Source organism: Anser cygnoides, chromosome 1, assembly GCF_040182565.1.
Source record: "Anser cygnoides isolate HZ-2024a breed goose chromosome 1, Taihu_goose_T2T_genome, whole genome shotgun sequence".
Lineage (NCBI taxonomy): Eukaryota > Metazoa > Chordata > Aves > Anseriformes > Anatidae > Anser > Anser cygnoides.
The window spans coordinates 106,084,044-106,156,132 of record NC_089873.1 but is presented as its reverse complement, the minus strand read 5'-3'; the positions used below and the strand labels follow the sequence as shown (position 1 = coordinate 106,156,132).

Below are 72,089 nucleotides of genomic sequence, written 5' to 3'. Positions count from 1 at the left end.
TCTTTTCTTCCAGATCTGTAAAGGTCACCTTGAGTTACAATGTGTCTCCTCAGCTGCTTGCACCTCCTGTGCTGTCTCTGATTCTCTTGATTAAACTGACTCATGACTTTCATCCTAGCTTACTCAGCTGCACATCTCAGGGATGGAGTAGTCCTCTCATGAAAGAAGTGCTTGTACACAAATCTACAACCCTTCTCTTCTCCTTTTATACAAAGTTCACTATGCAGTAGTGCAACAAAGAAATACTTTCAGTCACTACAAAACTGGGAACAGATTTTGAAACAAATGGCAGCATTTCTACTGGCATAGTCACACTGACTTTGAGCATAACTTTTGTTGGTACTGCAATGTCAAATAGACCAAAACATGCACTAGACCTGGTGATCTTCAGCAATGTTGTAACTGACGTTATGTAAACAGTGTATTTTACAGATGCCATACTGGTTGGTGTGTTGGCACTTCGACTATTTATGTACGCCTCTCACCATGATGCTTAACTTCTATTTAGTTCGGACATGAGTAGGACAGATCTGCATATCAGAAGGGACATCTGTATAAAAGCTACCCTCATCTCTAAGACCTACAGGCTCTTCTTAGGGTCTTCAGAAGAAACAAACAAACAAATAACAACACAAACTTTTGTTTTATTTCCAGGTAGAACCTATTTGGTATTGTTTTTCTTAAATAAACCATTTATTTTTAAATTTTTTCTTAAAAGCAAGTTTTCTAGCATCCTAGAGCCATCAAAACTGCTGTATGCATTGGAATGTCACATAGCTGAAAATGTAGACCTTTGACATCCACTGGACTTGTAGGAAAAAGGAACAATGTGAACTTATATGGGCCAAAAATGTCCTCTTACTGTGGTCTAGTTCCAGGCTTATCTCTCAAAGGAGAGATCAAAGTAAAATAAAGAGATACCTTTTCTGTTCCAGCTACTACTACTAGTCATCCATTGTACAAAAACTGTACATTTCACAACTGTTAAAAAATAATAAAACGCACACACAATTATATATATATAATTATTTATATAATATAATTATTATATTATTATAGAACATAATTATATATATCTGATATATATATATATCAGAAAGATGCCACCTTATTTGAATACTCTCAGTCTGATCTAATTGTCAGTTCCTTTCTCTATACTCAGCTTGGGTATCTGAGAAAATGATGAGAAACCTCTTTAATTATTCATCCTCCACATATCTTACATCACTGGGGAATGAAAATGCTCAGAACATCCATTCCAGAAAGTTTCCAATATTATGTGATAATGGGGCCTCTTACTAATTATTTCTATATCTTGTACCCACACAGATTTTCTTTGGGTGGCATCCACTACTTGGACTCTTTCACAAAATAGGAGGTGATGTCCACCATACTCTTCTTTTTGTCTGCCATTCTCATTGTATCCCCACAACTTTATCCCCATGTTTGCCCTAAATACCCATTATGTTCTGTAGTTTCTCACACCATTTTGAGGTTAAGCTTATTAATGTTCTGATGTTTGGTGTTTTTCACCCTCACAAAGGAAATCGAATAAAAGATCTGACTTTTAGCTTTCACCAACAGTCGTTTCTGCAGACATCATTTGTGGGGCCCTGTCATCCCACTGAACTTAAATTAGGACCTTTCAGCAGCTTGTAATTCTATTTGAAAAACAAAATAAAACAAAAGAAAACAAAACAAAACCCAGGGCTGTTGAGAGAAGTTTCCCAAGTGAAACTTAACATTCAGAAAGCAAGGAAAGGTTATTTTTTAAAATAAAAGCTGCAATAAACTATAGCACTATAAACTGCTCCTCTGGAATTGAGATAAATTTAGTATAGATTCATCACTGAGAAGCAACTTCTCCTGGTATGCGAGCTATCAGCAGCAAGCTTCTAAAGCTCTCTTCTCTAGACTCTATAGAGGAGTAAACAGAATGGCATGTATTTCACTGTATACGTGCTCTTGCATGGGAAAATCCAATTTAATCCTTGGAATTTAAACTCTCTGTGTTCTGTTCTTGGTCAGGCAGCTGCTTTTAGAAATAAAACTTGTCTTCTAACAAGGCAAGGAGTGAACAGCATTGACTGCAAGTGATTAGAAGTAAAGTTTCTCCATCAAATACAGAATGCTTTGAGCTGTTTCAAACATCTGGCTTCTGGTTAATGGTACCCTGTGAGCAAAGAACAGTAGACAAGAGGGAAATGAATGAAACTGGAAATTGAATTATTTATCAGGGATCTAAACAGATCTCTTTTTGGCACACAGACTTCCTAAATTTCATGGGTTTTGAGTTTAAAGAATGATATACATGATGGAACACAGCTACTTTGCCAGATCAACTCAATGAGTTAAGAACTTTACATTTGCAGTATCCTCTTTCCACCTTCTAGTTCTCCGCTGGCTGTCAAACCAATGCACATTTCAAGGTGCATGAAGTAAAGCACTAGAGAAAGAAAAGGGAAGGAGCCACTGAGGTCACTGATCCCACAGCAAATTTTGGTTTTGTCAGGTCAAGTTTTCTTCATATTATGATCAGTTCAGTCTCTTTGGGCTAGAATCTTCTCGCACTTATCTGGTGTGAACTGAAATACCTAATGTGAAAACCAGCACTTAAACTTCTCTAAATGTGACAAATTAAGGAAAAAAAAAAAAAGAGAAAAAAAAAAGCTTTTCCGTTCGCCCTTACTTTGTGAATTTATTTGTGCTTACAGAGATTGACTTCAACTTTGCAATTTCACACTCATTTCATATCTATAAACCATTAGATAACTGCTAGGGTGAGAAAACAATCTAGGTTTTGTCCCCTGTGAAAAAAATATTTAAAATATTATTTACTTAAACTTCTAAATGTGCAATGCAATGAGTAAATAAAGAGCAATACACAGAGATGAGACAGGGCTGCTTAATGGTATACAATAATATGACAAAGTATTCAATCAGTTATTATGTGGATTAAAAAAAAAAAAGAATTGTTTTTCCTTTCATTTTTAAGAAGAAAGGATAAATAACTACAATCAAACAGAAAAAAATATATGTATTTTGGAGGACATTAAGAAGGGATTTATTTGTTAGGGCAGAAAATCTTACCTAACTTACTAAAGCTTTACATGCTAGGATTTTGGGAAGGATGGAGCTTCTGCAGATAGTAGTGTCTGTATAAACAATGTTCAGTATCAAAACACTGTCCTGGTGGCAGACTGTTCTTATCTTAGCCTACATAAGAGAATGAGATGCAATCACACCATTTTTTCTCATGTATGGATGATAAGGGCATTTCTGTTGCTTATTTTGTGATCAAGATTCTTCTGACCTGTAAGAGCTCAACATAAGCTTTGTTATCTATTGCAAATGGATCAATGCCACATATAGGAAATTGAATTATTTCCCTGAGTTATGTTCTGTGGTACCTGAAATATCAAAAAAAGATTTGAAATACTGCATTATCCTGCATTAAGCTTTCTGGGAATACACAAGGGCTGTAATATTAGGCTGAAGCACAGCAGATCTGTTAGCTCAGTAGGGCTGGTAATTTTTAATCCTATTCGTTAGTCTTAACTTTACCACAAGTCTCAACTCTTTTATATTTTTTCTCCCTATATTATTACATGGACAAACACACTTTGAAATATGGGATGTTTATGCACGCTAATTTAGGGTATCTGGGAAGTTGTACCACTGGAAGGGAATGATGTTATTCCCAGAACAGAAATTAGAAATATGAGACTTCTCTCCTCACAGATTATTCTTCATATTTCCACACCACTCTCCCAGCAGAAAGATCGGCAAGTTCAGAGCAGGACCTCTTTTCCTTATGGTTCCCAACAAATTGCTGGAGGCTCTTTGAGACTACAAGGACAGAGGAAAGACTACAAACAGGCTTACAGGGATCTTGTATGTGAACCACAGAGAGCTGACCACACACATCAGACCAGATCATCTTCCATGGTAAAATTAATGCAGATGTTATCTACTCTCAGTTTCTGTCTTGATTATCACTGTAGTTTTCTCAGACTTCAATTTCCTGGCAAATGGGAGATGTCTCATGCAATTTTAAACATAAGAGGACCTGGGAGAAAAAATTAGAATAACTTTTTGCTGGATAACATGGTTTGGACAAACTGAGAAGTTTCATCCAATATAACAGCAAAATTTTGTTTCATTTTGTTATCTGATTTCTGTAACACTTGATACAAATAATTTTCAAATACAAATAATTTTGTTTACGTGTAAGCATAACTTCATTCACATTCTGTTAAAGGCACTGCATCTCATTTCAGTTATGGCAAAAATTGCTGGTTTACAATACATTTCAGTTTGAGCTTTGACATTTTTCAATTGTTTTTCATCAAGTATTTTTCTTCTGTTCTAAATTTTGGGCAAAAGCGAAAAATATCAAAATATGAGAAGTAAAAATTTCCCAAGTGACAGAAAATGTGTCTATATAAAAAAGATCCAATCTTTTGCTGCAATTGTTCTGCAATCCACATCAAGAGAAAGAAGAAATTCTTCCTGTGACAGTCTGTGCTGTAAATCACAAATGCTATGGTGTGTCTCTGTTGTGGTTTAACCCAGCATGCAGCTAAGCACCACACAATTGTTTGCTTTATGTATTTTTGCTTCTCCCATCCCAAACCCCAGTGGGATGAAGGAGAGAATTCGGACCAAAAAAGAAAAAAAAAAAAAAAAAAAAAAGCTTGTGGGTTGAGATAAAGACAGTTTAATAGGACAGAAAATGAAAGGAAAATAGTAAAAAAATAAAAACGTAATAATGTTAGCAATTATAATAATAATAATAGAACATGCAAAGCAAGTGATGCACAATGCAATTGCTCACCACCTGCTGACAGATGCCCAGCCAGACCCTGAGCAGTGGCACTCCTCTCAGCCAACATCCCCCATATTTGTTGTTCAACATGATGCCATATGGTATGGGATATCCCTTTGATCAGCTGTTCTGACTGTGTCTGCTCCCAGATTCTTGTGTACCCCCAGACTCCTCACTGGCAGGGCAGCATGAGAAACTGAAAATGCCTTGACCCTGCATAAGTACTGCTCAGCAACAAGTAAAACAGCCATGTGTTATCAACATTATTCTCATCCTAAATCTGAAACGCAGCATCATACCAGCTACTAGGAGGAAAATTACCTGTTTCCCAGCTAAAACGGGGACAGCCTGGATGAAGCAGCCATGCCTCAGCTAAGCTCCTCTGCGCTGGCCACTCCAGCTCCCTGTGCCACTGCTTCTCTGTGCTGCCCTCTCCCTCTGGGTCTTTCCCCATCAGGCCAGGGTCCCAGCATTGGGCTCGCAAGGTCCCCAAGTGCCTCCCCCAACACCATGCCTGAGGCAGGGCTCCTGCAACCACCCAACCCAGGACCAGAATGAAGCTGGAATTTTTATATTATTTCTAGACTCATTTAAAAAGTGATTACTTTGTAATGTGGCCCTTGAGTGAAGCTGTTTATTTGTAATTTCATTCAGGAAAAATCATGAAAAAAAATCTGTGAATAACATGGCTGCTTGAGACAAAAGTTTTACAGAAACTTCCTGCACATGGTATGGCTTTTTGTTTTGAGATATTGTCAGCAGAGTCTAGTTCAGAGATACTAATATCACTTGCATTCAGGTACTTTACTGAGGAAAGGAAAAGTCTGATGAAATCAGTCTACCTTGTGAAAGAAAGATAATATTGTCAGCATTAATTGTCAATATAGTCCATTATGATAAATCCCAGCCTTGTGCATGCAGCTCTCTGTTAGATCTTGTTGTCTTTCTTATTTTAATTTTACCTGTAAGGTAAAAATTACAAAAGCCAGGAGGCTACTATTGCAGATGGATGGACTACAAGACAGAGTGCACTAGCTAGATGAAGTGTACTTAAATATTTACCAACACCTATGTGAGGCCTTTAAGTAGGCAGATGCTGTGAATGCTACAGCTCTACTTCTGATTATTCATTGACACAAGACAGTGTTTGAAATAAGTAACAGGTAGTTTCACTGAAAATATGCAAGCTAATGAATGCACAGTTCTGGGTTTGTCTTTGTGTTTGCATAAAGACCCACAAAGTTCTTTGTAGGAAACAGTTACCTTAACAATCACAGGCTTCGTGTCCAAGAGAGGTGTTGAGGAGACTGACTTTGAAAAACCAGTTGCTACAAATTTTCCTACCTTCCACTCCTCTTACATGCATTTTTCAGTGACTTTACAACCTTCTATAAACGCATTTTCTCCAGGGCTTTCATATCTTCTTTATACTTTATTGTATCTTTTATTAGTTGCTTTTAGAGCAACCTCTCTCTTCAGGAATTCAGTGCTTCTATTTGCAAATCTGGATCTTTCTATCTTTATTTCTTGCTACTACACAGAGAAAAGGAACTGTTATGTAGCCTGAAAATAGCTTCAATTTAACCAAAGCAGTTTCTTCAAGATAGACCTGCCATGTGTTTGTGTCCAAGGGGATAACAAGAGAATATTCTTACCTCATTTCCACCTGATTCACTTGTTTGTCAGCTATCCCGGCTTCTTGACCTTCAGTCTTAAAAGGGAAAGGAATCTATTATTATCCCATCCATACTCCTTCATGCATTTCTGCTTTACCCGGTTATTTAGACTGTGGTCCAAAAGAAAATGACTTTTGAAAGACTTTCTCTTGTTCCCACCCTGAACTATGTGAAAACAATAATAAAAATGATTGATTTCTAATCTAGACAACCTCAAGTAAAGGAAATGAAGGAAATGAATTCCTCTGTCACATAGCCCCCTTTTTCTTCCCAAAAAACTACTTCAAGCTTTACCTAATGTGGAAAGAAATGAAGGGCCCTAGACTCAGCCAGGATTTAACATGGTTCAATGAGATACGTAGTGCCTCTTCCCCTGGACAACAGAGAAAGGAATAAGGGGTCACTCTCACCAGAGGGTCCCTTTGCAGCAACACTCATCCTTCTGCTGCCAAAGGGTCCCAAAATTTGCCAGTCACATACAACAAAGCTCCTACATCATCACAAGCCTCACAATCCAATAATAATTACTTAAACTTCAGTGACTGAAAGACTAGGGTAAGCTATAACTTGAAAGGTATTTTTAAACCTGGAAGCATATGAGTAAGAGCTCCTCTGTTCTGATTTTATGGATGAAATAGGTTCAGGGGCTGGGTGAGATGAGACTGTACACCAACCTGAAAGAGAAGTAGGATGTTCACTGCAGAACTGGACCTGTTAACCTCTGCAGTGAGAAAGGTCATCCTGACCTCATCTAACACCAAATACAAATATCCCCCCCCCCCCCCAGTTTTCCTCCCTCATGTTAAATAACTGGGGCATCCCTCAGGAGCCAGGGTTTATGCTTTACCTATGAGGAAGGCAGGGAGAGGAGGAGCAGTGAGTGAAAAGAGACTGGCACAGGAAGAGTAGCTCTCGCTGCAAGAAAAGGCTCTCCAGCTGGGGCTGTGTGGGAGGGAGCAGAGATTCTGCCAGCAATCAGAAAGGTGGAGGGTTTGTCGTGATTTTTTTTTTTTTTAAAGTGAGCTAATTTTATTCTCCTATGACCCCTTTCTCATGTAGAGCTCTCAAATATAGGAGTTTATTGCACTGCAAACCATTCTAAGGACAGGTTACCATATTGGGCAGACAGGGGCTTTGCCAACAATCTCAAACATTTTAAATCAACAACAAACACCCCATCCAAAAGCACCCTCTTCTTGTCATTAACAAAACTTGCTGGTCATTACTGGATTTCTCATCCTAAGAGGACTCCTAATGTCCTATTTTTGACCTACAGGGTTAGAAAGTGTGTGCGTGCAGGCATGAGAGACAGAGAAATGACAGCTGAGATCCTTTCAGAATTGTGGAATTCCAAGATGGTTTAAGTGTGTGGGTGTGGGGGAGAAAGAATTAAAAAAACCAAACCAAAACAAAACAAAACAAAACATCAAGCTCATTATGCTTCTTGTCCATCCTCAGTTCATCTATGCTCATTGAACAGAGATGAGAGCAGATCTGCATTAGTATTTTCTGCCTGCATCTGCTGTACCCAGGCAAAAATGCCTTGAGGCCTGCCCCAACTGTCCTTCCCCACAGTGCAGTTAATGTGCTGAGAGGCACTGTTTTGTCCTAGTAATCTTGTTTACACATTTCCACTACATTTTATTTTCTGCATGTCTGTGCTGTAATCTTATTTACCAGCTTTTCAACCCCAAAGGTAAAAAAAAATAAAATGAGATACCAAGAAAAAAAAAAGGAATGGCAGGAAACTCATGTCTTTGTTCATCTCACATGGACAGTAATACTCTCTTTCCATAGCTGCCCTTGCCACCACAAGACAAATTGCACCTCTGTACTCTTCTGAGTGTTCCCTCAGTCCTGCCTGTTTTTTCCAACTGGGCAGTACAAAGTAAAGGGATTTGTGGAGTGACAGTTAATTCAGATAATTGTGTTTTCCTGCTGTCTGTGTATTGGAAATGCCAGTGCGCTGAGGGCAGAGGATCCCACGTGCACATGCATGCCTTATGTAGTACACTGTATGCCTGCAGCTGCCCTTCTCTCATCCCATCTGTTGGAGATGGATGTTGATTTTGCTCATCTTGCCTCCTAAAAACTCAGCAACAATAATGAATGAACTCAGTGTTCAGTAGAATGTTGGCAGCAGATTTATCTGGGCACATTAAGTGCACGTGCTGTGCAAGGTTTCTGTGCTGCAAAAACACAATCAAATCTGTGGATCTGAATCCCATGATTAAACGTCCCATGGTAGTTAGGTCTTTGCATCACTGTCACCTTCGTGGATTTCAAACTATCACCTTTCCTCTCATCAAGAGATCTTTCTGTTTTGTTTCCTGCCTACCTTGAATTTCTTTACTGTAATTGTCAGTTCAAAGCCTAGGCTCAGAGCTCAGAGCTTGTTAGGCAATGTCAAAGGGCTTTTTAGATTTATTTATTTTTTCTTTTTTTATCACTGAACAAGGCTAGTTTTTTGAAACCTCCTAAAGAGGGATATTGAGTTGTTGTCAAATGTTAATTCATATTGACATTTTCCCTGACAATTTCTAAGCAAAGTCCCCTTCTCAGGTCAAAGATATTTTCTTTCCATCTTAATTGAATTTTTATTGTAAATTAAAAGCTGAGTATGAAATGCCAGCTTATTTAACCTTGAAAATATTTGCCATCTTAGCTTTTCATCCCAGCCCAAAGAGTAAATAATTCTCAAAACCTCCTAAGAACAGTACAGAAGAGTAATACCAATTCAGCTACCTATGTGTTGTAATTGTGGAATGCAGTATCACAGGCTTTCAAGTCTGCTACGGAAATATCTATTCACCCAGAAGTACAACTCCTACTAGTGCAGCCCACATGACTATAACACTTCAAACTGTTCCCACTTTCTTGCTATCCTCTGCTTGAACCCCCTTACTATTTTCTTCCTTATACAAGAACTTCTCTACTAAAGCAAACCAAAATTTACTCTTCCCATGGCAGGTACTTAAGGAGGAATGGTAGAAGCAGAATTCATCCTCCTAGCCTCAGTCAAATGTTAGGGATATCTTGAAATAAAGATTCCACACTATGGTAACTCTGATTCTTTTTCAAGTTTTCTGTTTAGGCTGTTATTTGTTAGTTTTACCATAACATGAATTAGATGTAAAGTCCTGTGTTTTTTTGTTGTTCGTTTTGTTTTGTTTTACTGCACATATATAGCAATTCTATGCATTTGTCAGAATTCTGCAAAAATTAACAGTAGTAAAGGAATTGCAAAAAGAAGTGTTATATTTGGATTGTGAGAACAGAGAACAGTGGACACTGTAAACAGTAACTGTCTTGGCAGCATTTTTCAGAAGAATAAAATAAGAAAAGGAATGAAGAAAAAGTCTGTTGGCCTTTCAAAGTAACCAAAGTAATTCATGAAGCAAACAAGTCCCTCCAGGGAGTCAAAATTCACTTTCCATCCTCTAATAATGATAAAGAGCAGTTAGAAATAAATTAATGAACATGCTTTTGGCAAATACGTCTTATATGAAATGCGACAAATGAAGGCAAATATCCTATAACTAGTAATCCTGACTGTGAGTCCCACTTGTTTATTTAAAACAATATATCTTGTTACCGACTGGAGATGTCTATATATGAATACTATATCTCCCAGATGTACTGTATCTCCCAACTGTAATTCTGGGCTAAAATGGACAAAATATTAATGCAGTCCTGAGGACAAAGACTTGGGGGTGTTGGTTGATGAGAAGCTCAGCAAGGGCCAGCAACGTGTGCTTACAGCCCAGAAAGCCAAATGCATCCTGGACTGTATCAAAAGCATGGCCAGCAGGTCGAAGGAGGTGATTCTCTCTACCCTGCTCTCGTGAGACCCCACCACGAATGCCATGTTCAACTCTTGGACCCCTAACATGACAAAGACACGGACCTGTTGAAATGAGTCCAGAGGACGGCAATGAGGATAATCAGAAGGCTGGAGTGCGTCTCCTATGAAAACAGGCTGAGAGAGTTTGGGTTTTTCTGTCTAGAGAATATAAGTCTCCAGGAAGACCTTAGAATTTCCCTTGATCGATCACCCATCTAGTCGATCAAGGGAAACAAGCTGATGTGATCTTTTTGGACTTCAGCAAGGCTTTTGACACGGTTTCCCATAGGATCCTGCTGGAGAAAATGTCCAGCATACAACTAAACAAAAACATCATATGATGGGTGAGCAATTGGCTGATGGGCAAGGCTCAAAGGGTTGTGGTAAATGGGGCCACATCTGGCTGGCGAATAGTCACTAGTGGGGTCCCTCAAGGCTCCATTTTAGGGCCGGTCCTCTTCAATGTTTTTACAAATGATTTGGATGTAGGACTAGAAGGTGTTTTGAGCAAATTTGCCGACGACACCAAACTTGGAGGAGTTGTGGACTCAGATGAGGGTGGAAAGGCCTTGCAGAGAGATCTGGACAGATTGGAGAGCTGGGCGATCACCAACCACATGAAGTTTAACAAAAGCAAGTGCCGGGTCCTGCACCTGGGATGGGGCAACCCTGGCTATAAGTACAGACAGGGCGATGAGACGCTGGAGAGCAGTCCCACAGAGAGGGATCTGGGGGTTGTGCTTGACAGCAAGTTGAATACAAGCCAGCAGTGTGCCCTGGCAGCCAGGAGGGCCAACCGTATCCTGGGATGCATCAAGCATGCCATTGCTAGTCGGTCGAGGGAAGTGATTGTCCTGCTCTACTCTGCACTGGTGCAGCCTCACCTCAAGTACTGTGTGCAGTTCTGGGCACCACAGTACAAGAAGGACATTAAACTGTTGGAGAGTGTCCAGAGGAGGGCGACGAAGATGGTGAAGGGCCTAGAGGGGAAGACACATGAGGAGCGGCTGAGGTCACTGGGCCTGAGCAGCCTGGAGAAGAGAAGGCTGAGGGGGGACCTCATGGTGGTCTACAACTTCCTCGCGAGGGGTAGTGGAGAAGCAGGTGACCTATTCTCTGTAAACACCAGTGCTAGTCCTGCAGGAACGGTGTTAAGCTGAGGCAGGGGAAGTTTAGGCTAGACATCAGGAAGAGGTTCTTCACCGAGAGGGTGGTTGCACACTGGAACAGGCTCCCCAGTGAAGTAGTCACTGCATCAAGCAGTCTGAATTTAAGAAGAGATTGGACTGTGCACTTAGTCACATGGTCTAAACCTTTGGGCAGACCTGTGCGATGCCAGGAGTTGGACTTGATGATCCTTATGGGTCCCTTCCAACTCAGGATATTCTATGATTCTATGATTCTATGTGTCCTTCCAGTATGCAAAGAGGGTCTACAGGAAAGCTGGGGAGGGACCCTTTGTCAGGGAGTATAGTGATGGGACAAGGAGTAATGGTTTTAAACAAAAAAGTGTAGATTTAGATTAGATATTGGGAAGAAATTATTTACTTGGAGGGTCACGAGTCACTGGAACAGGTTGTTCAGAAGAGTTGTGGATGCCCCATCCCTGGAAGTGTTCAAGGCCAGGTTTGATGTGGCTTTTGAGCAACTTGGTCTAGTGGGAGATGCTCCTTCCCATGGCAGAGGCGTTGAAACTAGATTAACTTGAAGGTCCCTTCCAACCCACACCATTCTATGAGTCTGTGATTCTATAATGCTATGATCATGACCACTGTCATCTCCATAATGTCCTCAGACATCTCACTGTAAGTCTTATTGCATTTTTCCACTTACAAATGTCCTACAAAGTAACAAGATTGAATTGGTTCATGCTTCATTGTATTTAAATTGGACACTTTTCAATGTATATGATTTTAAATCTGAAATACAGGCTTGGCATACAGAATTAAATATACAAGAATGAGAAATGTCTTTTGCTCTTTGAATGCTTTGTAAATTACTATATTTGATGGAGCAAGGATATGTTCACAACCCACTGAAACTATCAGAAAATTTTGCATCAACTTCACTAAACTCAGGAGTCCAAAAGGAATATTATGGCAGCAAAATCTACTCTTGTATAATGGCCTCAAGTTCTTCCTGCCAATGAACATCTTCTAACAAGTATGCCAAAAAAAGCTGAATCTTCCCAAAGCAGAAAAGACATTGAAGGATTTCATGTCCTTGCTCTGAGGGATTTTAGTATCTATGAATGCTCATAGCCCACAGAAGTTTGATAAGTTCACTCTGAAATCAAAGTCTATTTTCAAACACTCAAAACTATCCATAAAAAAAGACTTAATTCTGCCTCCACTTGTCCATTTGTGTAGTCTGTTCATGTCAGCTAGGGATACACTTAAGCACATAATGGAGTAATGGAGCACCTCACTAGGTCTACTCAGTACAAAAAAAAAAAAAAAAAAAAAAAAAGAGGGATAGAAAATGTAGTTGAAAAGCAGTTGAACATCCACATGACAAGGGTGGAAGTCCACCCTTGAAGGCTGACGTTTGCATCAACCTACAAGTTCCCCAGGCCAAATTACTCTTTTCTTTCTTGTTTGCTTGCTTTTTTTTTTTTTCTTTTCTTTCTTTTTTCCCCATTACTAAAGAGGATAAAAAGAACAACTTCTGTTAAAAGGATGTGGTTCATATAAATAAGATTCAGATAAATGTAGCTGAGCTTTCATGTCCTCAATGGGTATAAACCAGAAGAGCTCCACTAATGTAAAAGAAATTAGGCTAGTTTATGCCAGATGAGAATCTGCCTTAAAAACTCCAAAATGGGAGAGCCAGGTCTCATAACATTCAGTTCAAAAAGTAGCACAGGAAAGTAGTGTTTTCACACAAATTCCTCAGAGCCTTCTCTTTTGAATTTAACTTCAAATGGTGGAGCAAAGCAACCTGCTTCCCTTGGGTCTGCTGTTTTGGCACTCATTGGGCTCATTCAATGAACCATTTTCACCAGAAAATGTTGTTTTTGTCTGTTCTCTGCCTCAGAATTAGGGCCCATGAGCAAGTCAGCAAGATACAGATTCTCACAGACATTTTAGGTACTGTCCTCAAATTAGTACTTCAGTTAACTTTCAGCAAAAGCCACATGGTTGGGTTTCACCTAATATACTTGCTTGCTCTCACAACAAAAAAACATGCTACACCATTCAAGATAAAAAAAGTCTCTGTTGTCCCAGGCCAGTGGCAGATCTCTTGACCTACGTTCCTTCTTAAATAACACAATGACTGGGAGCTTTGAAAGCTTATGCTAGCAATCCTTAGAAACTTGCATATTCTATGACAAAGGACATATTGCAAACATTTATTAATCCCTGAGCTGAAGTGACATAGAAGTTATATGCAGCTTGATGAAATGTGTAACACCCAGCTGACTCACATGGCTAATACCAGTTCTAAACTTAGCCATAGTCAGAATCGTAATTCAGAACATATACATTTAGGGAATAGAATAATCTACTATTCAAGTCCAAATAGCCTTGTGAAGCATTACTGCTGAACTGAATTTACCACTGACTGGTAATTTTTTCACCATCCCAAATCCTATGTCAGAAGATATTCAGGCTGTTACAGATAGATAGATATTAAGCTGTAGATAAAAATAAAGATATAGATTCAGACATTTATGATTATAAAACATTATTCTTTTAAAAACTTATACCTGTTATACACGTGTCGTGGTTCTGCTGAAGGGGGAAATAATTTTATTGAGTTATAAACAGGAAAAAAGGCATAAAGAATACAGGTAATGCACATTTTTCAAATAGCAATATAAACATAAACAGAAAAATGTTCAAGTTAGAGTCACATGAAAGATTAGACTAATCTTCAGATGCATTTTAGACTTGTATGTACAGCAGTTTTATGTTAAAATTTGAAATACAAACTCCAGACATGCAACATATCTCAAGATTACAAAATAAATAAACAAAGATGAATGCAAATAAAAGAAAAAGAACCAACACTTGAATCTTCTTCCAGAATGATGAGAAAATTTGATCTGTTAGAACCTTTGTAGAAGTTACTCAAAGTATAAGAATTTATTTACAAAAGAGAAAGCACAGAGCCCCAGCGGTTTGGTGGATGAAAAGAGGCATTTATTTATTTCCAAACAAAATCTCAGGTAGTTAGGTCTTCTTGTGCCTGGGAGTGAGTTCAAAAGTTTTGAACTTTCATTGCACTCTGTACACTCCTTTTGTAGTACTAAACAATTTCTCTATGAAAGAAACCTCCAAGAAGAACAGACTTTCAACAATTTGAAAGAAGAAATCCATCTTGCTGAGAGTGCATGCTTCATGGGGATATCACAGTTATTTGTCCAGGTAAAAGTTTTTCAGCTACTTCTGCTAACCAAAGATGATTTGAGAACAAGGAATAAATATGTTTGGTTTCAGTCTCTGCAACAGTATCTTCCCAATAGTCAGTATCTGCAGGAGGAAAGCAACCAGACTTAGGTAATGCAAAAAGCTATAGAAAATGTCAAGATAAAATCATTAGGCTCCACACTGGATACAGAATAATGGCTTATATTCAAGTGAAAAATGCACCATTATTTCACTTTTCTTTCAGAGGTGCTAATATTAACTGAGTGTCACTAAGCACCATCAGTGGTTTTCCTGCTGGAAAGGTCTCCTTCATCAATTTGTTGTGTAATGAAACATCCTAGAGGAAAACAGTATTGCTTCCCCTCTTACAGTTCTTGCAAATTAGATTTTTATGGAAGGCTTTATTCTCTTCAGAAAAATAGGTCAGCTCCCCTGCAGTAATATACACAGTGCAAGGCCTACCTTTCTGCTTGCAATGAATACAATAAATGTAACAACCCCTTCACGATGGGCATTTTGACATGCAACTAATTCAACTGGTCAAATGAGTATTTCCAATGGACAGATTTCCCCTGAACTCATAGTTGAACAGAGGCCTAAATACTTAAACCTTTTTCTAATTCCAATCTCCCACTCTGAAAATATAGGCCAAAAATATCCCCTTTCAGGAGATTAGTCCTGGAACTTTACTGGGCTTAAAGTTACATGCAAACAAACAATGTCCTAAGAAAAACAGTGGCTATTGAATAGTAAACAAAATGTGTTCCAAAGGCATCACATCATGATTACAATGACTTCAATTTTTCTATAACTTCCAAAATAAATGTATTTTTCTTTATGTATTGGAAAATAAAAAGACATGATATATAAGAATAAGTTAAATAGATGGAAATATAAAGAATAAATTAGATGGAAATAAAAATATAAAATAACAACCGCTTGCTTAAAACCAGCATAAAAAGAAACAGAACATATATTCCAAAATAGCTTCTTAGGCAGACTCTGTAAGACAAAATATGAAAAAAATAACAATAAAAAGGATTAATCAAAGTAGTTTTAATTAGAGGGACTGAAGAATTTGTTTTCAGCTGGGTCTGAAAGGGAGAGAGAAGTACTCTGACCATAAACGTACACCTCAGCCATACTATTTCACAAACACATGCCTCACTTAAATCATGTGACCTTAGGTTGGTCATGATTTAACAGCACCTTTTTTCAATGTGTGTGCAGATGCTTCATTCCATCAAGCAGCCTGAAAGAACAAGGAGGAGGGAGAACCCTACAAACATCTGTCATCCACGTTCTGAGAGCTGCAGCACAGGGACCACACAATCACCTTGCTGCTTGTCAGGGAAGGTTGCCCTGTCGCTTTTCGTGTTCCTCAGTTGTGACTTAACATGAAAAAAGCCACATGAAATCCATTTGAAAGATTTTGAACTGAATCCATGTGAAGTAAAATAAACATTTCTTCCTACCCCCAAATAGAAAAGTCTTGGCTTCTATCAAAAGAGATGTCTGTGTGTTAATCCGCAGTGAAAACTCAGTGCCAGAACTGATACTCTTAGAAGTTAAAGAAGAGTCTCCTGCTGCCTTTATGATGCCCAGATTCCTGACTTAATTGAAAAATAACATGGTAATAGGCTTTCTAAGCTTCAGATAGCTCTCTCTAGGTCATTCTCTTGCTCCATTGATTGTAGGAGACATCAAGGTGACTGGGTTGGATGCTTTACTCAAATACTTCAAACAAGCTGAACTGAAAACAGTGGCTCCCTACAAGGGCTCCTAATGCTGTTGTGAGTAATTCTCTCAGCATGAAGTTCAGCCAGGACGGAGTGGTAGATTTGAGCAGAAAAATAGGGAATGACATCTCAAACTTAAATACCTGAATTTTCCAGTGCTTTTTCTACTTATTTTTTTCTCTACTGAATTGTGTTAGCTTGAATCAAAGTTGATTTTTTTGTCAGCTTTCATACTATTTTTGTGCTTTTCTTCTTTCTTTCCTCTTCCTGAAGGAGAACAGGAAGGAAAAAGAAAAAAAAAAAAAGAAAAAAAGGAAAGAAGAAGAAGAGAGAGCCTTTAAAAGAGAAATTATTTCAGTTTTCCTTTTTCAATTGGTTTTAAATTAACTGAATTTGACATATTCATATAAAATATAAAAATGATGAATGTTGCAAAAGTGGCATTTTTATACTCTTTGATTACATATTTTTACTGTATGAACTTCTTGATTAAGAATTGTCAGACAACTTAAAGGCACAAGTATTAGAAGTCCCTGCAATCTGGCATCCTGAGCCATAATCTTTCAGAGCAGCATACAGAGATCAGTTTTGAGCAGTAGAGCATCTACGGTATAATATAGTAGTGTATGTAATACAAGCTAGGATAACACAGAGTAAGAGATTAATATTTTGCATCATACTGTGCTCTGTTATTTTTATCCTGCTGTTTCTTTCAACTCACCGTCTCATGACTCACACCCTCCCCACACTGGAATTTCTGTCTCAGTCCCGTGGCTCATTGGTGTGTTATGGAAGACGATGCCGTGGAAAGCCATCTGGAGACCTGCACTACTGCATGAGCTCCAGGCCACTCTGAAAAACACAGAGACAGCATTATTTACTGATTTATCATGCAACTACTCTGACTCGTGCAGTTTCTCTAGCAATCAGTCTTCAGTATTTGTGAAGGTTGAAGTTCTTCCTGTTCTTATTGCCTTGGCGATGTCCCTGGATATGAAAATGGTTAAAAAGTTCAAATTACTGATAGTCATAAGGAAAACTGACTTTGTATAAAACCTTTAGAAAAATTACTGGCCTCCTCCTGTGAGGTGTTGAGGGCCCCTTTTGAGACATGTTAATGAAATGCAGTATCAATAAAATAGCTGTTCCTTACACATTTCTTGACTAGCTTTATCACCTTAGGACATGATCTTAGATGCCACAATAGACAGACCATCAAGGATTTATGCTTCATGAACCCAAAACACAGTTACCTGATATGGAATAGTGAGAGCCATCCCTCACCAGCAGATATGCGATGAAGGCCAGGTCATAAGAGGAATTAGATGCTTAAATCCTTAGTAATTGCATGCTTAGGTACTGTGATACAAAATCCCATGTTGGTCTGCTGGAGTATAAACCTGTACTCACACTTCTTAAGGGACTCATCTTCTCAAGTCCTAGACTTTGGATTCTGCTTAAATCCAGAAATAACTAGACAGAAGTCTGGGTATTATCAAATTCCAGAAATGAGAGTGATCATAGGAAACATAGTTTTCTAGGCTTCTCCTTTTCCTTTTCCTTTTCCTTTTCCTTTTCCTTTCCTCTCCTCCCTTTCCCTTTCCTCTCCTCCCTTTCCCTTTCCTTTCCTTTCCTTTCCTTTCCTTTCCTTTCCTTTCCTTTCCTTTTCCTTTCCTTTCCTTTCCTTTCCTTCTCCTTTTCCTTTTCCTTTTTTCCTTTCCTTTCCTTTCCTTTCCTTTCCTTTCCTTTCCTTTCCTTTCCTTTCCTTTCCTTTCCTTTCCTTTCCTTTCCTTTCCTTTCCTTTCCTTTCCTTTCCTTTCCTTTCCTTTCCTTTCCTTTCCTTTCCTTTCCTTTCCTTTCCTTTCCTTTCCTTTCCTTTCCTTTCCTTTCCTTTCCTTTCCTTTCCTTTCCTTTCCTTTCCTTTCCTTTCCTTTCCTTTCCTTTCCTTTCCTTTCCTTTCCTTTCCTTTCCTTTTCTAAATTTATTTATGTCTCTATTGAGTGTTAGAGACCTTTTTCGAGAATCCCATTTCCCTCCTTTGTCCGTCTGTATCAGAACTTTCAACTCCATTTTCCTGAGAGCATTTTCTAACCAAACAGAAGCCAAGATCAGAGAGGGTTCACTTTTTTTGTGAACTCCCTAGGTTAGAGGGAATACCTCAATACCATGTGAATTAGAAATTGGATACCATGTATTCCTTCAAAAATACTTTAAATCTAAGGCTAGAAGGTCATCTTTTCTCCTTTTTCATTAGGAGAAGTCAAAGAAGCATTGTCAATGGAATATCTGCATCCTGCCAAAAAACGGCATTTGTATGGGGAAAGGGAAATAATATCCTAACTCAGGGCTGAGAATTTCACTCAGTAGCAATATTTGTCTCACACAGCTACTGGAGCAGTAAGGTCTCCAAGGACTTTAGGATGTATCTAGTCAAAGTATTCTACCTTTTTGCTGAGATGGTAGGTGGGAATGGCTTGGATCTGGGGTAAGGTTAGCAGAGGGATCATTTGTGTTACAGTGCGTTATTCCAGCTTTCACAGACAAATCTGCCAAAAGGTCTCAACTAGCCCTTTATCTATCCCTTTTAAATCACGTGGCCTCCTGCTTTTCCACTCTGTTAAATCTTGTTTTGCAGGTAACAAAACAAAACAAAATAAAAATATGTTTTATTCTTATCACTGTTTTGTTCTCCAAATTCATCTCGAGGCAAACTTCATATACTGTCACCTCAGCTCAAGTCCTATATGTGGATTTCTGATGGTGACTCAGAGACAAGACAACAGATCTTTTGTTGGTAGCCTAAGCCAACAGAGACATTTTGCTGCTCAGCATCCAGATGCCAGCTCAAGTCACCCATCACATCCTCTGCTCACTCCTCTTGTCCATTCCCAATGTAGCTGGCTGCCTGTAGGGAAGAGGATGTGCGTGAGAAAGAACGAAGACTGAAGGCTTGCACATCCTCACCACATTCAAATGCCAGGTCTTCCATGAAGACAAAGGACAGAAGCTTCCCTCAGTCCATTCACAATCTAGAAATGTTATCCCAGCATACCAGTCATGTCATTTCTCTCGGATAATTCCTCCAGCTGGAGGACAATCCATGCAAAAGCCCGAGGAGGATGTGATTAGTGACCTGAAATGAAGCCTGGGAAAACTGCAGTAGAAGCTTCCACTAGAGTCAGCACCTCAGGACAACAAATGCTGTTGCAGTTTGATAGATGATTACAACAACAACATAAACCACCCGCTACAGGGAACTGGAGCAGCCGGAGAAAAGCTTGTTAAAGCAGCAGTGTCCTGCTGTGAGCGGCTGTGGGCTTTCTGTTCAGTAGGCAGGCTCCTTGGTACTACTGACTTAAAAGTTTTTGCTTGTCAAACTCGCATCAACAATATTTTCAAGTAGTGCTGAGCTCCAGTCTCTTGTCATCAATCTGTATTTGTTTGGAGCTGCTCTAAGATGACTATATGAAATAAATGGGGCTTTTAAAGTATCTTAGTTTTCAGGTTTGTCTTATCATCTGAGAGGCAAAAATGTCCAGAAAAACAATTGCTCAAAACAGCTGGGAAATCACTTGTAAACAGGAGCTCTTCATTCACATCAGGCTGGTACTGTGTTGCTGCACTTCCTTGCACGTCTCATCCAAGTGATCCAAACACAAGGGAGGGAAGTTGCAGAGGCACAGTCCAGTGTGCTCACTGGTAGTTAACAAGCAAGGGACTTTTTCAGTGAATCTTTTTTTTTTTTTTTTTTTTTTTTTTGAGGATGTTAGGTCTTGAAAGAGATATGCAGTATGGAAACATGCCTGTTTCAATTCAGAGTTCTCTGGGAAAGGTTCTCAGATGGGACACTAGGTCTTTACTAGCCCTTGCAGACAATATCTTGCAGTTCCTTCCTCAAGAAAGCTTGTCCCACAACATGCCTCTGTGGTAGCTGCTTGCACATGATTGATGAAATTATGTAAGGGCACTGTAGGCTGAAAGACTATGTATCCTGGATGGTAACTGTACAATTGTACAATTGTTTCTGGGCCAGTCTAAACATGATGCTAACTAAAACCACGAAAAGAATGTCTCACTCCTTGTGACTTCCCAGGGTAACAGCAAACACTCTCAAACAGAGAAATTAAAAGGGAAGATTCCTGTGTCTTGCCACATTCCCAGACGCAGCAGCCAGGTAGCCAAATGAAGCTTAAAGGTTGATCTACACTATTCTTTGATATGTGCTAGGCACTAGATGTGATTAATCGGGGGAGGTTTGAGGGGAGAAGGAGATGGAAGAGATGAGAATGAAAAAGCAGATTTAAAAGATACCCTCTTGGGATTTTAAACAGCCATTTCAAACCCCAAGTTGTCAGTATTCTAATGAGGAACTTGAACCTGAGTCTCTAATGTTGGTTATAGTCCCAAGTCACTCACACTGATTTGGTATACTATTCTCCTTTCATCTCACATGAAAAAAAAATGTTTTAGTTAATGGAGGAAGGAAACTGGGTAGGGAATACAATATGCAGTCAACTCTACTATGGGTCATAAAGGATTTTAGTCAACCAGCTGTCAAATAGAGCAAACCACAATTTTTCCTCACTACTATAAACCTTCAGGAGATTTCATTCATCTTTGATGGCTTGGGATGTCAAGACCAACCCCCTTCCTGCTCACTAAATGAAAAGGTGAGTGAGGCTCTGATTCTATGACAGATGGTGGGTGTCACTATGGGCTTCAAGTTTAGATGTTTACATCCTCACCTAACAAAATGTCTTCTGGCACTGTTAATCTACAAAGCTATGCAAATACTTTTCTCTTTTGGACTCATCCCATTTCAATCCTACATGTAGGAATTTTCAACCTTATCTGCTAGCAGATTTCCCATACTTATTTTAAATAAGATTTTTAGTACATGCATCCCCTCTAAGTGCATCTTGACTGCACATGGAGACCACCATTGGATATAAACATTAGCAGGCACTGAAAATAACACAGAAGATTAGTTCCTTGCTTGATGCATCTCTGGAAAGCACTTAAAGTAATTGATGCAAGACTAAAGATGCCAGGATGAAACTGAATCTTTAAAGTGTAAGAATTTTGCCTTGAATATGAGGTGTAACCAGTTTCAAGACAAGTATTATAGTACTACATTTTGAACAAGAATTAACAGGAAAGAAATCTGGAAAAAAACAAAACAAAACAACAACAAAAAAACATTGCTACTTGATATTTTGTCACTAGAAGCATGTGAGATATTTCTCCATCTTACAAAGAGCTTCTGTCCTAAGAGAAAATGTTTATAGTTTGCTTTTTCAAGTATCTACAAGTAAGTTTTGGATTTACCAGTATTAACTGATTCATACAACTTTTATACTTACTCTGTCCACGAATGATTTAGTTGCCAATCTCACTGTATTTTAAGTAAGATCAGCACCAGATGGAGAGCAAATAGACTTGCTTATTCAGGGATTTTATAAAAAGTGTAATTCAGCAAATATACCTCTGAAACACAATACTGATGTGCAAGAGTCTAACAATCTTTCCTAAGAAACTACCTGATGCTACAGTAACTGGATTCAAGTTATTGACAGAGATCATCAGTATCCTTTCTTTGAAAGGATCATCAGTATCCTCTCCTCTGTCTGAAACAGAATGCTGAGCTCAATTCGGATCCCTGGGAAGTCAGTGGCACAGCTCCAAGGATCTTGAATAGAATCAGGACCAGGCCTGTTGTTTTTGAGAAAGACACTGGTAATTATGTAGACTGCACACTTTAACTGCCACAATAAAGGTCAGATTAGCTTTTCATTTTCATACATGCTATTTAATTAAATCAGCCCTGATATGTTCATCAATATGAGAGCGATCATCCTGAGGCATCGCTTTTCCTCTCTCCCTGCTTTTGCCCAGTCTATGTGAGGGCATACTTCTCTGTGAACTGGGAATGAAGACTAGGAACGTAATAACATCAGAAAAAATAAAGAGTCTGCTGAAACAATACCACCTACCTCAACATGAAGAAGTATTGGGCAGGTTTCTGGTCCTAAAGCTACCAGCTGCCTATCTGCAAAGGCAAATTCAGGCTACAAAGGCAATGTTGTGTCTGACAGAATATAACTTCAACAGGTGTTGCTAGAGCCTGTAGGAGGTGTTGTCTCTCTGAGCCTCACAGAGGCTGTCAAAATTAACAGGACAGCTTGATAAGGCAGTCTAACGTCTTTGCTACTTGTTCAAAGAACCAGGCCATTCACAAATTGAAAAAGAGCAAAGGATGAAACCATCTTTCAGCAGAGTCTCACACACCCACAGTGAAGACACACAGATTTACTTTCACTGCAACACTTGAACATCTCCTGAGAAATAAGATTATTGAGCTCCAAATGGCTAACCGACCCTGTCAGTGCTCACTGGAGTCCTTTATCATTCACTGTTGCTCCTCATAACTTAGATCACTCACCAACCTAGCTTGACCTTCTGAAATCTACAGAAACAGGTAAATCAAAACTTCTAGATCCCAGCATATCATAACATCCTATTCTGTATTCAGGGGACAATCTTGCACTGAATGCAGCAGTCATTTGTTCCTGTTGAATGTCCACTGTCACTGGCACATCTCTTGTGATCATTGGTCCATTATGATCTTTTCTCACTGAATATTTGCATTTCCTCTGGAGAGGTAGAAGTGAAATAAAGTAGCACTCCCCCCCTTTTTTTTAAACTATTTGGGACAAAAAGGAACTTTGAGGGCCTTCAGAAGGAGGAAAAAGCTAGATGAATATACACTCAAATGGCCACTGAAATGTGTAACAATATAATATATAAAGAAAAAAATATTCATACGCATTACAGGGATATAAATATCTGTATACATTCTGGAAAAAAAAAAAAGGCTAGAACACTTCTGGGCATGTCTATGCAAGCAATTTAAAGACAAGATAGCTAGAATGTTTAACAGAAGCATTCAAATCTGAATATGCCCAACTCTCACCACAGTGAACATCCAAAAGACCTGGTAGCAACCACTTTGGGTCAGTACTCCTCTTCAGTTCCTGAGAAAGACTACCAGTGCAGACCCAGCCTTTAGTACCTGCTAAGTGAAGGTTTCTGATCACTATGCAAGCTGAAATCAAAGCTATGAAGATGCCAGGGTGCACGTGGGATATAAAATGAAGCTGAAAATGTCATGCCGCCTTTACATTAATTAGTGGATCAGCCCCATTTGGGATTCTGTGAACAGATTTAGATGCTGGAGTTCAAAACATACAAAAAGGCTCCCAGAAAACATGCTAATGATCCAGGGCCTCGATCAACTGTCATATATAAAGTTGTAGAAAAGACTGGGTTATTTACTTCATAAAGGATATAAATAAGACTTTCAGCAAAATGTGTGTTATAGAGAACAAAGTAAATCAGATAGACTAGGACTTTTTGTTCACTGAGAAAAAAATGTCAGGGACAATCAATAAAATATATGTCAGGAAGTTTAAAAACAGGAAAAGGAAATATGTTTTTACAAGCATGCAATTAAGCCATGGAATTAGTGACATAGGAAATTGTACAAGGAAAATACTTAACTGTATTCCAAAGGAGCAGGACATTTAAGGGAATATCCAGATTACCCACAGTTATAAGTTATAGACAATAAAAACATGGAATAGATGGCTATTCCAGCTATCTTCTCAAATTCTTAGTATTAGTGTGGCTGTGATGCTATACAAAGTCTTTAAACATCACTTTGTTACTTATAACTCCTCAGATAAGTTTTCTTAAGGAAACCCCCAAGTCCCATTTGCCTCAAATTCCTTCTGCCTTCTATAGCTCCATTTTATCCAGGTTAAACATTATGCACTGACAGTGACACCCAGCCTTATATAGTTCCATGTGTTGCCTTTCTGGAGAGCACAGAACCAGACTGAATCATAATTTAAGTTCAGAGATGACAGTGAATACTAATTACCTCAGCCCTAACCTTTTGCAAACTGCTGTCTCTGATTTTTTTTTCAATATTCCTGAGCAATGTGCAGACCCTTTGCTATTCCGTCCAACTGATAGTAGGAAAGTTTACTGAAAGCATCAGCAGTGCTGCTTAAACCCGTATTTGTTGAAGCCAGTAGCAAAATTTCCTTTCAGTTCTGTAGCAGAGGATCATGCCTTCCGAGTCCAGATACAATTCAAATCAAATAAAGGTAGAGCAGACATTTCTCTGACCCTAATTCTAGGTCACCAGTCTGTTTTACAGCTAGGAAAGGTAAAGTATTGTTCATAGCTTACAGGATTAAGTTACTCTTCATTCAATAGCCAGGACATTTGATGAGAGCTATGACATCTGCATATTGAGCAGCACAGGTCATTCTCAATGCTATCTGTACTTCATCCTGGGTCATACTAATTGCATTCAACACCTATAGATGACAAAAGGAATTTAGGACCTGGGGGAAGAAAAAAAAACCAAACAAACAAAAAAAAAAAACACTCAAGGCTCAGCACATTGTAAAATTATGCCATTTGTTTACAGCAAATTATAAACATGGCATGGCTGTTTGTCAATGATTTTCAGTCTTTCCAGACTTATCAAATGACTCTTAAAAATGGGGATTTTCGGCCTAGGAAAAAGTCATTTTTAGTCTGGTTAGTCCCTGTACAGTCACTCTCCCTTAAAATAATAAAGTTTAAATTTGTTTCAGTATGTTAAAGTAGACTAAGTTATATTGAGTCAGATTTACTGTTTTTCCAAATGTGATTATTCACAGAGGAATATGTGCCACTTCAAGTCATCACACATCAGATCTAGCTATTATTTCATTCAGATTAAGTTTTCAAAGTGTTCCCACATAGATGAAGCCTTACAGCTTTAGAAAAAACCTATCTCCGACACGTGGTCTTTCTCTACAGCAGGAAAATTGCTGTAACATCCTAAGGTCTGAAGACCCATAGTAACGTCCATATCACAGACACTGCATTTTGCCCAAACAAATGTAGCTGTCACCAAAATAGACCAAAATTCTACAATGGAAACTGCACGATGATTCTCAGAACATATATATATTTTGGCAATGCCCCAGCTATGCTTCTGTCTCTTCTTATGATTTATAACCTATAGAAGTAACAAAAGGTAAAGCACAACTATTTGCGGGTTTGCCTGCCTGCCTGCCTTCCTTCCTTCCTTTCTTTCTTTCTTTCTCTTTCTTTCTTTTTCTCTCTTTTTTTCTTTTTCTTTCTTTTTCTCTTTTTCTTTTTCTTTTTTTTTTCTTTTTCTTTTTCTTTTTCTTTTTCTTTTTCTTTTTCTTTTTCTTTTTCTTTTTCTTTTTCTTTTTCTTTTTCTTTTTCTTTTTCTTTTTCTTTTTCTTTTTCTTTTTCTTTTTCTTTTTCTTTTTCTTTTCTTTTTCTTTTTCTTTTTCTTTTTCTTTTTCTTTTTCTTTTTCTTTTTCTTTTTCTTTTTCTTTTTCTTTTTTTCTTTTTGCAAACCGTCTGCATGCCATACTTTGACTATTCTAGCAGACTTTCAAAATGGTCAAGAGAAAATGGCAGATTATGTTCTATTTGTATTGCAGCAGATTGTTATATTTATTTTCCAATGGTGCAAGAATATAAAGGGAAACAAAATAATTCACAAGGCTTTTGCTGAAGATTTTTCTAGAATTTGGTATTCCTTACTGGATACAAAGTCAGGTTCTGTGTGCCTATGCCCCTCTTCTGCAACCTTTCTGCAGCATTTATTATCATTCAAAAAAGGCTGTTTTTTCACAAAATGGAACAGGCTGAGGATTTGACAACCATGAGTCAGACTTCACAGCATCATAAGCTTAATTAAAAAAAAAACAGATTTCAAATGTAGGGCTCTTCCTGTCTACCTTTGCATTGTTACAGATACTGCATTTTTGCATACTAAAAAGTTAAAAATGTTGCTAGTGTCTGATCAGGTGAGCATTTTATCAGTGTTTTTTAACAAATATCACAAGAAATCCATCACTACAATGACAACAAAATGCTGTAGTCTTTCTTAGCAATGGCAACAGATCAAACACCTTCTAATTCCCCCCCAAATTTTCCATATATGAACTGATGAAGTTTAAGTGCCCTGACTTTGGGATGATTTATAATTTCAACCCAAGATATTAAAAAAAAAAAAAAAAAAAAAAAAGGCTAAGAGCTCTGAGTTGGTAGTTACAATGAGTGAACCTTTTCCTCAAGCATAGCAAAACCTCCTACCAAAAGGGAACAGGAAATGACACTTTCTGGACTGAGACAAAGACTGAATGATAAGGAACAAACTTCAAGATGTACTTTCTGCCCTGCCTTCTTAGAAATCACATACTGTTAATACATGTGTATCTATATTTCCTTTTTAAAATCCCCAGTTGCTTCACTTCTTACAGCTCTCACAAGGAGAGGATGAGAGAAACAATACACCAAGGCTGTTAGCTACATTTCTTACAGCATTGTTGGAGGTGGTGAATGCAGAATCAGCGATGAACACAGTATAAGAATGTAAATAAAACAGATCAAAATGGCCAGGAGCAGAAGGGTGAAGCCTAGTGATTAGAGTGATAAACAAATTTGTAGATTCAACAGCAGAGTGCATATAACAACTATCCTACTAGATGTCACTAAATTGACAGTAATTCTGGCCAGGTATACTTAACACTTTCATTTGAGTTTATGACCGTAAGACGTGTTGGCAGAAAGAGCGGCCACATGATCCTTAAAATTAAGGTATTAGTTTCCCATTCAGGAAATACATTTTCTGTCCTGCACCCTGGCACTATGTGATCTTGGGAAAGTAGTTCACGGCCCAGTTATGCTTTTCAGGTCCCATTCTAAAAACAGCACAGTAATATTTCTTGCTTTTCTTACCATCTATTCTCGAAGCAGGCCATAAAGTCCTATCCCATAAAGAAAATGCCACCAGTGGAAGCAATACGTATGGATAGTTGGTTGGTAAGTAGGGAGGAATCAACAAACTCTCTGCATAGTACTTTATTCTTACAAAAGGAAATAGGATGAGCAGTTATTCAGTTCTGGGAAGTAAAGAAGCTGCAGCTAGCACTACTGCTGTGCATGGATGCTATGGGGCATGCAAACTAATCTACTTAAACTCAGCCTATTTAAAGTCTAATACTAAAGAGACAGCTTTCTTGTAAACTCTTTCCTGCATTCCTCCTAACCCTCCAAGCACTCCACTTCAATGCAGCAGAAAAGAACAAGAGTTTCGGTTTCAAGATTTTGTTTCCTCAACTTGTAAAACACCAGGTTGGCATGAGACAGACCATGACAAACCTGGCCCCAAACTCACTGAAATCAACAGGGGTCTCTTGGTCTCCGTCTGCCTGTCTCTCTGTCTCTCAGCTACAACAGACTTCAGGAGAAGTTAGAAGTCTGAAAATTGTTCTGAATGTACTGCTAGAGGAATGGAAGGAGTCTGTCTAAATATGCTCTTATTTACCATATTACTAAGCACAACTCTGCTTCTTGCTGTAATTCTATAAATGGCATCTAATCAGTATTTGCTACACTTCAGAGAAATCTGTGAATACATTTTTTTTTTTTTTAAATAGTGTATTTCATTCACTATGTCCTTCCTGTATTGATAGAGTAAGATTTTAGGAAAGCTAATGCAATAACTTTTCCCTAAGAAGAACAGTATTCATTTGGCTATATTTTCTTTGTGCACGCAGCTACCTTTACAAAAGTTTTAAAATATTTTTTTCTTTAAGGCTAGTGTCCTGCCAAATTTGCTTTAAAACAGCCAAGACGTTCAAAAACTACTAACAAAAACCAAAAACACTGAGTGACTAAAAAAACTCTGCTTTCCTTGGAAACAATCAAATACTTTTACAGAATGAATCAGAATGGATCCAGCTCAGTTCAATATGCTGCCTTCTGTTATGCTGATTTCTGTGGTACTCCACATAGCAGTTGCAGAGAAGTCCTATCATATGTCAAAATAGCTGTACCTAAACTTTCTGCTCAGACCACCAGTAAGCCACAGTGTCCCTGTGTGGGGAGCCATCCACAACATAAAGCCAGCCCAGGGAGTCCTGCCAAGGACAGAATATGCACTCCACAACACATGGGCTGGTACGTGCAGCACCAGGCACAGCCACATCCGCTCGGCCTTGTCAACATGTGAACATAACATAAGGTAAACAGGAGAGAGATGACGAGACTGAGCATTCTGGGCTCTGGAGACTGCTGACTCTGCAAAATGTTCTCATGCTGGGAAAACAATGGTGCATGCTGCAAACAAGCATGCTACCACTCATCAGGGGAGAGCCAGCTGCACGGAATATGCCAAGCAGAGCGCAAGAAGAGCCGCTGATCCTGTTGAGCACTGACCCATGGGGCAATTCAGCAGATTCTGCTTCCCGCAGAAGGCAATACACAGCCAGTCAGCAGACTGGGCTAAGCACTGAGCTCAGCTGGAGCTGAGGCCCTGCCACTCACTGAGCACTATTTTGCCTCAGTAAAAAGCACCAGCTCCTGGCCCCAGGCTCCTGCTGAGATCCACACTCAACAGAGCCAGCAACACAGCGGGAGTCGCCAGCAGCCCTGGATATAGCCATAGCCAATCTGCTCTCAGCAAGCACTGATATTGCACCCTTAGGGTATGTCCCATGCTGGTTTAACCCATGTACAATCCCCTGTTCACTTAGGGTGGTCTGCTTCTCCTTGAGTAACAAGCAGCATTTGACCTGCACTCTGTGAAAGACTACTATTTGTTAATGAGACATTTGCTCTGTTGAGAACAGTTAAAATGAGCATGCTGCAAAGCCTACAAAAATTCACATTCATAGCACTACTAATCAACTGCAGTTATCCTGCAAATTCTGCCATCTCACTGTGAAATGAAAAGGCTGGATTCACTGCAAATCAGCTCAGCTCTACACTATTTTGTCCCAGTCACATCAGCACCAAACTAGAAGGAACAGCCATGGATCAGGAAGGAGATTTGTCTGAACCACTTTGTTTGTTATCCTTGCATGTTAAACCTTGGAAAATCTTTTTTTTTGTTTTTTTTTTGTTTTTTTTTTTTTTTTCCCAGGATCTTTTGCTGTAGTTGTGCCTTCCTTTGAGAAAGATGCTAAATTGGCTGTTTATCATTTGGTCTGAAAGGCGAATAAGTATCTCCTAACAGAATCAGAATCTTCTGGAATTCCCTTCTACTCTTTTCTTAAACTGAGAAGGCACTCATTGCACACACCCGAATAGGTACTTCATGAGTAAGACTTCTTTTCTGTAAAGGTACCTGGCTCATGTTTCCTGTTCAACAGAGACTCTAAAACTTTACAGAATCAGCCATTGGCAGAACTCCCAGGATATTTTTCCATTTGCACATATTTCTAAAAATGTCAACGCCAGTCTAACCATTCTCATCTGGGAAGCCTGACATCAGATGTGCATTAGCCCAGAAAAAAAAAAAATCTAAAATGAAAACCCCTTCTTAAAAGGAAAACAAATTCGAAGTATGTTACACTGGCTCCTGTCTCTGAGTTCTATGCAAATAACAGGAGGAAATTTTACAGTGTGCATTTACTCCCATTATAATTCAATTAGAAAATCAGATAAAGAACCAGTATGGATTTCAGGGATAAAGAGTGGATGGTATATGAAATTAAGGACTGATTCTTGAATATTTGGGTTAATTACCCAACAGCAGAAAATAAATAAATAAATAAATAAATAAATAAAAATCCCAGGCGGAGTTTTAAGAGCCATGCTCTCTTTGCAGTCCTGGAATTAAAAGCAGACAGCTAGATAACACTACATCTAGCTGTGGGAGAGCTTCCCCAGGGAAGAAGCATTTTTGCATGAGCGTTTTGCTCCAGACATCAGTCTCCCATTACTGTCTCTTCCAAATGTGGACCCTTCACACACCTTCCCAGCATTACCTGCTGGGAAATACATATAGATGAGCAAGATGTGCTAGGCTGCTATTTGCAAGCTACGTTTGGACAATAATCAGTATTCTATCTCACACTTTCTTCTCCCCACAGCACATGTTCTCAGCATGCTATCACTGTAAGGGAGGTCTCTACTTTGTTTGGTCTGTCAAAACTCAAGGGAAAAAGGATATGACTGCAGACCTCAAGTCTATCTGAGTAGGACTCCTGGAACAGAACAAAAGTTCATTTCAGTATGGCTAATTCACAGTTACAGAGTGAACAGAGGGCCGGATGGAATCCCGAAATATTTTAAATATATATCACTCCGCCCATGAACACTACAATAATGACATCACAACTTCTCTCTCCAAGGTTAATTATTAGAAAAGCTCCTTCCCCTTACCAGCTCCCATAATAATTTTGATCACTTACCTCTAAGGTATGTTTGGTTTGAATTATACTTTTGACTTCGTTTTGTTGTTGTTGTTTTTTAATGTCCATTTTAAGTATGTGTTCTGTCTCTAGGTATTGAATAATTCCTAAATATGATTATTCATTACTGAAACAGACCTTGAAGACTGATGCCCTGGGAAGTTTAATGAAACTTTCCAGGTGGTGGATCTAAGCATTCCAGACCCCAAGTTCTCATGGTTGCATAAGACATAAACCCCACACTAAGCCTGCCCACTCATTTGCTGGAGTAAACCCCCCTCCACAGCAGAAACTCTTCAGAATATTTGCTTAAATTGCCATCATCGGACAGGTCTCCAGTACTCAGAAGTCTTGTCCTGCCAATCCTCCTAGAAAGATGACAAATTCTGTCAAAAACAGAGACAGAGGACAAAACTGAGTCATTAGAAGAAAGACTATGTTCAGTGGAAGATCATAAGTTGTTCTGCCTACAAACACTAAAAAAATGAAATTCCATTGATACATTTACCTGCCCTTAGCACTTCATTCAGAGTGACTTGCTTCTTACCTATTTGTTGGGATGGCTGAGGTCATTAACATCTTAAATTATTGCAGTTATTGCTGTCATGATCTACAAATTACCACATCAGAAAAGATCTGAAGTTGAAGTTTACTTCTAGACATCACACTAACTTCTCAATCTGACTGAATGTAACTAATGTTCCAGTCCCTGGGGACCACAACAGAGCAAATGCTGACACACAGATTCTCCTTGAAGCTACAGGAGAATTCTAGTGGTGGTTCACTCTACCCCTGTGCTGGGTGCTCCATTGTTTTACAGTACTGGAAGCAGTAACAGTTACATGCACTTGTAATAGTTTTGCTTTCAGTATTACATGCAAAATCCTAATGCTTTGTAAGAAAAGCTTAGCAATGCTTTCAGACCAGTCTTCCTGCATGCACATTTTTCTGAGGCTATCTCACATGGATTTAGAGAAGTCAGAGACCTTTGAAAGCTAACAATGGTCAGAAAGTACTTACATATTTTGACCTATCGCTAATCCCTGCTCAGTTTGCAATAAATTTAGGACCAAATTTAACTTCTTAGCATATATGAAAAGGAATATAAACCTAACCCACAGTGCAAACAGAGTGGACCAGGACAGAAGGATCTTCAGGAACAAGCTAGGCAAATATCTGCAGATCACTTAGGTGAGGCTGACCATTTTGTTGGGAAGGAGATTGGCTTCAATGAGATCTCTGTAGGTCTCGTGCTGCCTGAATTTCTTTGCATGTAGCTAAAAATGTCTCCCCACTCCCTTCCTCATTTTTAAAATTTCCTATTATTTTCCAATGCAGTCTGCCAGATAACAAGAACAGGTAATGTTCTTGGCCACCAGGGTCTTGATTGTACTACAGTTCCTAAGCAGAATTACAAGGTGCAGTGACTGACACACAATGGATAGCTTACAGCAGGATGGTGCAAACAGAAAAGTCAGTCACACAAAAAAGAAAGCAACAGTATCCTGCTCTCATTGTCAGATTCATGTGCTCTCCATTTGCACTTAGGAAAGTGGGGGATTTTTGTAGTGACTTTTAGTATGTTTGCTTATACACAAGTTCAGGTGGAAGCAGAATTAGATGTGAACAGAACTCTGCAGAAATAATTCTGATCAATGAATAGAGACTGACTATTGTTTAAGGTTAGAAATTACCAACAGGCAGAATATGTAAAGCCTTTAAGATACTCCAAGAAATTGTCTGAAGGCACGATACCATGCAGTATCAAAGCGGGGTGTACTTCTCAGGCCCAAGTGTGAAACAGAAGCTATTTAATTGACAAACTGCACTTGTCAATTAAACAGTTTGAGGCAATGTTCCTGGGCAATTAATCACCTATACTGTTAAAAGCTTCTGGTCACACTGGCAAGTCTGTACAAAAAAGCTCTCTTCCAAATACTATCTAGGCACAATCTGGGAATTAGCACAGGCCAGGAATTGAATCCATTAGGCAATCTGCCTCTGGTCACCTTGTTATGGAGGGAAAGAGCACAGGCTGCTACATGCCACTTGGCCTCAGTGACAGAGAATGGTCCTGGGCGCATTTCATTTTCTAATATAGATGCAGTCAGGATGTCTATGAGAATTCATATCTCCTCCTCAGTGGAATATCCAGCTTCCTTACTAGAAAGAACCTACCCCATTTTCCACTAGCAGGAAGCAGTGCAAATTACATTTTGAGAGGCACAGTGTTTCAAAACCATCCAGAGTGTTTTCCCTCTCATGCTCAAAAATCCTACACTCCTCAGCCTCTGTTCTTTTATCAGTATGCATCACTGAGATCACTCTTACATCTCTTGGTATTCTCCTAGCATCTGTTTAAAATGGTTTCATTTTAGAATATCAGTCTGAAATTTTTGAGATGAAAAACAAAACAAAACAACAACAAAAGCAAAAACAACACACCAGACCCAACCAAGACAAGCTTGTGAGCATTCTTTTATGCAGTCAAGCAAATTCTGCATCAGACAGTAGTATTAACTATCAGAGAAAGGTAAAAAATAAAAATAAAAAGTCCTAGCTTCTTATAAGTAACTTTTCCCCATTCTGTAATATTAATTAGCACCTTGGCAGTAGTTTACCTGTTCCAAGCACTGTACCTGAGTAACCTGTGTGTACCTGATAGTGCTCTTCTGTGCTTCATCAGTCGTGGGGACAGGACCACTAAAGAATCAAACAGTGCTCTTCTCCGTTCCAGAGGAATCTAGACTGAAATGCCTTGACTGCTACACTGAGAGGTTCAAGGCTTCTCTAAACATTCTACACACTGACATGAGAGCCACTATACTTAGTATCTTCACATAAGGTCATTTAGAGATACTGTGTGGGAAAAGTGGGCCCTGGGAATCTGACTGAAATTTTGATGTTTACTGGGATTTACTCCCCGAGGCCCCCAACAAGATGCCAGTATCTGCTTTGGATCCACAGTCTGACATCCCTATAAATAGAGGTACCTGCATACTTTCTTTCAACACACTGAGTAGACTTTTAAAACATGATCCAAGGAGATACTGTGCAGGTATTTTGTTCAATAGCTGTAATCCAGAAGCACCTCTGGGAGCCACCATCCCTTTCTTAGGCAAACGTACTGGTATCCCAGCTATAGATCCCTTCTCTTCCCTATGTGTCTTATTTGGCTCAAGGAATCTTATTTTCTTCAAAACACAGTGGGTAAACTTTAACTGGAAGATATTACTTCTCAGAACTGTTTTTACCCTTCAGACCAATCATTTCTTAGCATCAATTCTCTTTCATGGCCAGAATTTCTAAGCATGTTAAAGATTATATTTCCTAATTAGAACATTCTGAGAATTAATTGTGTAATAATAAAATAATATCAACGTGGCATTATTTTTATTATTTTATATTACCGTAGTACTACCACAATAACCTTTCTTGTCTTTAAATAAGGCAGCATTGCCCTGAAAATTATAGTGCTTTCTGAACTAAGAAACTCATAAAATTTGCTCTGAAAATTAACACTAAAGCATTCCCTCAATTACACCCCCTCAGATTTTCAAATAATTTTAAACAACAGAAAAGAAATTCTAAGGCTACACTGCTTAAATAATTCAAATCATGTTCAGCTTCCCACTCCCCCACTCCCCCCAGTTGCATGTATTTCTACTTACAACTATACAGAGAGAAGAGAGAAGAGCTAGAAGAGATTTAACTATGTTGAACTTTCTTGAGAGAATTCAGTATGGAGTATCTAATCTGTGTTAGAATCTAAACTAATCCCTAGCAACTCTGGAGGGAGCAAAGAAAACCCTGGCATGTATTTCCAGGGAGCTACCAAGTACTAGGACACCACCAGTGAAGTGCTACCACACAACGAAGGAATTTCAGCCTTACTGACCTCTGCTCCCTGCATACACCTCAGATCTTTAGACAGAGGTGCTATCAATCTAGTATTTTTAAATTGTACTTCTTCCTCCAATATCTTCACACAAACTGCAATCTTGCAAACTGCAATTTTTATTATGCAATTGTATTCTCATTAGCAGAGCTGCAAGGCTTCATTGTACTCTCCTCCTACATGACACAGACCACACAACCTCTGCTACCTGGACTTGGTTGAGGCCATGATCTGAAAGAGACTACATATGTCAACTTTTATCTCCAAATTGGCTTCCTTGTTAAATTTGAGGAGGATGGAATACTCCTGAGAGGAGTACTGTTATTGATTTCCATCAAAGGTGGTTTCTCTAGCAACATGTTTTCCTATGTCAACTTCAAACACAACTAACTCTAGCAACGTGTCCATCTCAAACTGAAGGGAGGCAGCTATGGAATTACCAGCAATAATCACATCTACTATGCACAGCAGCAGGACAGCTCTGCCAGTTACTGCTTTGCAGTAATGACTGCTATCACTATCAAATGAACTGTAACAAAAGTGAAGGTAAGAATGCACAGTGAGGTATTAATCCAAAGGGTAAAGGCCAGGGTAATCTGAGAATGGAATAATCAACGTTGGAAGAGTGAGGGATCAATAGAAGGCAAAAACACAATCACTCCTATTTGTAGAAGCAATTCTTCATCTCGGGTCTTGGTTTTCTCAGTTAGTATCTGTGAAAATTGGGGAACCGTCTCTCTCAGTCATTACTCATGTGAGAATGATTGCAGTGGGTGACATAAATTATAGAGGATAAAACAACACCAAACATGAAAGAAAGGCAGTTATCTTTGGCTGCTTAAAGGCTTCCCACAAAATAGGAAATGACAGTATTTGTGGCATATTGTAGTTGAAACACAGAAATGAGATCATTCACTTCTCTCTCCAGCATGTCAGAGAAGTGTTACAATCTGCAGTGATTTCTTCGGAAACATCCTCCTGATGACAACCAACTTGACTGAATTACTAATAGAGACAACACTTTACAGATTACTTTTGGTAATTTCTAAATTCTATCTGGATAATTAATTCTGCAGTAACCCTACAGACTACCTGTGCTGGGAAGCCCATGCTGTAATGCCCTGTTGCCAGCTAGGAAGGTTATTAATTTTACTGTTAGACAAAGCCATTTCCAGAAATCATGTCACCTCAAAGATAATTCAAAGTAACATTGTTCCACTGGAAAAGGTAACCTTATTTTCATGTCAAATAAGGAGAAAATTACTGAAAACAAAGGATGTCACATCTATCTCTTCCCGAACACTCAGATCCACTTTTTTTTTTTTTTTTTTTTTGGGGGTGGGGCGGGGGAGAGATTCACCCAGGCATAAATGAAAACAAAATTCAGGTATATGTCCTTAGCACAAAATTTCTAAAGAAACCCCTGAAGATGAGTATTCATCCAAAGTCCAAAAGTTAGGCTAGTTATCCATTGTGCCCTAGGAATGGGATTTTACAATGCAGAATGGGCAACTCATTACCGTTTTGGATTCACCACATTGGCAAAAAGACATGATTACTTTACAGAGGCCACTTGAGTTATAAGTTCAAAGGAGAGTGGCCCATAGGCTACTACAAGCACAGAGTCAAGTGTCATGCATTACAACAGTCATGCATTTACAAAAGTTAAGTAGTGATGATGTTGTGGTGAGAATCTAGAGCTACAATCACTGGGTTCAATCCTTAGGTGTTTTCAACAAAGCTTATAAACATGCTCACTTTCAGTATTTATGGAGAGAGATGAGTGCTTTTCTTACACCAGCTGGTATTACTGAGAAAAGAAGAAAAAAAAATAATGCTTCCAGGTAAACAAGCTATCTTCAATGCATTAGTTAACAACAACTCTGGGTCTGCCTATGGTTTTGCGTTTTTAAGCCCTGGTAAAAATACAATACGGATACCTGGGAATCAAGAAATACCAAATAAGGACACTATATTATTAGATTACACAAGCAAGGAAGCACCACAATATTTAATGCTAATAGTGTATGCATGCTGTTATTTTTCTTTAAATAAGGTATTTTTCTTTGCAACTTCTAATTCCAATTAAATTTTTAGTCATATCATTACAAGCTTTACTTTTTTTTTGTATTCCAATTGCCATAAATATTCTTATTTCATATAACTAGCCATGATTTTAACGATATAATACCCATAATTTTCACAATGTTTCATCATACAAATATGGGGGATATTCTAGCAAGTGGACCCAGAAGTAGTTACTGGAGAATTTTCATGTTTATTCCTAGTATAAGTTTACACAGTAACATCAGACAGCATGATCCAAGGTCAGTGAAGAGTATCTTAGGTCTCAAATTAAGGCAAGAGCAACAGAAATCCAGTAAGGTGACAAAAAGAACTGGGGAGTAGTTAGTGCATACAACAAGACAGTGAAAGAAAAACTTAGAAAAGCTACTTAGAAAAGCTACAAATACACAAAATGGCCTTGGGAGAATGACTTTGGAAGAATGATTTTGATGGGTATAATATTATAAGGATCTTTTCTATTTCATTTTAAAAATTTAACTAAGTTAGCTTACCAAAGGAGGTTAGTGAAGTTGATGATCACACAATGACAGCTGCACCAAAAGCAGGAATATTCTGTTAAAGTGTTATCTCACAGTTTTCTTGTTGCTCCTCTATCCTGAACAGGTTCAATCTCAATACTAGTGAGATCTTTCCAACATGCTGACCACCATACAACATACTGACCCTATATTGGGCAAGTTGCAAGGACAAAGTCTTCAATTAGGTCTACTGTTGCACACCACTAAATAGTCTCCCTGTTTTACCTCAGAACTAGCTTCGCTGACGTTTCGGAAGACAAAGGCTTTTTACTTATGTATTTTCTGTGAGAGAAAGTGCACTAGTATTTCCTTTGATACCTAATTTGAAGTGGATGGCAACACAAGGAGAAGCAAAGCTACTTCTGAGAGTGCTCAATGTGCTGTGACTCAACAGCCCTCATCACCACTACTACCATTGCAAGAACAGCCTCAGGGAGCGGTGTTTACAACAGGAGAAGCTGTGGAACAGTCAGTGGAAGTGCCATTTTCTATTTATATAGCCCAAATAAAAACGAAAGAAGGATTTGTTCATGCTGCCTCGTGGCCCCCTCCAGATGGGTCCCAGTGCACAGATGCTGGCATCCAGTTCTTGACTGTAGCGTCAGCAAGAGCCATGCAGGAAAGCAGAAAGGGGACCACAGAGTGAATCTCTCTCCTTCTTTCCTTCCCTCCCTCACTGCTGTTGGTGATCTCATGTTTCAGATGTCCCAGTCCAGCCAAGCCCACTTACATTTGTGCCTCTCCTAGCCCTCTCCCCCTGTGAAAAGCCTGGTCTTCCCTTCCACAGCCTTTTCTCTTACACTGTTTGCATGTATAAGATCATTGTGCTTTTGTTCATAAAGCACTGGGAGATGAATGATGTTATATAACAGTTGCTGTTTTATCATTTTTAGAATGACGGAAAAGTAAAATGGGAATATAGACTCCCCTTGGAGCCATGCTGAGCAACCTAAACTCATGTTAATGGTGACCCAGAATAATATTCAGTTCAACATCCCCAAAATGGAAGGGTAATGCATTTCAGTGCATATTGTCATGCTCAAGATGAAAAGCCATTAATAGCTATGGCATACAGGCATGTGTAGCATTAGGTATCTTTTGTGACATAGCTTCTAGACAAAGGTTTACAAAAATGTGTTGTTTTCCTTTTATTTATTTATTTATTTTTAATGTTTACGATGATTTTTTATTTATTAAGGTCTGACATCTTGTGGCTTGTGATATTCTAGACAGATTTTATTCAGATTTCTTTCCATTCCAGGTCAGCTAACATAAAACCAGTAATGGTTTGACAGATTTCCTTCTTGAAATGTGCTTAGAATTGGCATGCACAGCCTATATTTTCTTCCTTCTTTCACACTTACATGAACTTTCTCAGATTTGGTTCTCTTTTTCCTCTCGTTTTCTTTTGCATCATCAATTTGCATCAACATGTTACAAGGCTTCTGCACTGTTTGTATCCCAGGCACAGACAGATACATGGTGCCTACTGAACTCAGTGAAGGATCTTGACAACAAAATTAACTAGACTGAGTGCAGGTTCTTGCAGCTGGAAAATGCAATCACAATCTTATCCAAGCCAAAGTGGTAATTCTTCATGAAAGCAGTCCTGGTACTCAGTTTGCAACTGATCATGTCAAGAGTACTGCTCTGATGAATAGTGGCTGCAGGGACAGGCATTCTTTTTGCAGTAAGAATCTGGTGTTCTGATTCAATGTCCTGCAGTACCACTTGTTTTCAGGCTCACAAACTGTACCAGGTACCTTAATATTTGCACTGAAGTCCAACAGAAACTAATGGCCATAAGGTTTCAGCAGGTATGTAGTCATCTTTGAGTAACAATCTCCAAGATCAGTGCAACCATAATGCTTGCTTATTAATGTTTCACTTAAATATGTACTTAAAGCTGAGCCCATAGTAAATGCTTTTCTGAGCTGTACTCTAACCATATTTCTGGTTGTATTACTCAGTGCCTGGCAGCAACCTCTCTCTTTAGAAAGCATATCCTTTACTGTCATATAAGCCAACAGAAATTATACATCCTTGTAAAGGTGTCAAAGCTGAGCTCAGGCTGCACTTAACAACTATTTAGAAAGCTAAGCCACACTAATATTTTCAACTATATTTTGAGAATGTATTTTTGTTGTTGTTGTTGGAAAGGTCTGTTGTTTTATTACGGAAAAACAAAGTATGTCCAAACTGAAAGTTGAAGAATGATTTGACAAGCCAGCATCCAACCTTGTGGAAAAATCAGGGTTTTTTGCTCTCACAGAGCTTGATCTTGATTAGGACAAATTCTACACTAAGTTATAGCAGCAATCCAGAACATGCTGGCTCCAGAGGGAAGTTAAAGGTTCCCAGCATCTTGCAAGACCAAGTCCTGTGATATCTCTACAAACACTAATTGAGGTTCAAGAAGCAGTCATGACAATGTAAGAGTTCAATGCCACTGAAGGGTGAGGATTTCACTCCTCCCTGCTTGCTCACTTCTCTGAACCACTGAGCTTCCCCCTCCTTCCTTGCACTGGCTTTGGCATTCACTTGCTTTCCAGCTCACTAATTTAACAGAAAACTATCTACTTTGGTGCTGTTGTTACTGCGCTGGATTTTCTGCCAGAACAGTGAGCTCAAGAGCTCCTGGAATAGGAGGCATCACTTGCACGTGTACTTGCACAAGGACAGAACCAGTTCATGGTAAGCAAAAAAAGGGCACAAAACGGGAGGAAGAAAAGTGATAAGGAAGGAGGGAAGCCAGGCCTTCCCTTTCTATTAGCAATGAGCTTTTAAGACTCAGTACCCATAGGCCTGATCTGCTTTTACCTACATCACTTTTACACCAGTGCTTCTCCACTAATTGCAATAATTTCTGTTACATACCACTTTCAGATTATTAATCTCCAGAAGCTTTAGCCACAAGCAGGGTTCCACTGTTAAACAAGGGACTGTATGTACACAAAGTCCCTGCACTGGCAAGCTGACAGTCTAATTCACCACAGTGTGTGACTGGAAGAGCTAACTATAGAAGATAGTGGTCAGGAAAGTGAGGGTAGTCGTCAGGGGAAGACACCACCAAAATGTGATCCTGCAAAACTCAGTGAATTGTTTGGCACTTATTCAGGTGAGTTAGATGGATTTAATCACTGAAAGTCAATCAAAATACATCCCTGAATGAAAAAGCTTCACTCTAAGTCCATCAATGATCTAGATCGTAGCAATTGCAACAGGCAATTATACCATTTCTTTGTTCTGTTTTAGATTCAACCTCATCAAACGGCTAATTCTGCACCTCACGTTGATGCAAAAAAACCCTCACTAAAGCACAGAGCTGCCCAAATCTGGAACACACCTGGACTGGGCACTTTGTTAGTCTAGTGCAGATAGCTTCTCAGCATATTACAACATAATTGTCCATCTAAATAAACAAGCAAAGCACCTAAGAAACCAACACCTACAATTAATGTGAAAGAGCCAGTTCTCTGTTTTCAGATTCGACCTCCTCCCCATTTCCCTTCCCCCTCCCCATATTTTGGTTTTGGGCTGAGATTTATGTAACAGTTCTGCACACTAAACATGAAAAATTCTACTTGCTTGGCACTCATCACGACTGTTTTACTGCATAGGACGGAAAATGTCATTCATTTGGCCATTATCATTAAATGGGCAAGGTAAGGGACAAGTAAGCACCATTTGTGTCTGGGCTGAAAATGTTAAAGCACTGTTTAGCGAGGCTGATTTAAATTTACTGCAGTGCATATATCTGAGGTACTTACATAAACCACAATCCCAACTTAATATTTATTTAAGTGATAGAAAAAAAATGATAAAAACAAACCTTGAGTGTTGACAATCAAGACTCCATTCTGCTAGTCTTCCAGTATCACTGTACTTGGTAAAGGCATGACATATCCTTCAGCAATACCACAGGAGATTGAGGGGAAGAGATGTTCTTTGCAGGGAAAATAGTAACACAGCACCTTGATTTAAAGAAGCAACTTTGTATCAGTCTTCACTAGTAAGTGGTACAGTGCTGTGTTATCAGGATGAAGATAATTTCTCATTCATCTTTCAACAACATCTTAACTGCAATATCCACAGCATTGAAAAGGTTTTGTTTGGAAATAAAGGAAAACAAGGATGTGTTTTGGTGAAAGGTGATGCTTTCCATCTGAATCCGAGGTATATGCCACGCAATGGTTATTTCAGTACTGTGGCAAGACATATTAGATTCTTTAAGTGCCATCCATTTCCAGTCTATGATAATCAAAAACAGTGAACTATGTACACAAATGGTACGGATACATCAAGGTTACTGATACATGTGCCAAAGCAATCTGGAGTGTAGAATAAAGGAGTAGTTTTGCAGCTACTACACTCACATTCTACCTTCATGTTACATCTATCCACTCCCTACTGTTTTTGATCTGTTGTGCACTTGGATCAAATCTAGTAACAGCAGACAGTATTACTTTTCTTTTGGTCTCAAAAAGATAATGAAAGTATAAAACTGTAAAACTAAATAATAATAATAATAATAATAATAATAATAATAATAATAATAATAATAAAGCTGCACATACTTTTTTTTTTCTGAGGGGACAGAAAGCACGGGATCTAATATTAGAAATTCTGAAACAGTAAGGTAATTAATAAAATTATTTATAAAGAAGTATATCTACAATATTTAATAATTTAAGGCTCATAAGAAACTAATATATCATTGACAATAAAAATTTTCTGCTATTGGGTTAAGAGCACCAAATTCACTTCACATACTAGACAAACAGATCTGTACTGATCACAAGTGGAAAACTCTGAAAGTGCTGATCTGCTAATGTCCCTAGTGCTTTAATGAAGTCGTATTTCACAGGAATAAGAAAACCCTTTTCACCCATAAATACAGATATACAGATATAAAATATATTGGAATAATTTCAGTTTGAAACTACAGTACAAAAAAACCCTCATCTTTCCCCCACCCCAAAATCCATTCATTCTCCACACACACATCCTCCAAATCTTTAATACTAAACTTGGAGCAACTGAATTGCTTAGAAATGACCCATTTAAAACCAAACACTATTTGCTAAAATAAGTTTCTACAAATTAGATTTTGCACTTTCATAATTTACCAGCTCCTGCATCATGGAGCATAGCTTATTCTTAGTCTATTTTAAAAATAGGTGACCCTTTGTGTCATGGAAAAAGAACACAAAAACATGTATTCCTGAAGGACTGCTCAGGACAGTGATCAATTTATAAAATATAGCCTGATTAAAAAAACTAACTGGTATGAAAATAATAGGAATAGTAGTAAGTTTCCGACAGCAGCAAATCCTTGTGCATCTCTAAGCTCTAATTTTCTCCTTTCTTTACAGATCTGTTTCCCTATTGGTGTCCAGACAGAGAGCATAGAGGGATTTTCTGAGATCTACATTACTTTTAGCTTTGATATTGGTTTTTTCTAAAGAGCTGGTGCCATTGTTGAACCCCTCACTGTTTTCCAAGTGCACAACAGATTTGTTCAGAGAGTTTTTACTGGATCTTCTCTTTGCATCTCCCCCCGTTGTGCTGCCCTGAGCACTACTGTGCTCTTCTTTGAGAATAGCTTGCTCTTCATGATCAGTCTCTCGGTGGTAGAAGTAGTTGAAGTTGGACACAATGACAGGGACAGGCAGGGCAATGGTGAGCACACCTGCAATGGCACACAAAGAGCCCACAATCTTGCCCCCCACGGTGACAGGTCGCATATCCCCATAGCCAACAGTGGTCATGGTCACCACAGCCCACCAGAAAGCATCGGGTATGCTGGAGAAATGAGACTCAGGATCATCAGCCTCAGCAAAATAGACAGCACTGGAGAAGAGGATCACCCCGATGAAGAGGAAGAAGATGAGGAGTCCAAGCTCTCTCATACTGGCTTTCAAAGTCTGTCCCAGGATCTGCAGACCCTTGGAGTGCCTGGAGAGCTTGAAGATCCTAAAGACTCTGACCAGGCGGATGACTCTGAGGATGGCTAAGGACATGGCTTGCTGCTGGCCCCCACCCCCATTGCTACTGCTAGCCCCAGGCTGCTGCTGCTCATGGGCCAGCTCCGTGCCCAGGGTGATGAAGTAGGGGATGATGGCCACGATGTCGATGATGTTCATGATGTTGCGGGAGAACTCGGGTTTGCTGGGGCAGGCAAAGAAGCGTACGAGAAGCTCAAAGGTGAACCAGATCACACAGGTGGTCTCAATGATGAAGAAGGGGTCTGAGAGGCTGCTGGGTGGCTGCATGGGTAGGGGGTCCCCGGTCGTGCCATTCAAACCTCCGCTTTGTGGGGGCAAGGGCACAGGCATCTCCCTCTCATCCCTGAACTCGGGCAGGGTCTCCAGGCAGAATGTGATGATGGAGATGAGGATCACCAGCACGGAGACAATGGCGATGGCCCGGGCCGAGCTGGAGCTCTCGGGGTACTCAAAGATGAGCCAGACCTGGCGCTGGAACTCGTTGCGAGGCAGAGGCTTCTCCTCCTCCTTGATGAAGCCCTCGTCCTCCCGGAAGCGCTCCATGGCCTCATCGCCCAGCTGGTAGAAACGGATCTCGTCGGCAAAGACATCGATGGAGACATTGACGGGCCGGCGGAGCTTGCCCCCGGACTGGTAGAAGTAGAGGATCCCATCGAAGCTGGGCCGGTTGCGGTCGAAGAAGTACTCATTGCGGAGTGGGTCGAAGTACCGCATGCGCTTATCCGGGTCTCCCAGCAGCGTGTCGGGGAACTGGTTGAGGGTGCCCAGCTGGGTCTCAAAGCGCAGCCCGGAGATGTTGATCAGCACCCGCTGGTGGTGCAGGGCGCCCCGGCTCGCCGCTGCCACCGCCTCCTCCTCCTCCTCACCCGCCGCCGCCATGGCCATGCCCCGCCGGTGGCCCCCTTCCTCGGGGGGTCCCATCTCGTGTTGCGGTGCCGGTTGGGGTACCGGTTGTGGTATCAGTTGGGGTGCCCGTTGGGACGTCGGTTGAGGTGCCGGTTGGGGTGCCGGTTGGGGCGGTTGGGGCGGCGGCGCCCTCCTGTTGAGGCTGCCCGCCCTGCCGCTGCGGGGGCCCGGCGGTGCCCCCTCCTTGCCGTCGTTCAGCCGCGGCGCGGCGGCGGCGGAGCCCGCGATGTGGAGCAGGTCGCTCCGTCGCCGAGCCCGCCCGCTGCCGCTGCCGCTGCCGCCGCCGCCGCCGGTCGCGACATCCTCGCCGCCCGCGATAGCCGTGGCGCCGCCGTTCTCCAGAGTCACCAGCGCGATCTCCATGGGCAGCGGCGGCGGGAGGCGGGCATGCTGCGGTCGCCGCCGCCGGCCACCTCCGGGCGGCCCCCTCCTCGCAGCGCCGAGCGGCCCGGGGGAGCCGCCCGGGGACCCGGATATGAAGGGGAGATCACCGCGATCGCCTGACGTCAACGAGGATCCCTTCTCCTCCGCGCATCCCCCTCCATCCTCCGGGCTGCCGCGTCCCCGGCCCGCCCCGCCCCGCAGCCCCCGCAGCCCCCCGACCCTGCAGCTGGGTTTACCGTGCGGCCCCCACGCGTAGATGACTTGCCAAAGGGGCTGCGAGCAGGGGGGGCTCCGGCTGTCCGACCCCGCTCCACCCATCAGGAAAATCATAACCGAAAGCCCCGGGGATTCCCAGTGTGTGCCCCCCCCCCCCCCCCCCCCCCCCCCCGCCCCCGCTCCTCCAGCGCATTGAGAACAAAGAAAGGGATTGGGGATGCTTTGCTTTGTTTTGCTTTGCTCCCCAGCCTCCCCTTCTCCCTCACCATGCAGCTCCAAAGGGTGTTTCTAAAGCCAGCGGAAAACAATGTTAGTAATTGCAGTCTGGGACCATGCTTTCCCCGTGATGCATCCTTAAACCCACATCCAAGGCTGATACGTTTCAATAGACGCACATTTTATTAGAGAAAATGAATTGAAGCAGCTTTATATGATATGACGACTTCAATTACAGTTCAGTAATACAATCAATGCTAAGATCTTATTTTCTCTGTTCAAACTGCGAGTTTATCTATTCTATGCAAGGTCTACCGGAAAATATTCTAAATATGTACACAAATAGTGTAGGATTAAAACGTATACATATAGTCTTCTAGAGTTTCTGGGTTTCTGACAACACCAAGCGTAGGAAATATTAAGTGAAAAAACACTTTGCCTGTCAGGTGGTATCACTGCAGAGACATTTTTATTGAATCCTTGTGGTAGTACTCGTAGATCCATCAAACACTTTATCTAGATTCACTGGGATTAATGGGTTTTCACTTAATTTAAGCCATTACCTCTGTATATGAAATATGCCCAAAGATATTAGAAACCACACCAAAATAGAAAACCAGGATTAATTCGAATGGTTATTTTAAGTGATAATTTGTCTATGACATGGTTGTGTTCTGTAACGTACCTCTGAGATCTGAGCACAGAATCACTGTCCTATTATGCCATTGTGTAGGTGAAGTAAAGGACCTCTTTACTCACATGAGTAATTCCTAGAAGCAAAATTACAGATATGTTTTCTAGAGCAGCCCTTTGAAAATAATGGGCCTTTGATTTATAGGAATGTATCAGACTGCTAAAGTGTATTATAATACCCTTTGGAACTGGCAAACTCTGCAATAAATACAGGCACACCTGTGCACCCTGACAAATAACAGCTGACCTGTTATCATTGCATATCAGGGATGATAATTGAAGGAAGGTCTTGCACGCTGGAAACTAGTCTGCTTTTCCAGCTATGTCAGCTCCTCTAATGCAAGATATTCCCCCTCCAAACCTTGCCTCGGGACTAATCTTTTATTTAAAGAGGAAACATCCCTAGACAAGTTCACATAGATCTCCCAGAGGCAATGTCAATTGGAATTAATAAATTGCACCCCAGGAGCTGCAGTGCCTGGCCATCACAGCAAACACCTTTGGATTCTTCTCAGTGAATATGTCTCTATCACAGAGCCAAATCACAGGCATCCACAGACACTTGGCTGCGCTTTCTTCTGCACAATAATATTATCAGTAACACAACAAAAACCAGGTGACTTGACAGCACCTGTGCTTGTTCCCTCAACTCTATAGGTTTTTAATCCAGTGTGCTGTTCCTGCATGTGTTCAAACGTACACACCTGCCCTCTCTCCATCTGCAAAACCCCCTCTCAGGGAACTCACCCCACAAGGGTGATATTTAGCCTTTGCGTGCAACCACCTTCAGTTTACATGACCTGTCATTGCATGAGACCGGTGTCTGCAGGCTCCCACAACCAAACCAACCACCTAGAGGGACATATGTATGCTAACCCTCTCCCACACTTTCAAGCATCGCTCATAGAAACCCACATCCATTCTCAGTCCTGTTCCCACATTTCACCTCCCACTCCTAGAGATACTTTCAAAAATTCCCCTATCTTCAGTGCTGTGGCAGACAGCCTTTTGAGGAATTCAGCCTAGGAGAGATGACTCTGTGGGCAGAAAAAAAGGGCTGCTTCTTGCTGCTTCTCAGACTGATGTATCCATTCTCCCATTCCTTCATCAACAAGACGGAGCTACACTTCAATGATGCCTGGGAGAGATTACGCTGAATTATGCTACCCTGATTAAAGACCAAGTTTCTAGCCCTTTTCAATGTTGTGTTGCAGTGTTCACATCCTGAATTTGCAAGCAGATGGGATTATGCTGAAGTGCTAAGAAAAAGACAGACTTGCTCACTTTCATCTTACTGAAAGCCTTACTGAAAACCTGATGAAGAAAATGTACATTAATAATTGATATAGCAGGAAAACACAGCTGCTCTGTTTAGTTTAAGTAGAATATATCTACATTCTTTGCAGCGCTAACAATTCTGACAATTTAGGATGCTATCTGTATATGTGGATGCAAGGGAAGAGGGGAGGAAAGGGTGAAGAGAAAGTGGGAGGATAATGTTAAAGGGGAAGAAACATCTACTCCAAGCAACAAATTTCAAAGGACAATGCTAAATAAGCATTCCTAATTTTCTGAGTGTGATGAAATGACTACAAACACTTTCTTGAATAGCAGCCCAAACAGCAGAAAGCAAAAATATAGAGAGAAAATATGACACAAGACTAGTAGGACATACCAAGTGCTGTGCTACTGATGTTATAACCAGGTATTCTCTGACAAAGAATTTACTTCTCTCTATACTAGTGAGTTAACAAAAAAAATATTTTTTTACCCTAAACACATGCACATGTGCAGTCAGTCCCATACATTCCAGCACATCCACACCCAAACTTACCATTCCATGAAGTTCCCACTGCCCCTCAGTTCTCCTAATCCAGTCATGATGCCTGTTGTCATCCCCTCTAAATGAGGTGATGCTAGTGTTGCTTCCCCCCCCCCCCCCCCGTCTAGTCTGTGATTCTTCCAAGATTCCCTGCTTTACCAGCTAGTTCCTATGAGAGGCACACACAAGCTTTGCAGAAGAAATTCTGTCAAAAATAGAGATTTTCCGTCTTCTCCCTAAAGGTGAGATTCCCAGCACCCCCTTACCAACGTCTCCATGGGGATAAAAGAAGAACCTTATCATTTTGCCCTGCACAGCACCCTGCAAGAGACCTGAATTACACATAACTATGCTCCGACCTGTTTAATCATGTGCACCACACATGAGATGTCTGTAATTTCTTTACCTCATCAGCTTGGCCTGCATATGATGTATATTCATGCTAGCTCTGGCCTTTCCCTCCTCTGAGATACAGAGATAGATGCAGCTGGCTGACCCAAGTTGTCATGGGCTGATGAGCAGCACCCATGCTATTATGCAGCAGGAGTAGCTTCTGGGAGCTGTTGTTCAGTAGGATGCTCATACACTGCAGGATGGTGCCTTCCTGAGAAATGAATGACCTGTCCTATGTGGGGGTTTTACATGTAGAGAGATCAGAAATGGAGGCAGTCTGCAGATGCTGCATTCATCTACCCATATGCAGACACACATGTGCTGTACATGTTCTGGCATACTTGGCTGGGGACATCTTGGAGACATCCTGCCCTTTCACACACACTCCCTCCTGGGCCAACTCTATCACTGACAGCAGCTGTGGAGCAGCAGCATCCCAAAAATTAAAATACAATCCTGAGATGTGGATACACATCCACCAGCCTCCACAGGCTTGATCTGCCCACAGCCCCACCCTTCAGTGGTGGTGGAACTAGGCATGTGAGCTTCGACACATTTTGTGGGGACAGGGATCCCACAAATGCACCTCGTGGGACAACATGGGCAACTCCACTTTTTTATCTCCATGCATTGACTAAATAACATTCCCATCATGTCATATGGTGAGGAGGCCATCCAAAGCAGAGAAGAAAATGAAAGGGTTAAAGGCAAATCTGAGCCTCCTCCACTTGGTTAATTCCCCAGCAGCCTGATCCTCTGTTGTGATGATTCAGGCCAGAGAGAGAGCGTGTGACAGAGAGACTGCCACAGTCCCCAAGGGAGACCCCAGAGAAAAGACTCTTATTTCCTGTTCAGGAGGATTAAGTACAAGGCCATTGACAAATCACACTAAACATCTGGATGCGAGCACTTCATCTATCAAGGCCTAATCCATGAAGTTATTCATTAATGAATTCAACAGATTCACACTCTTCTATATATAGTATCAGCTGATTTTTTTTTTAATGTTTAGCTTGGAGGTGTCTTATATCTGTATCAACAGATTTTTATTTATTGCACAAAGCAATCTAAGGCATCCTGCTTTTGCTTAATTGATTGGTTAGAGTAATTCTGCTTTTTTTTTTTTTTTTAAATATACACTGACATATTTTCTGATAGCATCCAAAAATACTCCAATAGTTAAAACCCAATCACGTTCCAGACTTTTATATGGTTATGCAATTTTAAACATAAATTCTTCTGGAAACTTTCCATCACACACTGATGGAAAAAACATTAAATAGTAATTGATTTTCTTTCTTTTTTTTTTTTTTGTATTTTGTTTTGATTAAAATTAGAATCCCTCTCATTTATCTCCCAAGAGAAAGTAAGCACTGAGTAAGTGATCTGGTTAATTTGAAAGTAATTTTATCAAAACATCCATAATTTACATTGACTTGAACAGTAGGAAAGATGTTGAGCACTACCACATATCAGGCTTATTCGTTTAAACAGACTACTTACATTATGCTTTACATCTTGTGAGTGCAAACTGCTCCAAGGAGGTATAATGACCCACATTTTACAAGGGAGATGCCTGCACACAACTGTGCCCTTGAAAGTCATCCATTGAGCTTGAATATCACTTGAGTCTGCTCACACCAAAACAACACCATGTAGCTGAGTGCATTGTTTTTCACACAGCTGTGCCATCTTGTTTCCAGCGAAGTCTGCAGGCTTTGTTATTGATATTGGTGGGATCAGCATTTGGCCCAAAGGTTTGTATAAATCCAGCTGCAACAGGTTATTTCCAATTCAGCCTTTAAGTGTTGGACTCTGCCAGACAATATGAATCATCCAAACTTGCAATTTGTAATTTCCAGCCCTTGTGACTTGCAGTGCATTACTGTGATGTAATCTTTAACTCTAGGGACTTAGCTTAGAGGGGAAATCTCATTCTGTGCCTTTATTCTCTTTTAAATTCCAGAAGCATGTACCTGTACTCTCAGCTTTTTGCTTTTGTCACAACAGCAAGTGGACAGTACCAACTCAGATATCCCAATTTAAAATAGAAGAATGAAGACAAAGGAATGCAATCTAAAAGAGGAAAGAATCATGACCTGAAGAGCCAGGAGGTTATACCTATGCAACTTTATCTTCCCTGTTAAAGCAAGTAGTCTCACAAGTGAATTTTGTTTGTGTTGATGCTTTTGCAATAGTTGTGCTCTACATAAACATCCATTTAAGTATGCAAAGCAGGATGTTTCCGGGGCAAACCTAATCCTTCCTTATCACCCAAATGAAAATAACTTCATTTTCATCCTACGCCCACTGAAATCACACTGACAAAATGTTCCTACCATTTCAGAAGTGCAAGATCAGGCCACTCACCCAGGCTAAGGAAGAAGGACAGGTATGGATAGATCAGAGGTTACATGTCTAGGACAAACAGTTACAGCCATGTGTGTTAGGTGCTCGTTCACTTACTACAAGCTACCAGGTGGCAGATTCATTCCTTTGCATTTTATCATTAACTATGCAGCCAGTCACAGTCTAGAATCCATTGCAGTAAGCTCTGACGTACACAAATTAATCTGCATGCACTGCTTAAAACAACAACAATAAAAAGTTATATGTTTTTTTTTCATTTTTTTTAAGGAGTAGATTTGCAAAAGCGTTGAGTAATCTTACCCAAATTTCCATCTAATTTCTACTTTCTAAGCAGTCATGAATTATTAATGAATCAAAGAATAACAAAATATTTTATGCCAACTCTGGAATAAAATTATTAGTGATGCCCTTGAAATTAGCAACCTTTGAAATCAGAACCGTTAGCCCTTGAAATCTGAGAAAGCTTATGGGAGAGGAAAATCAGCTCAAGATCTGTTCATGATCCCTCACATATAGGAAAAAGAGCTAAATTCATTAGATTTGTTTGTAAGCATGGATAATATATCCAGCTGCAGGAAGAGTTATGCTCTACCATGAAACTATGGGGCCAAATATACTGCCGGACACAGACATAAGTGAATCGCTAAGTGGATAAAAACAATAAAAGAGCTTTACTTGCACCAGTCTTCAGTGCTGGAGAGGCCTCTTGGGAAACCTTGACCGTGAATACAGTATGTTAGATACACAGCAGGTTTATTTTTCCTGCTTCACCAAACAAAGAGAAGAACCGGGGACTCACCCAGAGGTTTATCATTTAAAGCTTTTACAACAGTTGCATTATAGTATGAAAAAGCAGCATAATTCATATAACAAGTAGCAAAGAGAAATATTTGGCAGGAAGAACAACTAACACACAGATTGAAATAAGGCCTGATTTGCTTTTCATATTCACCAATGAAAATCAGAATACTCAAATCAATGGAATTACATTTATAATGTATCATTGTGGTAATACCATAGAATCATTGTGTGTGAAGAAGGAGGACAAGGAATGGAAGAATACTAATTTATATTATAAATGTGAATGTAGCAGCTAAGGGAAAAGTCTGGCATATGCACACGCATATCAGTGATGAACAAGTAGCATTTATTTTGGATAGCCAGTAAGTTCCAAATCGATGTAAAATGTGAGGGTTTTTTTTTGTATGCACCCATGTAAGCAGTAGATTACCCCCCTGGACTTTTCCATAAAAGATAGACCTTTTTATATTTGATGTGAATTTGGCTTTAAGAACTTTGCATTTCAACTGTGGAAAAAAAAAAACCACTATTTTTAAATCACTATTTTTAATCAAAAAAGTAGAATGGAATAAATAAATACAACTTTATAGTTTAAAAACTGAATTTTAGATTTTCAAGACCAAATTTTTAAAATTACTTAACTGTCTATAGATGAATGGAAGTGCCAAACTCTAGTTCTAATTGATTTAGGAGCAAAAAAGCAGCCAACAAGTGAATCAATAAAGTCACTGGAGCTATGCAGCTTTGCACTAGCCAGTGAGTTGACTTCATAAATTTTGTATTAATACTCATACAATTTGGTAGTGAAAGTTAATGCTTAAGGTGGTGGAAAACTTTTCATATTTGATAAGAGACAAAAGTTTGAAATAATAATAGTAATAACAAATAGGAGAAAAAAGTTATGAACGGAGAGCCTCAGTTTATTCTTCTTATTCAAAAATATGGCATCTATAGCAAGCAATACCAAATAGTCCTCATGCATGAAAACTTCTCTATTGATATGAAAGCAACAAAAGGCAAATAAGCATTCCAGAAAGTGGTACATTATGATTCTTACTACATTAGTTTCCTAGTCAGGATGGAAAGGCTTGTGTGACAGATTAGAGACAATAATGCCATCTTTAGCTTCAGAACAGTGAAAGAACAGAGGCAGCTGTTTGGTTGGACAAAGTAATATCCGGTTTCCTTCATGGTTACACTAACATAAAGTGAAACCATAAGGGCCATATAGCTGTAATTCATCCCAGCCCTACTGGAAGTTTCCTCACTAGGAAAGGCTGGGGTGAAGTGTACAGGTGAGTGCATCCCACAATTACAGTAATTCCTGGCTGCTGCTGTCACATGGACACTGCTTTGAGGCTGGAGGCACCTGAGCCTGCCTGATCTACAATGGTAAGCTGAGATGGTCTTATGAATGGAAAGAAACTCTACAGAAATGAGTCAAGGAGTCATGGTTGAATGATAGACTTTGCAAACCATGCTGACAGATGGAAAGGAAAGTGGAGCTCTTCTGGTGCTAATTTCACAAAGACTTCTGTATTGATGACTGTGTGGCTTGGCTTTGTACCAGCTTCAAGTAAGTGAGCTCATTAATATCTTAACTCTTGAGTTTATGTTGTTCCTTTTCTCTTCCTAACTCGAAATATTTGAAGGCAACCAAGGGTTTGCACACAAGAGCCTCACATACTCCCCCCAAATACAATTTTCTTCATGCAGTCATGACAGAAGCAGCAGAGAATTTGCAAATATGCTCACTCTCCTCCTTGGTTTTCTTTAAGTTAGCTTCTTCTTCTTTCCCCTAGTGTACGTCCAATAGTAGTAGCGTAGGAAGAGAGCAATGAGGCTGAGAATGTAAAGGAAGACTGCAATGTTGAAACCATCAGGGAACGGGCATTCTGTGAAGAGGTTGTAGGAAGAATGAACAGCAATGGCCACAAACTGGCACTGGAAGAGGGGGAAAAAAGAAGCAGACAGATTAGGGATCCTACATACCCCAACTGAATATTTAATTCATCATAAAGAATATCACAACATACTACATACTCATAGCATTCTCAACCCTGAGTAATACCTGCTTGTTTCTCCTGACATCCCTGAAAACTTGCTTTTCAAGTCCAGCAGTGTTCTCCACAACTTAAAAGGGAACACAACATGTCCACTAAACATTGGGTCTTACACACTGCTGCAAGGAGCAGATTTGAAATCCAGCCTCTCCCCCCTAGGAGAACACCACTGCCTTTGTGTCACTTTACTGCCGCAAACTGGTAACAGTTATCTTGGAATATGGAAACTAATGGTGGGAGAATCCATCTCTTCCCTATTGGTAATCAGATTATTATACCCATAATGGTTTTGATTGTTATTTTAGCTTAGAGAGAGGTGGTACAGATGTTACTTTTATCCATTTTGACATGAATCCTTTTTTTCTTTATATTCTACCAAGTCACTTATGATGCAATGAGTTCTACCTACTGAACATATATTAAATGAAAGCTGATTTCCTGTCTTTTGCATCACAAATATCTTTTAATTTCATACAACATTTTCTTGTTCTGCTTTTGCCATTCAGGATAAATAAGAATTCTGGACCAGCCATCTACCCAACACTATTTTACATTTACCTTATCTCTTCCTTCTCTTTTTGGCAACTGAATACCTTTTGTTTCCATAACCTCTCTTTATATGGAATTAGCTCTCCCACATGCTTAACTACAACCATTGTCCTTGTCTGGAACATGGCTTTTATTCTGTATCTTTGAAAAAAACAAAGGGTTGTACGAATATGTCACCTCTTCAGAGATGAGAAAGAGAAAATCCAAAGGGCCTATCTACAGAGCAAGTGAAACTCACATTTTTCTTTAACTCCCCTCTGTTTGTCTGCAGTTATATATACTCTTCCCTTCTGAAGAAATTCAAAGGAAGCTGCCCAATCTCCTGCCCTCCTGACAATCCAAAGCTTTCACAAGTAACTGCCCCACACCTCTCAAGATCAAGCTGTTTTCAGGATTCCAGAGGGTGAAAGGGTTGCTACATAAAGCAGAAGAGGGATAAGTGTTGGAAGCTAATGCAGTCACTGAAGGCTTCTTAGTAATTTCCTGAGAGTACCATTCAGAGCAGGTAATCATCCAGTTCACCTCTATTAGTGATACATTAGGAAACCTAAGGACATGGTGATTTCCATAAACAGCAAACACAAAGACCTGTGCTAGTGAAAGAACAGAGACAGACAGAAGGTGCCTTCACACCCAAGACATGGAAATGTAGAGATAAACACATGAATTAATTACCAGCTGCATGATGGTTTGGTAACGCTTCCACCACAGGTAACAGTGCATCTGTGGTCCCAGGCTGGCCAGGACATAATAGCCATACATGAAGATGTGTACAAAGGAGTTTAGCATCCCAATAAAGAAAGCTGAGGAGTAAAGAAGTCAGTGTGAACAAGGCATGTGAACCATTCAAAATTAACCCTTTGGTGAGCTCACAGCTACTGTGATGATGCTTTCAAAATACTACCTGTATGTGTGAACTTTCAATCAAGATTCTGCCTAGGATGTATTGCATATTCTCCCTGCTCCTTTCAACGTTTCCATCTCATATCTAGTGTTCTGGGACAGAGAAGTGCCTCAAAGGCAGAGGTAATTGATCTTCTGACCCAGGCATTTCATACCATTCACGTGTCAAGGACATGTAGTCAAAATGGCTCCCCCCAAAGAGTTTACTCTAGCTTCTTGTGTAGAGCCCACCTATATTGGTAAAAGAAAGCAGTCTGAATACAGACCAGAAAGGAAGTGAGGGAGAACTGGGTACAGTCAGAGCAGGAAATAGAGACAGAACCTGTACCACTGCATTAGGCACAGCTGAATGGAGAGCACTGGTCTAGATGGAGATATAAATAGGCCTTGTATAGGATGATATCGTTTCTGTGTGGACAGGGAATGACTGGCACATTCTTTACTGGAAGAGGCAGTTAATATAGCAGTGTAAATAGCCCAAAGAGCTGAGCAGATGGTACCAACTGAAATGCACAGGTTTTTCACACCTTTGGAAATAAGTGAGCTTCCTACCTACCAGTCAGCCCATCTGCATTGTTTATGCTGTCTCCACAAGAAAATTAAAACACAAGGTATCCAGATATGCTTACCTTGTCCTCCAGGCACGTATTTCACTCCTGACCACCAGTTGAACAGCATAGTGCCGTGATGATACACATGCAGAAAAGTCACCTGTTCTTGTTTCTTGCGCAGAATAATGAAAACCTGAAAGAAGCCAAAGGAAAATCTTGAGTTGATGTGTTTAGACAGAAGATTTTATGCTAAAAAGTGATAATAGTAGTGAATAATGATTCTAAATCTTCCAAAATCCATTTCCTCTGCTCTTGATAGAAACTGGTGAAATTCAAAACATGCAATAAATCCTATATTATCTGTAATGAAGAGAAACTGAAGGGTACAATTTCTTCCACTGAGTCCCAACTATTTTTACCTTTGCATTCAGGTCCCAAGGTTCAAAGAGGACTCATCTGAGTCTCTGACTGAGCTTCCATATAATTTGCAGCTGCTTTGGTCTGATCCTTTTCAGGACAAAGGTTAGATGCTTACTGGTACCAGAGAATGATCTACAGTGCTGTGATGAATGTCCAAACCCTCTGGAATTTGCATTAGTAAAGAGAATAATTTTCACATATGAATATGTGTCATGTCACTGTACTTCTGCGCACACACACACTATCAAAAAGTGAATCTGCTTCTCAGGGACCCAGGACTGACAAAAAGCTGCTTTTCTTGCTGATGAAAGCAGAGAGAGGATTGGTGAACTCACTGGCAAGAAGCCTAGGAGGGCTCCGCGTGCTGACTCACTTTTCAGACAGTGTGTTGTCAATTTGTCTCACAAAGAGCACTAGACTGCGAAGTCTTAGGTCAGGATACAGTTTACTCCTGCTGACCTATCAGAGAGATATGATTCCCTTGTTAGTTCAGTCAACTATTTATTATATAGGAGAACACCTGACAGATGAGCTATAAAATAGTACTGTCTTCAGGTGAACTTTCAATTTTACATGGGACACAAACCTTTAACCCTCAGGTGTAGAACAATCTGTGTCAGATAACCAGAACGCGCACTTGTATGTGTGTAGTTTCTTTCCTGCCCAGCTAACCACTGTTACTCAGCCAAATGGCCAATGGCATGTTCTGTCTGGCAGCAGATACTCCAGCAGCCTTAATGAACTGGTAGCTAAGATTTTGGGGGACCATCTGGTAATAGCCATTCTGAAAGCTTCTCACCAGCACTGTGGTCAGAAGGGAACATCCGCCCACAGAAAGAGTGCTGGGGAGTGGAAAAGTGTGCAGCCACTGAGACAGAGATGGGCAAACTGCACAGGAAGGATTCTTTTCTTCTGGAAAGAGGTTTTTGAGGAAAACTAGCAGCATTATATCCTGTGGCATTGCTGGGCTCTTGCATACAAAATGCTGTCATAAACCAGCACACTGAAGCTGCACCCTCTCCTTTAACAGTATCAGACTTATTCCCACTAGCAGGCAGAACAAGACACACGAAAACAGCATTTACTAAAAAGCACCAACTGAATCAATACAGGATCAACCAAGGACATTAGCTTATGGCACTCTGCCCCTTTCTGACAAGGGAGCAATTTGTTTACAGTGCCAGTTCTGCTACGGAGCCGAGTCGAGCTTTCCTTACCGTATCAAGCAGCTCGATGACTTTGGAGAAGAAGAACCACCAACACACTCTTGCCATCTGCCGGGCATCACAAGGAAACGCTGTTAGACCTCAAAGCAAAACGCCCAGTCTTACTGCCTGAGACTTTTAACTATGAAGTCTGTGAACACTGCCAACCTGGGATGGACAGCAAAGGAGTAAAGCTGGTTTTTTTTGTTGTTTGTTTTTGTTTTTTCTTTTTAATGGTAGTTGGTTTTTTTTCAGGTTGGGAGCTCGGGAAGGATTGTTGATCTGCAGGAAAAGCATTCCAGGTTGCTTTAGCAGTATAGATGAGTGTTTACTAAGTTCCTTGGTCTTTGACAAGGGTGTGCTGCCCTGAAAACGTTTCCAGCATGATGGCAAGTATTTGAAAAACTGGAAAGCTGATATCCATGCTTAGATGTGTTCAAAACCTGTTAGTATCCAGAAGAAAAACAATACCTTTACATTCAGACAGAAGAAACTCAATCAGCATTTTGGAAAGCTGAAGTTGGTGGGACTGAAATCCACCTGTGATAGGCAGACAAGGAATTTTTTTAGTCAAATCCTCCAGCTAAAAGAAATTTAGAGTAAGATTTGTGCCATGGAAATTTTGGTATATAAAAACTGTTTTTCTAGTTGGCAGTGATCACCCAGAATCCTTACATAATCAATGGAAAGAGTCATATTTTTCAGATGTAATTTACAATAGCTATACTAGATGTCTACCTTTCAGATGGTAGGAACACATTCACTGCAGTGATCAAAGACAGAACTTAGATGGCTATATTAACTGAGATGATTAATTTGTTGAGAACTAAAGCAAAGTGTAACTGTTGAAGAAGTTCTTAGGGATGACAACTGCTGTTTACCAGGCAAATAATCTGCATACCCACAGGAGGAACAGGGACTAAGGCAAGCTTTTTATAAAAGTATACCCTCATTCCTAGCTCACTTCGGCTATAATCCACTGGCTGGCACAGGTAGCTGTAGTCATCTAAGACTGAAGTTACCAGAAACTGAAACAAAAGAAAAGCAATGAGATCCATTTTATGTTCAACACCATCTGTTCCAAAAAGATGCAAGTATTAGTGCTAAAAGTCACAGGATCTCTATTTAGTGTTCACTGATAGAAGATCAATGTAATTTATATAGCTGAACAAATAGTAAAAACCTAAAACAAAGTACTTCACATCCTTGTTGGAATTTGAAAAAGAAAATTTGGTCTGTGCATATTTGTAACTCTTTATGTAACAATGGGAGTGCTCAAAAATGCTTTAGCAGGAATAGTGAATAGTGAATTCTAGGCTTCAGAATCTCTCTGCAAGAATCTCTCTGTGTTCTCATTTGCAAAGACTTTGTAGTATTTTGTTTTGGCTGTTTTCATTTTGCCTATTAATTGGAAAACCAAGAACTATACTAATTATACCAGTGCAACCGAACAACCTGTGTCACACATCTGTGCTGTGAACCAAGCACAGATCACCAGTAAGAATTACATCATAAATTGAAAGGGCAAATTTGTTGATATCAAAAAGTTTTTCAAAACAATTCAGCAGTACTATCTTGAAGAGTTTTCAGTGGCATATGTTAACTTGTAGAAAGGTTTGGACATTGAGAAGAAGAAAACAGTGTCATCAATACTCTTGACAGCAGGAAGCTATAGTGTGCTTGGCAGTCCTGGAGAAGATGGTACAAGTCTGAAAAAGCAGTTCTCCTAGGGTGGGTCCCTCACCAGCCAGGTATGACAAAAAGTGTCACACATCCTCCATACATTGTAGGAAATATCAATTTTTAACTTGTTCATTCAGGAATATTTCAACATTAATTTTACGAATGAGAGGAAGACTCAAAAATGGTAGGAAATAAGGTATACTTTGGAAATATTTCATCCCTTTCAATAGGGCAGTATTGTCCCTCTTGTGGCAAAATGTAGACATCCAAATCAGCACCCACTCCCTTCGTTAGAGTCCACCATCAAAAGCTGTTAAAATGTTTCTGGCTTTCAAACAGTTCCCAGATTCTTATCCAGAAGGGGGCAATCCTGTCTCCTCACCTCATAAAACATGTAACTTGATAACATCATCATGGATAGATTGTAGGCAACCAGAAGACCTCGCAGCTTCAGCGGTTTCTGGTTACGCATGTAGAAGGGCCCCAGTGCCACGACAAGGAGGTAGAAGGCAAAAAGGAGCATAACTGGCAGTGGAGAGTAGACCAGAGGCCATGGGTCTGTCCTTGGATCTGAAAAGCAAAACACACAGTCAAATTTGCTCATCTTGCACATTGTGTGGCAGATATATTTAATTACTTCCCTTCATCCTGCTCTCTGTGACACACTCAAAGACAGAAAACCCTGGGGCTCCACGTGACAGACTGCTAAACAGCTTTAGCACTACATTAGGATTAGGGCTGTAGTGCCCATAGGACTGTTTTGCTGAGCACCAACCTCCTGTGGCACAGTAGGGAACAGATCTTTCCTGTCATGAGCTGGACTCCCCACCACTGGCTGCAACACTGTCCCACACGCTGGAAGAAGTAGCTTGAGATGTCTGCATCAGAGATGCAAAAAGCAAACCAAAGAGTTCCTGGATCTTCAAGAGCATAAAACTTTACAGCTAAATAATAGATTGTTTCCATCACTAATGTTATTTCCTTCATGACAAACAATGTTCAGGACATGTGAAATTCTCCACCCCCTTATTTTTATATCTACTCATATGGTAGACTCTCTTAAAAGCACATTTTTCTGCAAAGAGACAAAACTCTTCCCTGTGCTAAAGTTGCTCTTCAGTTCTTCATGAAAAGAAAGCTCAACAGATTTTCTGTCACTCTTCCTCCTCCTAATCCTGCCTCATCCCTGACCCACAGAAATGCAGGAGGCAAAAACACTGTTGTTCTCATCCATGCATTCTTCTCCTATTCCCAAAGTGGTCACCGCTCTACTAAACTCCCTCATCATCTCCCTTTGCTTCTTGACCTGCCAGTCCCAAAGGCCTCTCATAGGGGATGCTTGCTGAAGTCCTCTTCTGAATTTTAGTCATTGGCTCACTCATGATGCCATGAGCTCCAGGGTATTTTTTTAAAATGACATTCCTGTCCACAGCACTCTGCTAATCTCCATTACTTTTAGACCTCCAATTTTTTTACTATTCCTGTTTTATGTAATTTACAGGCTTTGTCAAGAGCTCTTGTGAAGAGCTCTTTGATATTCCACTTCTGGACTTAACAGTCTGTCAGAAGTCCTGAATTCCCATTCAAACTCTTCTGAAATTCAAGTTCTGAAACATTTACAACCAACATTCTATGTCCCATGTCCTTCCCTTATCAGAACTACCACATAAACTTGCCACAGCAGCTGCATGCCAACTTGTGACATTTAACCTTGGAGATCTCATAGAGCTTCATCAAACTGAATTTATAGCTATTGAAGACCTGAGGTCTCCTAACTGCAAAGTGAAAAATCTCAAACACTGAGCAGTGTTTTCTGTCAGTGTCTTGATTACTGGTTTGATTTGAACTGGCATCACAAGGAGTTTAAATCTCAGAGTATCAACTCTTTGATTTACTAAGTTTTCCCACAACACATGCATAAAAAATAAATAAATAAATCTATAATATTCCAGACTTAAAATATAATCCTGAGCACATCTTTCTTGCCATCCTGTCAGAGCCCATTGTAAGTTGAACAGAAAGTTGTTGGGAATTCCCCACTGTGGGAAAATCCCCCATCATCCTTACTGTGATACAACTGGAGTGTCCCTGAGACATATTTGGGGTGACATATGGGTAACAAACAAGAGGAGCTGGAAGCCATTGTGCAGCGGGAAGGCTATGACTTGGTTGCCATCACGGAAACGTGGTGGGACCACTCTCATGACTGGAGTGCTGCAATGTCTGGCTACAGGCTCTTCAGAAGGGACAGGCAGCACAGAAGGGGTGGTGGTGTGGCTCTCTATATTAGAGAGTGTTTTGATGTTGAGGAACTTGAGGCTGGGACTGATAAGGTTGAGTCCCTATGGGTTAGGATCAGAGGGAAGGCCAACAAGGCAAGCATCCTGGTGGGGGTCTGTTATAGACCGCCGAACCAGGATGAGGAGACGGATGAGGAGTTCTACAGGCAGCTGGCAGAAGTTGCAAAATCGTCCGTGCTTGTTCTCGTGGGGGACTTCAACTTCCCAGACATATCCTGGAAGCACAACACAGCCCAGAGAAAGCAGTCTAAGAGGTTTCTGGAGAGTGTGGAAGATAGCTTCCTGATGCAGCTGGTTAGAGAGCCTACCAGGGGAGGTGCCCCGCTAGACCTTCTGTTCACAAACAGTTACGGACTGGTGGGAGATGTGGTGGTCGAGAGCTGTCTTGGGCAGGGTGACCACAAAATGGTTCAGTTCTCTATTCTTGGTGAAGTCAGGAAGGGGACCAGTAAAACTGCTGTCTTGGACTTCCGGAGGGCTGACTTTGAGCTGTTCAGGACACTGGTTGGCAGAGTCCCTTGGGAGGAGGTTCTGAAGGGCAAAGGAGTCCAGGAAGGCTGGGCACTCCTCAAGAAGGAAATCTTAACGGCTCAGGAGCGGTCTGTCCCCACATGCCCAAAGACGAGCCGACGCAGAACTAGACCGGCCTGGCTGAGCAGAGAGTTGTGGCTCGAGCTTAGGAGAAAAAGGAGGGTTTATAACCTTTGGAAAAGAGGGCGGGCTACTCAAGAGGACTATAAGGATGTTGCGAGGCAGTGCAGGGACAAAATTAGAAAGGCCAAAGCTCATCTGGAGCTCAATCTGGCTACTGCCGTTAAAGATAATAAAAAACGTTTTTACAAATACATCAACACAAAAAGGAAGACTAAGGAGAATCTCCATCCTTTACTGGATGCGGGGGGAAACTTAGTTACAAGGGATGAGGAAAACGCTGAGGTGCTCAATGCCTTCTTTGCCTCAGTCTTTAGCGGCAAGACCGGTTGTTCTCTGGATACCCAGTACCCTGAGCTGGTGGAAGGGGATGGGGAGCAGGATGTGGCCCTCGCTATCCATGAGGAAATGGTTGGCAACCTGCTACAGCACTTGGATGTACGCAAGTCAATGGGGCCGGATGGGATCCACCCGAGGGTACTGAGAGAACTGGTGGAGGAGCTGGCCAAGACGCCTTCCATCATTTATCGGCAGTCCTGGCTATCAGGGGAGGTCCCAGTCGACTGGCGGCTAGCAAACGTGACGCCCATCTACAAGAAGGGTCGGAGGGTAGACCCAGGGAACTATAGGCCTGTTAGTTTGACCTCAGTGCCAGGGAAGCTCATGGAGCAGATTATCTTGAGTGTCATCACGCGGCACTTGCAGGGCAACCAGGCGATCAGGCCCAGTCAGCATTGGTTTATGAAAGGTAGGTCCTGCTTGACGAAACTGATCTCCTTCTATGACCAAGTGACGCGCTTAGTGGATGAGGGAAAGGCTGTAGATGTGATCTACCTTGACTTCAGTAAGGCTTTTGACACCGTTCCCCACAACATTCTCCTCAAGAAACTGGCTGCTCGTGGCTTGGACTGGCGTACGCTTTGTTGGGTTAAAAACTGGCTGGATGGCCGGGCCCAAAGAGTTGTGGTGAATGGAGCCAAATCCAGTTGGAGGCCGGTTACTAGTGGAGTCCCCCAGGGCTCAGTGCTGGGGCCAGTCCTCTTCAATATCTTTATCGATGACCTGGATGAGGGGATCGAGTGCACCCTCAGTAAGTTTGCATACGACACCAAGTTAGGTGCGTGTGCCGATCTGCTCGAGGGTAGGAAGGCTCTGCAGGAGGATCTGGATAGGCTGGATCTGATGGGCTGAGGCCAACTGCATGAAGTTCAACAAGGCCAAGTGGCGGGTCCTGCACCTGGGGCATAACAACCCCAAGCAGAGCTACAGGCTGGGAGATGAGTGGTTGGAAAGCTGCCTGGCAGAGAACGACCTGGGAATACTGGTTGATAGGCAGCTGAATATGAGCCAGCAGTGTGCTCAGGTGGCCAAGAAGGCCAACAGCACCCTGGCCTGTATAAGAAGCAGTGTGGCCAGCAGGTCTAGGGAGGTGATTGTCCCCCTGTACTCGGCTCTGGTGAGGCCGCACCTCGAGTACTGTGTTCAGTTTTGGGCCCCTCGCTACAAGAAGGACATGGAGGTGCTCGAGAGAGTCCAGAGAAGGGCAACGAAGCTGGTGAGGGGTCTGGAGAACAAGTCTTACGAGGAGTGGCTGGGGGAGCTGGGACTGTTTAGCCTGGAGAAGAGGAGGCTCAGGGGAGACCTCATCGCTCTCTATAGGTACCTTAAAGGAGGCTGTAGCGAGGTGGGGGTTAGTCTATTCTCCCACATGCCTGGTGACAGGACGAGGGGGAATGGGCGAAAGTTGCACCAGGGGAGGTTTAGGTTGGATGTTAGGAAGAACTTCTTTACTGAAAGGGTTGTTAGGCATTGGAATGGGCTGCCCAGGGAGGTGGTTGAGTCGCCATCCCTGGAGGTCTTTAAAAGACGTTTAGATGTAGCCCTTAGTGATATGGTTTAGTGGAGGACTTGTTAGTGTTAGGACAGAGGTTGGACTAGATGATCTTGGAGGTCTCTTCCAACCTAGACGACTCTGTGATTCTGTGATTTGAAGACTTAAAGGAAGTTCAGGACGATGAGGAAGGAAAAGTGAAAATCTGCTAGTGAAAAAAATGTGGGCTCATAGGAGCATCACACTGCTAGGTTTGTTCTTTGTGATCATGCTGTTCATGTGGAAATTTCTGTTTAAGAGAGCATCTCTACATACCTCCACTTTCAAGGATCCAGTTGTAGAATTCTTGAGTTTTCTGCCAAGTTGAAGCCATCACAAGTTCTGGAAAGAAATCAAAATAAGCATCCTCAGGATCATATCAGCCCCATTTATCCTAGCCTTGACCAAGTTCTAAAACAGGAGACACCTTAGACAAAGGCTCAGGACTCCAGCCATTAAAAACAAAATCATTTGCTCTCTCTAGGAACTGTAACTTTGGACCAGGATTAGAACCATATTTTAAGAAGGAAGGAGAAGAATCCTCTTGTAATGTTTAGCTATTTGTTTACCTTCTGTAAGTCCAGATTTCACTGGTTTGTTGATGTTTCACCAGCAAAAAATACCTTGACTATCTGTATTCAAAATATAAGGAGCTCTGTCTACCATGTGATCATGGTAGGCACAACAGAAAAAGCAGTGTAGGCACAACATTCACACTAGGGCACAGACCAGGTGTCAAAATTGAATTCTTTCAGAGGCTTTCATGGAGATTGCATGCTAACATGCAATTTAGGACTAATTCATCACTCTTGCAACTCTAGAGATGCTGACTGAGCTAAGTTGGTTATTTAGATTTCTGAGGAACAGTTTATAAATTGTGTGGATTTTTATGTTTTTTTTTTTTTTTTTGTTTGTTTTTGCTTTATCTGGTATATATACAATATAGTATATTATTATGAAGTATAATACTCATATATAAAATGTTGTTTCTTCTGTTCCCTATTTTCCTTTAATAGGGAGACCTTTTCAATTGTATTCAGAAGTGCCAAAGTTCACCTAGAAAACACTTTATTGCAGTGATTTTCAACAGCCTGTGTTATCTGCTGTAGTTTTGTTTCATTAGAAAATATACAAGGACATCTTCTTCCCAGATTCATCTCCTCCTTGTACTGAGAAAAACACATTTTCTGCTTTGACTTCTCATAGATTGCTGAGTCTAAGAATACCACACTGCCTTTGGAACTGTCTCCTCTCCTGTGCCCACTGAGTCCCTGCTGCAAGAACAGTAGCTTGTATATTACATGGCAGGAAAAACTGTGGCGTAATATAAGACCTCTTATACTAGTATAAATACGTTTCTAAGGGGCCTTATGAGTACAAACGTTTTCCTAATACCCAGACCACACAGTTCTGTTGGAACTACAGATGCATAGAGCGCACTATTTACCAGCTGTACTTATGTACAAAAAAAAAATTTAAACTAACATGCCTGACTATATCCCAATTGTACACGGATTTACTCTGGTGAAACTCAACAAAATGAGCCTTTACCTACACCTCCCCATCTGCAGACCTCACGGCCTGACATGCATCAGCAAACACAGCACCATTATGGTGATATAAGCATACGTGCACATATTTCTCTTCTGCAGTCAACCACTGCAGTCAAAACCCTCTTTGGTTTGCTTCTCTGACATAGGCTCTGAGACCTGCAGTACAAGTGAATCTTGTACGCATCCTGGCACAGAGGCACACACCCTTGTGATCTGGGCAGAACCTGCCAGCAGAGAGATTAGTTAGTGATTATCAGCTGGCTCAGAGTCAATCCAGCAGGGATTTCATATGGCTACATGCCCTTGGACATTTCTTACACATTCCAGATCACTCCACTCCACATCTTTTCCTTCCCTCAAACCGTAGAGTTTACGCCTCATGAAAGAAATGAGTGAAAGAAAAAAACTGTGAAGGAAGAACAGACTTACCCCACCAGTGCAGCTGGCTTCAAGTCTGCCTTTCTTCAGGGTGTCCCGAGCATACCACCAGTTTTCCTGTCACTCTGGGTACACGCAGCAGACAGCTAAACAAGAAGCTGCAAGAGTGTGTGCCATTAAGCAGACATCATGCCCAGCTTTCCTCTGAAGAAATGAAGTGAGTAAGTGGTCTGTCTGGTGGGTTTCACACAGATGTGGCTGATCTTCATGCCTTTTAAGTACAACACAGCATCCCCCGCGAGTACCCACCGTAAAATCACCACGAGATGCAGACACCGTGTTGTTGCTGAAGGCAGTTTCGTAACTTTGCAGGAGATGAGGTTACATCACATACTCCTCCCCCTCCCTCTCCCCACATGATTTATCAGATTAGGGAACTGGAAAGAGAAGGAAAATGAATGCTGAACAGGACTGGGACTCCACAGGAGTAAACCACTGACCTTTAGTCTCACACTTGGGAGCCTGGCCAAATCTTCACGTGGGAGCCAGACCAGCATTTCTTCTGCAGATTTCTTCAGGACATGACGTGACAGCTTTTCAAACAGTAGAAAATGAGGAATCATGCCTAGACAATACCCTGGAAAACAGTCTGTTTGGAGCATTGCTTCAGCCCATCACAGGTAGCCATTAGTTTGCCTTTTGTGTGCTCAAATTAAGTCAAAACCACAAAATGAGAAAGCAGGGAATGATAGGAACACACACCCACTCACTCATTCATTCATTCACTCAAGGAAAGGAGAGCAAATTCAGGGGGAATCATCCCCTCATATCCAACTTCTAGCTCTGGGTAGTCACATTTGCTGATTTTAAACAAACATGAAAAATTCTTGAGTTTGTCAGTGATACCAAGTTTTCCTCTCTGTGATCTTCAGCAGCCATACCAAGGAACAATACAGAGAGCCTTAAGATAGCTCTGGCTTAAATCAGTAATTGTGATGTATGTGATTCAGTCCTCTGTGGAAATACCAATGCTGAGACAGCACTCAGACTCTATCCCACGACTAAGCAGTGCAATGCCATGCTCTGTGATTCTGCTTGGTCATCTGAGGTGTACCTGCATCTGGGGTGCATACATTCCCTGTTATTTTTCCAGTGGACATGGTTTATTAGCAGAACTCTGAAAAAAATGATAGTAGCATCGTATATTGTTCCACTGCATTGTGTCAGTAACCAGATATGTCATAAGCACTTCTGAAAGGCAAAACACCAAAGATTAGCTTTTGACAATGGGATAATTAGAAATATCATGTGATAGGAGGTTTTGGTCCAAACACATCACTCTGTTAATGCTGTTGGACAACTAATATGCTTCCATGACTTATGGAAATTATAAGGGAAATTAATCACCTTTAGAAAAGGTGATTTAGGATGTGGGCTTTGAGGTTGGGGGTATCAGAAGGGCAACCCAGCTTAGGAGAAAGTTGGACTAACCTTTGGTATCATGGTTTGTTTATTTATTTATTTTTGATCCAAGTTGTCATTGATTCAGGTTCAAGGACACAACAGTCTACTTTACATACTGCTGTTTGTTTGTTTGTTTTTGTTTGATTGTTTGCTTTTTTGTTTTTCAGAATTTCCTATAAAGGTCCTTTCTAAGAGTTTTTAATTTCACATTAGCCAATAAAATTCATTTCTAAAGTTTTGGTGCCCAAATTCTTAAAAGGCTTGGGTGATTTATCTGTGTGAATCAGTAAATTAGACAAGCCTTTTCCATCTGTTATTATGTATAGATGAGAATATTTTATTACTGTTTTCTAGTAATTTTAAGTAATGTTTGCTGAGGAGATATTTATATGGTAGTATAAGACTCAGAAATACAGACACAAAATTTTCCATCAAACCTTTCTACACTGGAGAAAAACATCATCTAAGTGAATTTTCACAAGTGCATTTCATTTGAGGCAAAGTATGTTATTATTGATGTAAGCTGAAATGAGTTTTTCCAAAAACTGCCATGAAGTGTATTTCATTTTTTCAAACTTGCCCTGTTCCTGAAGTATTCCCAATGGTACTATTGCAGATGGTCATTAGCATGACTGGCAGATGGATAGATTGCATCAATAACATGGTACTTTGTACAGTCCTATGATGGGTGTCCTTTGATGGATTTCAGTACAACTGTGAGAGCAAGTCCATGGGGAACATAGCCTTGTGGCTTTCAGTTTCATGAAACAGAAAAAAACATAGCTCTTTCACTGCAGAAATATTAAGGGAGCTCTGAATGCCAAAGTGAATTGGGTTTTTCATTCAGTGACTGGTCAAGAAGAAAGGGTGTTGTAGGAATATATATTGATGGCATAGTAAAAGCAATTCAGTTAAGTACAATATATGACAGTCAGTTCAGGCAAGTCAATCTGAGATTTAAAAGATTGCATATTCTACCTATTTTAAAACCTACAAATTTCTTGCACATTACATGGGTGTTTGCCACAAATTAGTTATCAATATTAATACCATCAGTAAAATAGTTCTGAGTGCTTCTAGCCAATACAGTGTTTGTTGTTTGGTCTTCTGATTGTTCTGAACAAAACTGTTAAAAGAACACATTAACAAAACAGACCTGTTTCAATACTTGAGAAAAATAGGGAGAAGTGGATCAGTTTGATCTGGATATCCAGGCTACATCGTACTGATGCTCTTTACACCATAGTGGAGGCTTATCAGATCTGACAGGCCTGTGTGCTTTGCTTTACCCACCCACACCTCATAAGAAACAGATGTGCTTTTGTGCTCATCTAGATTTCAAAACATAATGGGTTCTAACTTCACGTCTTTTAGCCATGCTCCTTGTAGTTCTGAGCATTTACCTAACTCTCTTGTAAAATAAGACCAAAATTACTTACCTACCTAAAAAGTTTCTTTTAATATAGATAAAATTGCTTGAAAAAAATGAGAACTGTTTCTTGCTATTAACCAAGTTATTACACCAAATTTAAGACTTTTTTTTTTTTTTTTTTTTTACTTTTTCCAGTCTTTAAACAATCATTACATTATTTCAGTCATCCACTGAATCAAAACCAAGTTGTATAAGTTGGGAAAGTCTCAAAGTCTCAGACCTGATATCCAGTTTATTTTCATTTTCCCAATGTTACAAAGGTATAAGCCATGTTCAAGGAATTTTAATAAGCAATAACAAATCTAAAAAAAAAAAAAAAAAGCTGAGGTAAGTTTACCAAACAAGCAATCTGACTTTCTTTATCAGCTCTAAATTGCAGGGAGGCATGGGGTGATAGTGAAAACAGTGAAAGACAAGATCTTTTCTGCAGTGGAACACACTTTCAAGTGATATCACCAGCCTACTGAAGTCAACAAAACACCAAATAATAGCAGAAAGAGTTTCAAGCTGGTTCAAAGAATATCTGACCAGCTAAGGCACCAAAACCTTAACTACCAGTACACATTTAAAGATCTGAGGAGGTCAGATACCTCCTGAAACTTGCATATCCCTTGGAAGACTTGAATGCCAACAAATTCACTTCATATGCAATTTAACTGAACCCAACCTCTTGACTGTTTCATGAATGTGTTATTGATATACATATATCTAAAATCACTTGTAACTTATGTATGAAACTTATGCTTCAGGACACCTGACCAGAGGTGAAGTCTAAAGGAGGACTTACAGCACTAGTTTGCAACATACATAACGTACTTTCCTGACCAGCTGCATCTGACATGAAAGGTACAGGAGAAGAAGAGAGGCTTCGATAAGGTATAAATGCAAAAGGTGCATATGCACCAGCACAGAAAGAAAGTCCCCCCAAAAATCAAGTCTCTAATTCAGCTTATGTCTACATCTGCACTCTTGCTAAACAAGATCTAGAGCTACTTATGGGATAATATGCCTCCTATGGTGTGTGTAAATAATCAAAAATCAAAAGTATGAGAAGTTCAAGAAGGACAAGATCGTACTGTTAATGCTACCAGCAGATGAAGTATTACCTTGTTACTTGGCAAGAATGTCCTCCAAACAAAGCTCTGAACTTCTGAAATAGCATCTTCATGAGCAGATTTGTCAAGGGATGTTCATGTAATCCCACCCTACCTTACACTTTTTAATATCACATCAGCATTCAATTGCTAATGACAGAAATAAGTAACAGCTGTTTTTATGAGTACTCTTGCAAGAATGTGTAACATAATAAAAGATGTTTTTTACAGTAATAGAATTTCCTACAGAATACTAATTGAATGACTCAGTTTGTTATGTTTATATTCAACTACCAGCTCATGTACGTTTCTGGAGAAATATAGCTAAATATATTTCTGTATTATGAAGTTTATTTTGAAGAACATTTTAGAGGTGATTTAAGGTGATATCAAACATCATTGCAAGACTCTGAAAAACACTGAATCATACAATCATAGAATTGTTTGGGTTGGAAGGGACCCTAACAATCAGTTCCAACCCCCTTGCCACAGGCAGGGACATGTGCCACTAGACCAGGTTGCTCAAAGCCACATCCATCCTGGCCTTGAACACTTCCAGGGATGGGGAAGATGGAAAATACTTCATTTTAAAAGAGTTTATTTTCATGACAATTGTTGCCTGCTATACTTTTCACTGTGGGTTCCTTGAGTGGTTCTAAATGTACCAAACTTTTCAGTGTATTTGGGTAAAGTCCACAAAGCCACTGTGCATGAAAAAATCAAAACTCTTGCCTATTTAGAACAAACAGAAGCCCATAAGTACATTGAAACTCTTGAAGGAAGAAGCTCCTTCTGGCACAGGAATTCTGTTCCTGTATTGCCTCACTTCTATGCCATGCAGCTAATTGCACAGACCTTGGAAGGTTTAGAGGAAGGTAACAGGAAAAAAAGGTTTTGACATTAAGTGCTGAGAAGCCTGTCTCTGTGCTTAGGACTGGAAGATTACAGCATAGTCTTAAAAAACCATAATTTTATTTTTTTGGAGCACAGATATTTCAGTGTCTTTCTTCTGCATATGATATATGAAGTATACTCTGTGGACTCAGAAAAGCTCATCAGCCTCTCTTTGCCTCAGTTCCTAAACTGTAAACCAGAGGGAAAACTTGCCTATCTCACAGGAGTGTGGTGAAGGTGACCTACAATTAGAGGCAATAAGTCTATACCAGCCATGTTCTGCCAGTTTGGGTGCAAGAACTGTGTTCTGTTTCTGACTCTAAGGCTATTATCATAGAATCATAGAATATCCTGAGTTGGAAGGGACCCATAAGGATCATCAAGTCCAACTCCTGGCACCGCACAGGTCTGCCCAAAAGTTTAGACCATGTGACTAAGTGCACAGTCCAATCTCTTCTTAAATTCAGACAGGCTTGGTGCAGTGACTACTTCACTGGGGAGCCTGTTCCAGTGTGCAACCATCCTCTCGGTGAAGAACCTCTTCCTGATGTCCAGCCTAAACTTCCCCTGCCTCAGCTTAACACTGTTCCCACGGGTCCTGTCACTGGTATTTACAGAGAATAGGTCACCTGCCTCTCCACTCCCCCTCGCGAGGAAGTTGTAGACCGCCATGAGGTCCCCCCTCAGCCTCCTCTTCTCCAGGCTGCACAGGCCCAGTGACCTCAGCTGCTCCTCATATGTCTTCCCCTCTAGGGCCTTCACCATCTTCGTCGCCCTCCTCTGGACATTCTCCAACAGTTTCATGTCCTTTTTGTACTGTGGTGCCCAGAACTGTACACAGTACTTGAGGTGAAGCCGCACCAGCGCAGAGTAGAACGGGACAATCACTTCCCTCGACTGACTAGCAATGGCATGCTTGATGCATCCCAGGATACGGTTGGCCCTCCTGGCTGCCAGGGCACACTGCTGGCTTGTATTGAACTTGCTGTCAAGCACAAACCCCAGATCCTTCTCTGTGGGACTGCTCTCCAGCGTCTCATCACCCAGTCTGTACGTATAGCCAGGGTTGCCCCGTCCCAGGTGCAGGACCTGGCACTTGCTTTTGTTAAACTTCATGTGGTTGGTGATCGCCCAGCTCTCCAATCTGTCCAGATCTCTCTGCAAGGCCTTTCCACCCTCATCCAAGTCCACAACTCCTCCAAGTTTGGTGTCGTTGGCAAATTTACTCAAAACACCTTCTAGTCCTACATCCAAATCATTTATAAAAACATTGAAGAGGACCGGCCCTAAAATGGAGCCTTGAGGGACCCCACTAGTGACCATCCGCCAGCCAGATGTGGCCCCATTTACCACAACCCTTTGAGCCCTGCCCGTCAGCCAATTGCTCACCCATTGTTTATATTTGTGACATCGGGCAATAAAATTACAGATAAAGATAACTAAATTTAGGTATCAACATATAAGTATCTACTTCAGTATTAGCTCCTATTACACCTAAAGAAGCTCTAAGAACCAATTTGGCTGCCCACACAGAGGCACCTATTAGCATTCAGGATACCCCAAGGTACCTCACCTGACCTCCTGCTCACCAGTAGGCAAAGGATTCCTTCAGGATTTGTGCCATATCTATTAAGTTCCCCATGGATATCAGAGGTTCCCTAAGGCATCTCCAGTGGCATTAGATACCTATGCATAGGTTTCTGATTGAGTCCTCTTTATTTCTATTCCCACCTTTCGTCAGTATGTTATTGCCTACTTACTTGACCAATTCTTTAAAGAAAGAGCTTCTCATTACATGTTTTTATTACAAAGCATCAACTTTGGTGGTAGGAGCCTGAAATATCCCTGTCTTCAAGAGTGCATTCCTGAACGATATAGAGGCCTAGAGAACTCAGAAACCTTTGAGTTTCATCTCAAAATTTACTTAATGGTCATCATGAGTTGAATTTGTATTGTGTGAAACCTGGGCCATGACTGGTAAGAAGTGACTTAATGCTGATTCTAAT

General features: G+C 40.5%; 2 protein-coding genes across 4 annotated transcripts; both read right to left on the bottom strand.

Moving 5' to 3' along the window:
* Positions 1–14,040: 14,040 nt before the first annotated feature.
* On the bottom strand, positions 14,041–44,789 carry LOC106046291 (potassium voltage-gated channel subfamily A member 5). The gene is made up of 3 exons (XM_048080014.2): positions 41,097–44,789; positions 17,182–17,312; positions 14,041–14,823 (listed from the first exon to the last, which is right to left on the bottom strand). The coding sequence occupies exon 1, from the start codon at positions 44,539–44,541 to the stop codon at positions 42,634–42,636; it is 1,908 nt and encodes a 635-aa protein (XP_047935971.2). The 5' UTR covers positions 44,542–44,789; the 3' UTR covers positions 14,041–14,823; positions 17,182–17,312; positions 41,097–42,633.
* A 162-nt stretch (positions 44,790–44,951) lies between these two features.
* On the bottom strand, positions 44,952–70,078 carry LOC106046290 (very long chain fatty acid elongase 4-like). Of its 3 annotated transcripts, none has more exons than XM_066977459.1 (9): positions 65,700–70,078; positions 65,251–65,357; positions 63,545–63,610; positions 58,830–59,017; positions 57,712–57,792; positions 56,777–56,833; positions 55,218–55,332; positions 54,361–54,488; positions 44,952–53,017 (listed from the first exon to the last, which is right to left on the bottom strand). In XM_066977459.1, the coding sequence occupies exons 3-9, from the start codon at positions 63,600–63,602 to the stop codon at positions 52,847–52,849; spliced, it is 798 nt and encodes a 265-aa protein (XP_066833560.1). In that variant the 5' UTR covers positions 63,603–63,610; positions 65,251–65,357; positions 65,700–70,078; the 3' UTR covers positions 44,952–52,846. The 3 variants fall into 3 exon arrangements, with proteins under 3 accessions (XP_066833560.1, XP_066833561.1, XP_066833550.1); XM_066977460.1 differs by lacking the exon at positions 65,700–70,078 and adding an exon at positions 65,509–65,682; XM_066977449.1 differs by lacking the exon at positions 65,700–70,078 and having other exon boundaries at positions 65,251–65,682.
* Positions 70,079–72,089: the final 2,011 nt, after the last annotated feature.

Bases quoted from the DNA above. Each gene is read 5' to 3' on its own strand.
- LOC106046291 (XM_048080014.2), bottom strand. From the start codon at position 44,541: ATGGAGATCGCGCTGGTGACTCTGGAGAACGGCGGCGCCACGGCTATC.
- LOC106046290 (XM_066977459.1), bottom strand. From the start codon at position 63,602: ATGGCTTCAACTTGGCAGAAAACTCAAGAATTCTACAACTGGATCCTT. The intron at 59,018-63,544 runs GTATGTAGAGAT...TTTGCTTTTCAG, and splicing joins CTGGATCCTTGAAAGTGGAG to ATCCAAGGACAGACCCATGG. The intron at 54,489-55,217 runs GTAAGCATATCT...TTTACTCCTCAG, and splicing joins ATACGTGCCTGGAGGACAAG to CTTTCTTTATTGGGATGCTA.